General features: G+C 38.3%; 5 protein-coding genes across 27 annotated transcripts; 2 read left to right on the forward strand and 3 right to left on the reverse strand.

The window, feature by feature from the left end:
* Nucleotides 1–3,294: 3,294 nt before the first annotated feature.
* Nucleotides 3,295–15,311, reverse strand: LOC116263874 (protein argonaute 7). Of its 6 annotated transcripts, XR_007574583.1 has the most exons (5): nucleotides 12,874–13,261; nucleotides 5,933–7,151; nucleotides 4,069–5,575; nucleotides 3,772–3,846; nucleotides 3,295–3,345 (listed from the first exon to the last, which is right to left on the reverse strand). XR_007574583.1 is itself a non-coding variant. In XM_031643683.2 (4 exons), exons 2-3 carry the CDS (start codon nucleotides 7,135–7,137, stop codon nucleotides 4,117–4,119), a joined length of 2,664 nt encoding a protein of 887 aa, XP_031499543.1. In that variant the 5' UTR covers nucleotides 7,138–7,151; nucleotides 15,121–15,311; the 3' UTR covers nucleotides 3,403–3,846; nucleotides 4,069–4,116. The 6 variants fall into 6 exon arrangements, 4 of the variants coding, with proteins under 4 accessions (XP_031499543.1, XP_031499544.1, XP_031499542.1 ...); XR_007574582.1 differs by lacking the exon at nucleotides 3,295–3,345 and having other exon boundaries at nucleotides 3,403–3,846; nucleotides 3,955–5,575; XM_031643683.2 differs by lacking the exons at nucleotides 3,295–3,345; nucleotides 12,874–13,261 and adding an exon at nucleotides 15,121–15,311 and having other exon boundaries at nucleotides 3,403–3,846.
* A 5,548-nt stretch (nucleotides 15,312–20,859) lies between these two features.
* LOC116264468 (pentatricopeptide repeat-containing protein At4g04370) lies at nucleotides 20,860–27,053 on the forward strand. Of its 8 annotated transcripts, none has more exons than XM_031644723.2 (3): nucleotides 20,860–21,077; nucleotides 23,132–25,330; nucleotides 25,896–27,053. In XM_031644723.2, exons 2-3 carry the CDS (start codon nucleotides 23,228–23,230, stop codon nucleotides 25,902–25,904), a joined length of 2,112 nt encoding a protein of 703 aa, XP_031500583.1. In that variant the 5' UTR covers nucleotides 20,860–21,077; nucleotides 23,132–23,227; the 3' UTR covers nucleotides 25,905–27,053. The 8 variants fall into 8 exon arrangements, 6 of the variants coding, with proteins under 6 accessions (XP_031500583.1, XP_031500579.1, XP_031500576.1 ...); XR_004174846.2 differs by having other exon boundaries at nucleotides 20,862–21,077; nucleotides 23,132–26,563; nucleotides 26,674–27,053; XR_004174845.2 differs by having other exon boundaries at nucleotides 20,862–21,077; nucleotides 23,132–25,735.
* LOC116264334 (uncharacterized) lies at nucleotides 26,474–28,074 on the reverse strand. The gene is made up of 2 exons (XM_031644481.1): nucleotides 28,014–28,074; nucleotides 26,474–26,781 (listed from the first exon to the last, which is right to left on the reverse strand). Exons 1-2 carry the CDS (start codon nucleotides 28,072–28,074, stop codon nucleotides 26,474–26,476), a joined length of 369 nt encoding a protein of 122 aa, XP_031500341.1.
* Nucleotides 28,075–30,607: 2,533 nt separating this feature from the next.
* LOC116264469 (uncharacterized) lies at nucleotides 30,608–45,596 on the forward strand. Of its 11 annotated transcripts, none has more exons than XR_007574816.1 (10): nucleotides 30,615–31,708; nucleotides 31,809–31,929; nucleotides 40,762–40,829; nucleotides 40,918–41,362; nucleotides 41,441–41,641; nucleotides 41,807–41,899; nucleotides 41,985–42,086; nucleotides 42,177–42,540; nucleotides 43,770–44,618; nucleotides 44,809–45,596. XR_007574816.1 is itself a non-coding variant. In XM_050080681.1 (9 exons), the coding sequence occupies exons 3-8, from the start codon at nucleotides 40,798–40,800 to the stop codon at nucleotides 42,534–42,536; spliced, it is 1,233 nt and encodes a 410-aa protein (XP_049936638.1). In that variant the 5' UTR covers nucleotides 30,615–31,708; nucleotides 31,809–31,929; nucleotides 40,762–40,797; the 3' UTR covers nucleotides 42,537–42,540; nucleotides 44,130–44,140. The 11 variants fall into 11 exon arrangements, 1 of the variants encoding a protein (XP_049936638.1); XR_007574817.1 differs by adding an exon at nucleotides 40,338–40,459 and having other exon boundaries at nucleotides 30,616–31,708; nucleotides 42,177–44,618; XR_007574813.1 differs by having other exon boundaries at nucleotides 30,618–31,708; nucleotides 42,177–44,264; nucleotides 44,528–44,618.
* A 7,300-nt stretch (nucleotides 45,597–52,896) lies between these two features.
* LOC116263841 (tryptamine hydroxycinnamoyltransferase 2-like) lies at nucleotides 52,897–55,449 on the reverse strand. The gene is made up of 2 exons (XM_031643636.2): nucleotides 54,539–55,449; nucleotides 52,897–53,602 (listed from the first exon to the last, which is right to left on the reverse strand). The coding sequence occupies exons 1-2, from the start codon at nucleotides 55,430–55,432 to the stop codon at nucleotides 53,210–53,212; spliced, it is 1,287 nt and encodes a 428-aa protein (XP_031499496.1). The 5' UTR covers nucleotides 55,433–55,449; the 3' UTR covers nucleotides 52,897–53,209.
* Nucleotides 55,450–67,516: the final 12,067 nt, after the last annotated feature.

The raw sequence follows: 67,516 nt of genomic DNA on the forward strand, positions 1-67,516 counted from the left end.
TTTTCCTTTTTTTCTGACCTTGTTTAAACTGGGGATGTATGACCCTTCATATAATTGACTCCTGCCCTTCTTTCTATTCAAGAAGCAGCGTTAAACTCGAAGGAAAATGATGTGATGATTTCTATATGTAGTGATAGGAAACGACATGCACATGTGAGAGGAAATGGAGTGCATGTGCGTGTGTGTGTGGTGGTTGTGCAATCAACGACAAAGCTCCTCATGTTGTATTCAATGAATATAATTATTCAATTCTTGCAATTCAACTTGCCTTTTGAGAGAAAACAAATATAAAATCTAATTTATTGATGTTACTCTCAGCCATTTAGTGTGTATTCTACGAGTTTATGACATTTTCGCTAGTGTTGAAATTTTTGACATGTTTGCTTCAGCAGAACTAACGTTTTGTGATTGAAGCGGTCGTGAAGGTAAAGGTCAAAGACGAATTTAATTAAGATATGCCTTATCTACCTTGACCAACGTTTATCTCTTCCTTCTCTTTTCTTCTTTTTTTTTTGTCGCTCAGATTTGACAATTTGATGTGATATTTTCCTTTTTAATGTATTGCTGGAAATCTGGAGCAAACGTGGATATCTTGTCTGCGGTAGACTTGAAAAAGACATAATGGTTGGTGGCCCCAAGAAAGAGACTCAGCACATCGGTTACTTTGAAGGGCATCGCGTGGATTAATCTAAAAAAAACATTTGGTGAACCAAGCATTTAATTTTACATTGTTTCTGTAAAAATTATTAATTCTATATGGAATGTGCTCAGTTTATGTAAAAATTATTAATTTTATATGGAATGTGCTCAGTTTATGTAAAAATTATTAATTTTATATGGAATGTGCTCAGTTTAGATTCTCATAGATGATGCTTGCTCCCTTTCATTTCTGTGGATGCTACTTTTTAGATTGGTTGGCAGGCGAAGATATGATATACACGATGCTCAAATTGAAGGGTGTACCATAGAGCTACACATTCCAAACCAATCTTTGACCTTGAAAAGAGAAAAAAAGGGTGGCTTTCGCCTCTCGCATATCACTTAAAACATGCTTAAGTGTGTCTTTATATAACCATCTTTTATGACTTTTCTTAATATTAATGGCCATACTTTTCATATCAATCAGATACTTCTGTAATAAGAATTATACTTTTTATAAAAACAAGCTATCAAATCAGAGTTAATTGGTAAACCTTGATGCCCAAAAAATAAAATAAAGAGCTAGTTAGCTTTTCTTACTAGAGAAATGAAAGATGTTAGCAACTTGTTTTCAGATTTCAATATTATCTTCCACTGAATTACTTTTCAACTGATCCTCTCTCTCCTCACCTAGCGAGGGAAAATTTGATATATGGAAATTGGAGCTTACTTTTTTTTTGTTTAGTTTGGAGACGACAACCGATCTCTTCATGCGTTTCTTTTGACAGTTTTAGTAAAAAGGAGCCCATTAACAAAAAAAAAATATTAAGTGTTACTTATTTTCAAAACTATAAAGAAAAACAAGCATTCAAATGAAAATTTCTAAATTCTATAGCAAGAACGAGTCCACTATGAGAGTGACCCGCTCTGGTCCATTATGAAAATGAAAGGTTTTGAATCTCCGAGCGTCCAAATCGTGATACTGCTCGTTTCTTGGCAAACGTGTCTTCTATAGAGTGGTAGGAAGACAATTTCAATCAAACATCAAGCCAAAGTCCATAGAATTTTCCAAGGGACTGAGTTTTCTCGACGTCAGATTTTTTGTAAAGGTCCATACACGATCTTTGGCAATCCGTTTGACAATAGTAACAGTCATCACGTATAGATTTATGAGATACTTTCATGAATCTACATCGATATTTAATGTAAATACATAGAAAATTTATATACTATCATTGTTATCAAATAATCCCTTATGCATCACTTATACAAAATAAATTTAACCATCATCTCAATAATGTAATGCAACTTATGAGTGCTAGAATCAAGGGTAGCTTCCAGGAGTTATTGCTCTCTCTCCTATTTTGAAAAAAAAAATTTGTTTGTGATTTAAAAATAAATAAATTTAACCCCTACAAAAATTTTGGAAAATAAAATTTGGCCTCCATAAGACATTATGTGATGTGATGGAAATTGTCTTGAGATTTGTCAATATGGCAGATCTGGCCCGCAGCCGCCCTTATATGATTGGGTTTTGTAAATCCAAATCTGGCTACATGGTGTATCCCAATTGGTAGAATATTCCTTGGGGTTATTCCGTGCTTGGAAATAAAAATGAATAAATATAGTGATATTTTTATTCTTCGTCACCATAAATAAAAATAAAGAAAAAAATAATGAATGGTGTGAATGAGCGAATGACTCGACTTGACCCATTGAATGGTGGGTTCACAATCCACTACCTTAACCCACTTGGCTGCAGCCCGCCCCACCCTGGATCAACCAAACTTAATTTGATTAACCTACTCTGTCTTACATCTTTAAACCCTAACCATGTTAGGGTTTTCAACTTAATTTCCTTGCAACCCTACATGCAGGTGAAAAGGGCCCCATTCTTTTTCCATTACCTCACAATCAAGAAGATTGATGCCTACATAAACAGTAAAAGAAATTAAGGAGAAAAACAAGAAGAAAAAACTTTACAATATATATATATATAGAACGTTGCTAACAAAAACCCTAACTCTCCAGTAGGTTATTTCACGCTAGCTAATTCATAATCAGGCGGTAATTCTCTCAACTCTCTAGGATAATATTGAATGCATTCTACCAATTGATATTCTGCCTCACACAAGAGGAAGACCTTAACTTGATTAAATTCCTTGGTTTCATATCTTTAAACCCTTATCATGGTTGGCGTCTTGAACTAGTTAAGAACATCAAATTAAAAGAAGTGCAGTTCAGGTCGGAAGATGTCCGATTAATAAAGTAGGAATCTGCCAGTAAAGTTGAATTTTTTCTTATTGTGATTAAGAGTCGTGCCCACGCTGTGTATAATCAGACTGTATCACGTCCAGAGTACCGCACCGGTATATTTCCTTCAAGCCCGTCAGAACAAGCATGCAATCAGATTGGTTATATTAGAGTTTTCGGAAGAGTTTTGTTAATTTTAGTTGAACCAATTTCAGATGTAACACGTAAACAAAACTTGTTGAGTGGGTTTGGATCTTGATAGATATCTTGCATAATTCGATCGTACAAATCATACGTATACAACAAATTCAGAATTTAGTTCAGCAACATAAATATAAGAAAGCTTACATTGTTTTGTCCCTAGAGAGAGTGTGTATGTAGTATAGTAGTAGTGCTCTTCATTGGAGGATGATAGCATCGGATGATTCTTGACGAAATTTTCCTTAGTCAGACCTAAAAGTAAGACAATTGTTCCAAGTTGAATCTCAATGGATAGGCGGAACTCAACACTCAATTAAGTGGTCAGATTTACTAATGGATCACCAGGTTGAGAAATTTGCTGCTTGATGAAAGGTAAAGAAATGAAGCTTCAAGAAACATCAATGAAATCTCTGCTACCTGGTGTTTTGCTACGCATTTAACATAAGATTTTTATCCATTCAGTAATTCATACTACCTTCAAGGCTACAATTTATTTGCATCCACAAGTTGCAACTTCGTGTTTTTTCTTTTCTTTTTGAAAGACCAAACATTTGGGCCCTTGTACACAAGTATCCTGCACCTTTTACTAGCAATTTAGGCAAATCAATGAACGTTATGAAGCCTTAAAAGTTAAATAAGCGCTTGAAGAATCTTACAGAAAGGAATTCCAACTTTTACCCGTTTAAGACGCCTAGGTGAAACTTGATATCCTTATTGCTGACTGGTAAACTTGACTAACTTTCGGCATGTCACCTGGAAGAAATATTGGCATATATAAATAAAAGGAAGAAATGCATATAGCAAGTATACTGAAAATAACCACTTTTATGACATTAATATATTAGATAAAGCATGTCATACCACTTTTGAAGGTCGCCCCAACATTTTTGGGGAAATGACTCATCAAAATTAGGTTATTGAAGGTAGAACCAATCTGTTGTAAAATACACAACTTTAAAGTTTAGAAAGAATTACAAGTTCACAAAGGGCACAACACCAGCTATATACAAGAATCCGATGGTGTCAGCAGTAGAACATCAGCTTCTTCACTTTGTCATCTGGTTTGGGCAATGGAATAGTCACCAATGGAGGTGCAGGCCTTGAGAGAGCGAATCTGGAGGGACTTGAGCTCATTGCCGCAGACACAGCTCTTTCAAGATACATTCTACCACGATATGCAGCAAGATGAGCGTAGTAAGCTGGTGGTACCAATGAGACAGGCTTTGTGCATCTAACAAAAGTGTAGCACAAGTTGTGTATCAGTTGCTGTAGTTCATCAGAACTGAAATGACTCTCGTCCCAAAGAACATGGTAGTGAGTTGGTCGGCTGGTACCTCTCACCCCAGAGTGACTACAGAGAAAAAAATCAAACTCCCTTGGATGTGTGATCACTGTATCCACGACTGTTCCAGGTGGAATGTTTCCATGACTGTTAGCAATTTTGCTGTTCAGCTCATCAAGAAACAGTCTGGTGTGATGCCTTTTTTGGACAACCACAAAAGTTATGGACGGGTTGTAGTCAGGAACCCTCTGACAAGCTGATTTGATAGCCTTCAGCTCCTCCTGCAACACTTTGTAGAACTGGGTCTCGCTGACTCCATCTCGGAAGAAAATTATTCTTTTGGGATGTTGGCCGATCCCGTGGCAGAAATCATCCAGCAATTCTTCCACCATTTCCTGTAGATCTAGAATGATTTCCTGTCTATGCCTTTGAGATCTCATCCTCGATATGTATTTATTTGCAAATGGCCAGTTCATGCTACCAACCACAGCTGCAATGGACGGACTGTAGTCATCAAGTGGATGGGGATGAGTCACATCGGCACCCATAAACATTGCAGGCTCATCATCAGCAAACAAACGGGGGTTTTGCCAAGGCAGGGGATTGAACAATGCCACTGTGCTTCCACCAGCCTTGGCATTTATTTTCAAGGCTAAATTGGTCAGGAACTGGGGACTCAACCTGCTCAGGTTGGGGTATAGACAGCACTGACTTATAACACCTATTTTTGTTTCTGCAATACGTTTCAAATCAGCATAACCTTTGTGCTTTTTCTCCATGACGCAGATGACCAGCTGCAGATTACCAGATGCAGCTTCTTGGACATCTCTCAGTATGGTTTCAAGCCTGGAGGCATTGTTCAGTGCTTGAATCTGCTCAAACTGTGGCCGCCTTATGGTCATTCGGTTTAGAGTAATACCTAATTTCTCACATCTCTGAGCAAGCTGGAAAATAAATCTGGGAATACACGAATGCTGTTGAGGGGTGCCCCCAAAACTTACGAGCGCCCATCTGTTGATCCTCACGGCCTCCAGGACGTGGCTGTCAATCATATTCCATTGACGATCCTGGTTAGATGGGATTATGTCCCTAACGCGACCATTGTTGCCAAGCCTCAACCGGGGAGGACTAAGTAATCTTCCGTTTAACTTGGTCATTTCTTGAGAAACATGCAGCCTAAACCCTTTTGCATATTTAAGACTGCCCATGAACAGAAAGCATCAGTCTAGCTGTTCTCTACGTGCAAACTACAATGAACATGTTGCCGATCATAGATTTTGTACACAAACAATAACAAAAGGAGTCACCAGAAACAGGCAGAAGGAAACCAGGTGCAAACCATAAATAGAATGTTGTTCATCATATATGTTGCGCACAATTAAAAACAATAGGAAAGACATAAAAAGTAAGGCAGAAAGAAACCAGTATTTGAATTGAATTTTAAAGGGAGAGACAGAGAAATTTCCCCTAGTCTTTTTGAAAAGATAAGACCATGACAAAAACATTGAGAAACCAAGATTCACCAACTGATGGCAATTTCCAGAGCATGCATTTTACCTTGTTGGTCCAACATCTCCATGCATGAGACCATTGATAATCCCCATTCTTTCCCTCGGTTTCTGGCAGCCCAACTGAAGGATCTTCCTGGTCTGTTCATCAGAGAGCTTGCTAATGTATTTCTGGCCCTCACAGACAATGCAGAGCTCCATTGGAATATAACATGGTTTGGTTCTGCTGATCTGCAAGCATGGCAAATTCCGGAACTGGATGTCATGGTTGTAGTGCTGTTTGAAGTAATCCACCACCCTTAGCAACTCCCCATCCTTACTCTCGAATCTTAAATTCTCTGTCGTTTCACTGGTTAAGCTAAAAACTCTAAACCTTTGATCAGTATCCCTGTGGCACACAAAGATCCGGATGTTCCTTAGGGCCTTCTCAACCTCATTCCTCTCTTCACCCATCAGAGTTCTTGTCTTCCTCTGGGACAAATCCCTCAGAGAGTTAAAACGCTTTTGAAGATACTGAATAATGCTAATGCTCTCATGGAAAGCTGCCACCGAGAAATTAACATTGAGGGCAAGACCTTGTTGTGTTGGTCGAAGGCTTTGAAAGAATCCTCCCAATCCAACAGCTCCTCCACCAATGCTCCTCTCCTCCCCCATTGACCTTGAATAGAAAGACCTGTTTATTGGTATGCAGTTCTCGGTTGGATACTCCCTGAGAACAACATCTAAGGCATGAAGGTATTCTTGAGGAAGAGGGACATGATGCTCTTCATCACTTGCCAAGCAGCGAATCAAGTCTGTCCCATCGAGTCTTGATACCAGCTTGATGCTTACCTTGAAAAGTTTATGCCTCTGTGTCATATTGGAACATCCAGTGGATGAGGAGGCAGGTAAGGGCAGATTGACAAGGAAATCCAGCCTGTCGCTCTGAAACCTGATGGGGCTATAGAGGTTTCTTCTACCATCAAAGACTGGGAAGCTGCCAGAAAAAAGTGAGTTCTCCTCGACAAAATTTTGTTTGATGAGCCTTGAGATCTCTTTTGATGGTGCCGGAGATATTTTGATGTCATAGTGGAACACTGGCAGGGAAGAATCAAATTCAACCAGGAAATGGTTTGCAACAAGACGAACTGGAATTCCTTGCTTTCCACCAGAATCAGGTCTCTTCATTGCCACCAACAGCTGAAAATGTGTGTCCAGCTGTTGTTTCCCATAAGAAACAGCATCAACTTCTTGAATTGTGTTAACTTGATGCATTATCTCATCAACAGCTTAAAAAGACAGAGAATAACAAAAATTCAGGAAATTGCCAGGAGTGTATTCACTGCAAACCCTACTAACTTTGGCTTGAAACACTAATTATTTATTTAAGAAGAAAAAGGAAAAGAGGAGTCGATGACTGTCAACACCCAGTACACTTAAAAGGAAGTAAATTGTGAAGGAAAATATCTTCTATTATCAAAAAAGGAAACAAGGATGGAAATATGATAACAGAGAAATATGACAGCTATAAAAAAGTTAAATATGTGAATGATGAAAGTGCTTCCATGTTAATTTAACGAAGCCACAACGTCAATTACACTGTCAGAAAATGACGCTCTGTAATATCTAAAATTACCAGAACAGAGTTGGTAAAACAGATGATACAATAAATGAAATAGATATGCTACTATTTCAGATGGAAATTCACCCGAACTTTGCACGTTCACTAGACACAACATGAAAAAGAGCATAACATGAGACTACGTATCTCCATTCCATTATCTCAATCTGGGTAAAACTCCTCTGAAAAAGCAAATTTCAAACTTCAAAGTTCAGAGTTGACAAACATTTTCTGAATTTTATCCTTAATAACATTTCCATGCATCTAACTAGGTCATATATTACACAAATGTATCTGAAAAAGTTAAAAGGTGCTTGGCTTTTCAGTTTCCACTTAAAACTGTCAAGCCAATAAAGAAAAGGTGTGGATGCAATAGCCTGATTTGTCCACAGAATTAAATCTTTCAGTAAGTTCAAGCTGGAACTCAGCTATCCCAACTTGCATTTCTTCCTTCCTTTTTTTTTTCTGTGTCTCCCGATTCCATCTTCGAATCCTGGTTGCCTACAGCCTGTGTAACTGGTGTGTGACACCAATAAACTTCCTGAGACCCAGCAAGACGCTTTCTTTGTCACTTTTTAGAGTTTACCTGATGCAAAGGTCTGAGCAGCATCAAACTAATCAAAACCAACTTCCTTTTATTTTAAACTTGGATTCAGAGTTCAAATATTTGCCGCTTGGAAGACATGTTAATTTGTTCTTCAATTTTTAGATTTTAAAAAATGCTTTGATATATGTAACTGAATTGTATATATGATTAATAAGGAAAAGTGGTGAATCCTTCTCTAACATAGAGTTCTGATATGTTATAAAATAGCAGCCAATGGTAAGCACCAGAGAATTAATTAACAAGGCTGGGAAAAGCACTTGACACCAATGCTGTCTGTATTGCATAGGTTGCAAACTTATAAGATACACTTACGATACACGTTTTTCATGTGACGACCGATATGGACCGTATCTTATCATACGATGCAATTTTTCAAACAGACGCACCATGCCCCTTTTGTTGGATTCGCACTCAACACAAGCCAACAAGAGTCGGTCATTAAGTTTGTATCTTTAACGTCTATTTTTCTATCTGTTTTTTATTGGATTCTGCTATCTGCACTTTCTCATTGCACTCTTAAGTTTGTATTTCATTTTGTTGTGCAAGGGATGCACTTCTTCACTGCACTCACTAATTTGTTCCCTTTCTAACACGTCTAAGAGCTCTGGGAGGGACAACTTGTGCAGGTTTTGGATTGAAATTGCCAAATAAATCATCAAGTTGAGGGAAAAATCGCCAGTTATGAAGGGAGATTTACTCGTGGGAAACTCATTCATGTTTGGAAAGAAGATTTTTGTGTTACTTTTTCTACCAAACATGTAATATCTAAATTTCAAATTTTACATATATTTCCATTGTTTTCTTAAGTTTACTATAGGTTTCTATCTAAGTCACATGGGTACGGGTACGGTTTGGGTACAGGTACGAAGATACGGGTACGGACACGACAACTTTAAAAAATGCGGGAACGGGGGTACGACAGGATATATGTATGTATATATGCAAAATAACACAAAAAAATCAAAATGAAAGCAACATTTTAGTAAACAAGTGATATAAATAAAAACATTAGTATGTTAATGAACAATAACTCTAAAAATAGAATGAAAAGTAAGGTGGAAAAAATTAAATCAAAATAAAATTTAAGCAGTTTGAATTCAAAGGTACCCCAGTGTGTCCAAGTGCCCATTTTGGGTACAGGTACGGTGACACGGGTATGTGGATCTTACTGAAGTACCCATGTGACTTAGGTTTCTATTGATTTTAGGAATTTTATTTTTTTAATGTGCTTTTAACATATTATGGCTTATGAATGATGAATCATGAATGTTCATTATGTGAGTGATGAGTTTTTATATAGAACACATTTTTCATGTTTTTTCTTTATTTTTCAGAATTTTACTGATTTTTCTTATTTTTTATGATTTAAAAATAATTTTATATGTTTACGATACATACAATATGGCATATAGATCATCCCAACCGATTCGTGTTACAATTCAATTTTTAAAATATTGCTGGAACAACATCTGGTACTTTATGCAATTTGATGGTGCCCAATCCAAGGACTCAAAGTTCATTTGTTGAAAACTGGACCAAATCATTAAAGTACGACAACAATTGGAAGAAAAGCAACTAGAAAATATACAGGATCAGGACAATCAGAAAATTTTGGAGAACTATAGTTGAATAACATTTTTTTCTAGTCATTTTTTTTTCAAAACTCTCACTTGAGGGCTGTAATTGAGTTCTTGAAAGTTGTGGATTTCAGTTCTTATGTTATCCTGGATTTTCAAAAGCATAAGGCTGTATCTGGGAACAGCATCTTGTAGTTTCTGCGCTGAAGCAACAGCTCCTATTATGTTTGGAAACTGTGTTCCACCAGTGCATCTGGAAGGTGATGAGACACCCTATACATTTGTTCAACCACCACATCAGCAAATTTTCTTGGAAGAATCCACATGAACATCGACTATGGAAATCCACGTCAGAAATGAAAGTCACAACACATATATCCCACTGAACAGTTTTCAAGTAAAGGGCCTCAAAATCAGGCTGCAGAATTACAAAATACAAACTCCAATAGCTGAAAATTGTAGTTATTAGAGTAGAACTAAGAGCAAGCAGTGTCGGAATCAGAATCAAGAACCAACCACTCCAACATTTTGGATCATTCAGGAAATAAGAAACAAATAAAGAAGCAACATGGCTAATCATTGAGTAGGTCATACTTTTTGATAATTAAAAACACTAACAAATTGACATAAGTAATACCAATGTTGTAAAAAGCGCATTGTAAGTCGTATCTGTCAGGCCAATAGATATGCCGTATCGTAAAGTATCATAATGTATTGTATGTGTATCGTAAATTTATTTTTTAATTTAAAAAATAGAAAAAATTATAGATAAATTAGACAAATCAAGAAAAATAAAAATTATGTTTTTTTAATGAAAAAACATGTTATACGTAATAGCAGGCTTATTATAGGTATGAAGTTACTTCACAAACATTAATAAGTAGTCATAATATCATATAACAACACAACATGAACTAAGACATCAAGAAACGTAATTTATAAGATGATCTACATAATAACTCATAAGTAAGTCATAAGATCCATAACACATCAAAAACCAAGTTTTACTTACAGTCGTATGCTATACATCACATCACAAGACAAAATTGTTCAATGTTAATGCAAATAACAAATGAAAACAGCTTCACTCATAATCTTTATCATCTCATTCTCATTTTCATCTTTCGTAGAAGATATAAACCTTCTTTACCTAAACAAGAATCAATCATCCATGCATAAATCTGCCCTCAAATTGACGATTTCATGGTGAAACTGAGAAAATTGCCACAATCTCCCCCTTCTTCAACTATTAGATATGTTCAGAAATGAAGAGAGAGACAAGTTTTAAAAATTAGTTTGAAAAAGGGTGGTTTTAACCACCTATTTTTCAAATAAACATGTATCGTGCGATACGGGGTGTATTGCCCTGTATTGTATGATACAGGTTGTGTATCGCATGATACATGTGATACACATACAAAAACACCACCTGTTTGTGACCCAGGTGGTGTATCGTATCGTAAATTTAAAACGAGACGGTACGTATCGTATGATACGTACCGTCTCGTTTTAAATTTACGATACGATACACAACCTGGGTCGCAAACAGGTGGTGTATTAAAAATTAAAGATACAAATACAATGTATGACCCAATTTAAGGTAAAAATGATGGGTAAGAAGAATTCCCATGACTAGGGCCAAACTTATATGGAAATTGGCATCCAAGTTCAATTATGAATAATGGTTCCTACTTAATCTTAACAGCACCAATATCAGTAGTGGAAATATGGAGATTTTATTATTTATAATGAAAGAACAGATATCAAAAGCCATCCAATAACAAATTTATCACTTCATCACACCCAGTAACAAATTCATCACTTAATCAATTAATTGTTTTCTAAAGAATGATAGATCCATTCATAGATTAGAAGGATGTTGAGTCAAAAAAGTGGGTGGCAACAAAGTTGTGAAGCTCATTAACGATAATGATCCAATTCAAACATTGGTGTAATTGCAACTGGAGGATGAACGAACTCATACATTGCACCTTTCATGTAACAGAGTTGGAATTCAGTCTTCAAAGATTATGCAGCTCAAAAAACTAAACACTAGATTTCCTACACTTAGAAGTTATTCCCACGCACTGAGAGAATTGAAGAAACATCCAAGTAATAGCACTTTAACCATAGCCAAATTTTTAACATTAACAAACAACATGACAGCCTAACACTATTGAAGCCTACTAAGTTTAGGTTGATGCCCAATGTTGTAATCTAAGAGGAGAATCAAATAAGCCCGACAAGGCAACAGTTTTAAATGAAGATAGTAATTACATTTCTCATCGTTCTGGGAATGCTTACTTTTACATAAACAACCAACACACCTACTATTGATGATTTGTAAAGGGAAAGGACCTCCTATTTCCTTAGTTCATAATGTACATTTCAGGTAGCACGACGCATAGTACAAAAAACAAGAAAAAAGCAACTAAGAAGGTGGCTCTGTCATGCTCTGCCTCATCAAGATCTAGGAAGATCTACCAAAAGGACAAAATGTCTGTCCTTGCAACGTTCCTATCAAAAAGAACTAGGTACGATCTAGGCGATAGACCTTGTCCAAGGCCTAGGCGGGACCAAGAGGAAGTAGGCGGCCGCCAAGAAAAAGACCGATAAGATTCAAGGAGGAAAAGGGCCAGATACTATGAACATGAAAGAAACGTTTGTGTGCATAAGGAAACGCAGACAACAGAAAAGCACATACAAAGCATGCGCATTCAGCATATCCAAGAAAGTTCCACAATTTGTTGTTCATTTGAACACAAGAAACTGAAAGGGAAAAAAGATAAAAGTAGCGCCTAAAAGCACATGCAAAAATATAAAAAACAAGTCTGAAAAAAGAAAACTTATAAAAACATAAATTCTCAAAAATGAAAAATAAATATGAATATGGTGGCAAGAATGTGGGGAAGAAAAAAGAAAGATACATATGGAGAAAATAAGGGTACGTCATGGCACGTAAAGAAGAAGGAAGACAGGGGAGGCGTCGGCTAAAAAAACAAAGAAGAAAACGAACAAGAGAGTAGGAGGAGAAGAACGAATGTAGCAAAAGAATGAAGGTATGGCGGGAAGAAGTAGAGGAAGCAGAAGAAGAAAAAATGGGGAAGAGGCAGAAAAGGAAGAAAAAGAAAAAGAGGAAGGGAGGCCGGAATATGGGGAACAGAAGGAGAAAGAATGGGAACATTGTTACAGAAGAAGAAAGTTACCTGATGGAGCCTTGAGGCTTCAGGAGATTCTTCCTCTTCGCTCAGATGCTGCTATAGCGAGAGAGAGAGAGAGAGAGAGAGAGAGAGAGGGTCGCTAGTGACCCTACAGGAGGGAGATGACTCACAGGAAAGAGTTGGAGCTCGAAAGTCGAACCCCTCAGTCAGCCAGTCTTGTTACGTCAACGACAAAAAAAAGGCAAAAAGGAAAGAAAGTTTTTAAAAACATGGCGTCTCTTTTGCCGCGACAGTGCAGACGATTTACAGGCACGCCAGAGCCTCCAAACAAAGGTGGCTGACGCTGCGCTGCGAAGAAGTCGGGCCACCGGCTTTCCCGTTGGTTGGGCCTTGGGATAAACGCGGAGGACTGCTCTTGGCACTTGCATGCTCGTCTGATCGTCTCATGGGCGACTCTCGAAAGCATATCCGTGGGTGCATATATATAGTACGGACTATTTCATAAAGACATTTGATTAAATATAAACATATACTTTTTCATTTACTAACATCAATACTAAAACTTTACAGTAAAACCACCTCCAGCGTAACGCCAGGTGACGCAAACTTGGGCCTATTTATTTCTATGACATCCATACACTGCTGCACATCCATTATATCTTCATTTTTAAATATATTATCCATCACCATTATTCAATTATGCATCTTAACTGTTATGTATTTAGCATATTCTAAGGTGTCATGTTGCCAATGTGAGTAAGAAATCATTTCCAAACATGAATTAGCCTCAAATTACTGCTCATGTTTGGTCAGGCTTGAGCTCAGTTATGTATGCTTACACTGAATCTTTTCAACATCAACAAACGGACTCTAATTAGTCCAACGGTTGATCAATAGTTGTCCTCGTCGGTCTGAGACCCCAGGGCTTTTGGCTCATCAAAGGTGACGCCCTAACCAGGTGTCTGGTCCCTTGGATTCCCAATGTCTTCATGAACCACATGTATATGCAAAAGGTCTCAAATAATAGACTGATATAATCGTATTTGCGACCGGCGCGCAGTATACGTTGATCAGACCGCTTATTCTTCTGCAACATCTTTAGAAAACATTCTCTCCTCCCAAGTCCCAACAAAGGAGAGAACCAGTGCTCCCCAAGGAAGGAAAGGACTGCAGTTTTCCAAGCCAAAGCCACCATTGCGGGTCCAACCGTCGTCTTGTTCTTGCCCAAGTCAGTTCAGCCAGGCTATCCAACAGCATAGGTCATGTCGTTGGCCCAGCATAGTCAGACAACGGAAAAATAATTAAGCTCGCTTTTCTAAAAATGGTCACCCATAGTGCCAACTCTGTAGATCTCTTTGTAATTTTGGATGCTGGCTGATTCTTAGATTAGTCGTTTGTGTTTGTGAACAGTTTCTTTGTTTCCTTATGGCATGCCATGTTGAGAGGGAAGATTCCGTCGGGCAGAGAAGGAGAGAAAGAGGGACGGCAGTCTGCTGCAGGGGAAAGAGGAAGCGCGCCGTAGGAAAAAAGGAAAGAGGAGACGGTCCCAAATTCCAATCCGCTGGGGGACGTCTTTCCCTGAGATGAAAATCTTCTAACCTCCTCTGGTTCGGCTATTTTCACCCACTTAAAAACGTAGCACCCCATTTCTTTGATGCATGTTCGACAAAGGTCCAAGAGTAGATGCGCAAAACCACGGGTATGTTTCACCTCGAAGCTAAAGAAACTCAGGCACTCCAAAACGCCCTTAATCTCTGTTCTGTTCTTCATCAAAGTAAACAACTTGATCCCAATCCACATTTCCAGGCATGGCATGACTTGAACTTTGCAAAAGTCGTCTAACCGATTTTTTTTCCAAATCACATTTCATCGATGAGTTTGAATGACTCAAATTTATAGGTTTTGAAAAGAAATCCTACAGATTAATGCATGCATTAAATTGTATAGGGGCAAGATTTTGTCATTTTCAAACAGTTAATTTTGGAATTCTCATAGAATTGATTTGTGTTCATAATGCTGATAAATTTCTATCAACTCCATAGATTCCAGTCGCTTAACTCATTTGTGAAGTCGGACCAGAAAAAATCAATAAGAATATGCATATGTATACAGTATATTGGTACATGTATACATAGTCGACGACGTTTCTGATTTGCTTTGGCCATGGGCCGACGCATAGAGAGCACGCAATAGAGCGACAGGGCGTCGACCCCCTGGCCGAGTCAGAGATAGAGAGAGAATGGAGGGATCCACTGAAGTGAGAAAGAGAGAGAGAGTGTGTATGCGTGTTACCCGAGGGAGCCGCCGGCTATGACGCTCGAACTGACGGACAAACTTGGTGTGCGTTGGGCGACGCCGCCGGCCGGCGCAAGAACAAACGGCAATGAGAGAGGGGAGGCAACGCACAGAGAAACGTGCTCGGCAGGTTCGGGTACGGCGGTCTGTCGCCGAAGAGAAAGGACTGATAGGGGGAGACGGTGAAACCAGAGGGCCGGTGAGAAGAGAGCGAGGGAGAAGTGGGGAAAGAAGAGAGGGAGACCGGAGTTCACTCACAAGAAAGAGTCGGGGAGAGCGACTTCGAGCGGGAGACGCCGTTGTATTCCGCCTTTCAGTGTGTTTGATAGCCTACGATTTGATAACTCTAGGATTTGACTGCCTTTTATTTTAAATTCAGCATTTTTTCAGTTAAAAAAAAGTAAAATAATGATTATAAGTCTTGACCTTATTACTTAAAAAAAAATAATAATGACCTTGATCTTATTATTTTGACGTACTCTAATTCTTTTTAGTTTGATGAATCATATTATCATTGATCTTTTGTTGTATCAATAACAGCATGTCAAATCAGATCCATATAAGATGTATGGTCTTTTAAGTCTGGAGTAATCAAACAGCACTTGAGAGAAAGCATTAAAAAAAAATTATGTGTGTATGCCCTATGTGTTTATACATGCTATGTGTGTGTGTATATATGTGTCTCTTATTTTCCCTTGCTCCTCAAACATAGGTACTTTGGAAATTCTATGATAGAATTTAAGAGAAATCCTCAAAAGTTAATTTATATACAAAAAAAGGTAAAGTAAATTATGAATGCACTTCTTTCTTCTATTATGCATAGTACAAATCATATGTACACAATTTTTAAATTGTTTTTCACATAATTTGTTCATATTTATACATATAACCTATGTATCTACGACCAATACAGAACGTTCATCATATTCAAAAGAAAAACAATGAAAATTTTCACATGTAAAATATTGGATCTTATGAAGGTTCTGAAATTGGATCGTTTTCATGGAAGGCATATCAAATTAAAGACCTAAGTGGAGGAAATACATGGCACCTCAAACGGCCAAAAATATTTAAAAGACATCTAAAATGCGAAGGAAAGAAATTTGATAGATGGGAGAGCCAATGGCCGAACTCCTTGCAACATAAACAACCTGCATGATTGCATCCAACAGAAGAAATCTAGACCTACTCAGCCAAATTGGTCACAAAGTTGATGGGATGTAAATTTCAGAGATTATGAAGAAGGAGCCGATAGGTGTGTGCCTGAAGGGCTGCCTCACCATCCTGGACCATTGGATGTAAAATGAATAATCTACATCAAGCTATTTCCATCACCTTGCCCAGTTTCATAACCATGATGTAAAGAAAAGGAAAATCATTGATCACCTTTGGTGCAAGACATTGGAAGGTGGTTGGAACATCGAGTCTAACTTGTCATGTCTTATTTCGATATCAATTCGATGCATGACTCAACCAACAAGATAATAGTTCATCACTTGGAAGAATGACAAGGGGATTGAATGTGGAAACATAAGGGAAGACTAATCTCCAACAACATTTTTGCACATTTGCAACTTGAGAACAAGGTAATTGTTGAGGGAGGGATAGTGATAGTCATGGGTTAGATGTGGTACTTAAAGAAAAGTTGTATATAAGTTTGAGGGGATAACTGAATAAAGAAACATGCATGATATGTGTCAAGGAGTAATAGTCTTTTGTTTGGGTCAGGTCTTAGACCAGCCCTAAAATTGTCTTATATATTCATGGGGTGTGGTGATCCCAAGGGTTTTTTCACCAGAGTAATGAAATGAATCCCCTCTAATGGGAGCTTGCCTTAACTAGGATTAGGGTTGGAATGCAATAGTTCTTGAGTTTTCGTTGTTACTTGTGCGACCAAGTTAGTCGAGTGCTACCAAGGTTACTCTTATACACTATCATAAAAAAAAGAAAGTTGCTTCAAAGAAATTGGCTTTTTTGGTGGGCATCGGGCCGAAACGGGCACGGGTGCTGGCCATGGTTGTAGTCCAATAGGCCCAAAGAACCTGCCCCGGTCCTACTAGACTCAGACAGGTTCAATAGGCCCGATGAGGGCCTGTTGGGGCTCGACTAGGAGCCAAGTTTGATACCTCAACCCAAGGGCCAATCTCTTTTTATGACTGTTTTCTAGGTGGCTTTCCTAAAAAATTTTGATACATGACTAAAAGTCTAGAATTGGTGTGCTACATGATCTTACTTGAATGTCGAATGTAGAAACATTAATAAGTAGCTAATACAAAAGAAACAACCCTTTCAAATGGGTTTAAGTTTTGGTGTACCATGTGAACCCACATATTCTAAATTGAAACCCATTGCACAAGCCATAAAGTGCATTTAAACTCATTAAAATAGTCCTTTAAAATTTTTGAAATAGTGATGAAGAAACAAACTGCAAACGAAAAGTACAAGTTTACTTATGTACTATATATTTTTAAGGAGAGAGATATGCAGAAGACATTATAAAATGGGGCATGAGAATCAGGTAGTGGGTTTGGTCTGATATCAAACGAACTCTTGAACCAGTCAGGACTGACTATAAATTGGTGGGTAAGAAGTCTATCAATCACCCAACCAAGCCCAATGGAGACTTATGATAATCAGGTTCTGCCGGGCCGGATGCCCAACCTTATTCTTAACATGATATTGAAATTTCACATAAAGTATTCATTGATATGCTTTATAAGCTATCATGCACATGGACATAAGTGAAGTATGTGTGTCACATGGAAGTTGTTGTTTGTATGAAAAAATGTTGGTTGCCACTCTTCTTGCTTTACATTCAGATAACCAAGTGACTACATCATTTCTTCATCATTGGTCAAGAAGTTCCTATGTAGCTGTTCGGATATAAGATGATGGTGGACAGGGATGTCTGCTGGTTGGTAATCTTGATTGTTGCCCTTTCGAAATCACACTTTTTTGTTTTTCTTTTGAATCAGACTAGTGGAGGGACCTGTCGGGTGCCTTACCCACATATGGAAGAGAAAGAGAGAGGACTCAAATGGGGTCTCTCACCACTGCATCTACTAGTGATGGAAAAAGGTAGCTCCAAGAGGAGGTTCCCCCCAACCCCAAACACACACACACACACACACACACATATATATTGACATGCATTTTGTCAATTTTTTACTATATAGTCAAGTGAATAGCAGTTTGTGGCCTAATGAGTCTGTTGTTGTACACTTTAAGCACATAATAAATAGCCAATTATAAACAGACTAGTAACATTCATGTTATGATAATCTTGACTTGTTCTTCCAATTAAAAAGCTCATGCATTCACTTTTTAAGTTCTATGCAATTCCTTTACCTATCAAGATGCAATTTATTGGTCTTCCATTTCCCCACATTGTTTATCAATTCTTCTTCCCTCCTTCATAGCCTTTTGTGTCTGACAGCTTTAACCCTAGAAGAATATAATAAGAAAGGCAAGGCAACCAAAATGATAGAGGTTCAGTTGGAAAAACGTACATTCTCTTTTTGTTGGTCATACACTTTTTAGGTTTATGTGAACTTCATTAGATATGAGAGATCTTTACAAAATTAAATAGAAGAGACAATGAGGCCTCATTCACATTGAGTGTATGGATCTGCTTCCACTAAGACTAGTTTTAGGTTTTGAGTGTCCAGCTTGATTCGGGAAACCACATTGATCCTCATAATATCTGGATTTTGATTGCACTCTTAATCCTTCCTCATGGTCACCAGAACTAACATTGCTAGTCTTAACATATCCATTATGAATGCATTCATTGACTTCATCGACAACATTTGGTGCCATTACCATCAATATGTGAAAAACTATTTCCTTTGTTGGGTTCTTGTAACTAAATGCCTTCCCCAACATCCCCTTCAAACCTAACAACCCATATCATGCATTGAGTTTGGTTCTTAAAAGATTAAACCATGTGGGAGGAAGAGGTTTCATGAGTATATCTTCAATTTGGTGAGATGAGGCAACATGTTTGACTTCAAGTTATTTGTTGGCAAAAAGAAATGAACATCCAACTCAAGAAAGACGGATAGTAATGCCTTGCGTTATTTGCTATAACCAAGTAAAATTTATTCATATGATTTGGAATCAAGTTTGTGCCTTCAATAGCACTTCAAATTTGGAAAGCAAGCATAACCGAAGATGCAAAGAAAGGCATATTAAGATTGTTTGCTGAAAGGGCTCTTCTTTCTAAAATATATGATGAAGGCCAATTTATAAGGAAGACTATTGGAATAAAGGCATAAGACCATAATTTAATTTTCATGGGTAGTTGATTGAGAAGACATAAGCTCATTTACACTATCTATATGTGCTTCCTCTTGGTAGTCATATTTTGTTCTTCTATGCATGCATAAGAAGCTCTATATATATGTGACCCCATAGCTATCCAATATAGACCTAAGAGTGATATATCCCCTTGCTCAACTAAAAAATTTAATTTCACAATCTGACGTATTTTCATCTTTGGTCTTAAAATCGTTAGAGACCTCGGAAACTTTTGATTTATGTGACAAGAAATAGTTACAAGTATAATTGGAGTAGGCACCATGAAAGTGCACATAATAATAATATTTGTTCATACTTAATATTTGGTTGGTCCTTAAACATAGTAAAATATAAGTTTTATTAGAGATGGAACTTTAGATAATGAATCTTGAAAGGATAATGAATGTGGACTTCCTTTTCTGATGGTCCAGACAAACTTCATTTTCCAAATTGATGTCCATAATGCGGTAAACTCTAACATAGGCTGACGCCTTATATGCTACTACAACTTTATTGTGAGTGGTCGTCATTTGATGCGAACCTGTAAAGGCCATTATGATTGTTCCTCACATGAACACTTTGTTTGTCTGCAAGATATTCACGATAAATAGATTAGGGTGAAGCTCCAAGGCCACTTGAATAACTGAAGTAAACTTTTGAATGAAAATCAAATTCTTTTTAATTTCAAGGACATGTAGGTATCTTTGAGTATATATAAAATAAGAATCATTGGAATGAATATAAGAATGCACTATACGTCTGTTAGGTATACATGCTCCATTTCCAATGAAAATAATTTCTTTCTTTCATAGGGATGCTGGAGATTTAAAACAATGGTCATTGTCAATGGTGTGCCACTCTCATTTTTACATCTAACTTAATCGTTTGGGTTAGACAATGAGGAATGATAGGCATGTGGTGAGAAGAGGTCTGATTTGATGTTGTTTGACAAGTTGTTCCTCGTAATTGTTCCTTGTAAATGACATCTTTTTCTTTTTATTTTTTCTTAGGCTCCGTTTGATGTACAACAATTTTACTGTGCATCGAGGGAAACTTGCCATTTTTATACAGTTTTTCATTTTCAAATCAAATATAAAGAAAATTACCTGCCGAATTATATGGATCAGGTAAATTTTACCGTGCAAAAAAGTTGAACCTCGAAGGGTAAAATTTTTTACCTTGTATTTTTTTTTCATGATAAATTTACCGTTCCAAATTTTACCTTGTCATTGACGACAACATGCTTTAATGTGTTTTCCACCCCTTATTTGTAACAAAACATCTTCGGTTTAAGTTGATTTTGGCAACGGACCCGAAAATCTGGCGTATGGAAAGTTCTGATTTAGATTTAGATGATGATGATGATCATGTGAAATTTCGGGTTGAATTAGGTACAGTAAAAATGCCAAAACCTTAAATCCATGCCTCAATCATTGAAAATCCCTGCAGGCGTATGTATCCTAAACCTATATGCGTGGAGACAGATTTTCCCTGTTTTTCAGGCGGCGTTTGGTGGCACCGAAATCTTACTGTACACCCCGATAAAGTTCTACTATATGGACCAACCCCCGACGCCATCTCCCTCCCCAGCAGCACGCCTCCTCGCTCGTCAGCAGCAGCAGTGGGCCTCATCTCCTATCTCAATCGGTCTACAGGTACTCTGTTCCTCGAATGTGTATGATAACCTCTCTCTCTCTCTCTCTCTCATTCTGCCGCTCGACCCAGACGGTCGCCTCCCTTTGTAATGCTTGGTTTAATCTGCGAATCCCCGAATTGGGATTCCAGACTTTGTGTTCTGAGACAAAGGGATCTGCATTAGTATATTTTTGTTGGGCAGTTTTGGAGTTAGCATCGAGCTTGTTACCTTCGACCTGGTGACAGCCGTTGCTTTTGAAACAATGTTGTTTTGCTGTCATGATGGCACCGTGGCTAGGATCAAGTTCGCCTCGCTCATTTCCTTGTAATCAATGGTTATTTTTCTTGGGTTTCTGCTTTGGATTTTGGGATTGTGGGGGACTGAGAGTTGGATTGAGGCTCATTTGGTGATCAGCATGTGAGTTTCGGCAGTACGCTTTCAGTTTTTACAGATTGGTGCCGTTTCCTTCATTTTATTTGTCTTTAGTGGAGTGAACGAGTATTTATGTTATAGCCACATAGGCATATTCAAGTATCTGCCTTTTGCTGGGAATTTGTGAAAATTATACTCATGGTGCTGTTATTACGTTCACCAGAAAAGAATTAGGGACATCTTTTAGCATATCTTTTAGTTATGATATGCTCTGAAATTTACATTTATGTTGTTTACAAACAAAGGAAGAACCTTTGGATACACTTGAAAGAATTAAAAGATTTTCCAGTTAAACCTTATTTCTGGCTTGGATAGCTGCAAATTTTATCGTTCAGCAAGGTTTTCCTGATGCCACAAAGTCCACTACCTTAGGTTGTCCAATGATTACTCCAAGTGAGTGCTAATATCAATAGGCATTGAAACTTCAAATGGAGGATTTATGCTGACACTGAGATTAACAAAAACATGCTCAAGTTTGGTTGGTCAAGCTTAACTTTTAATTCAAAGAGGAACATGGGTATACAAAATGAAATTGGTTGAGCAACTTATTGTACAACCATCCTTGTGAGAGTTTAATGACAGTTTGTTATACCACGCCCAACGAGGGTGTAGTTATGGAAATATATTTTACAAATAGGAAAAGAAAGATGTAGATAAAAACGTCACTAACCATGATCTTGAAAGAAAGTTGATAAGTCGTCAATCCATAAAAGAATGACAGGTTGCTTTATGTGGAGGCATTTTCTGTGGCATTCATGATCTTGGAATCTTGCTGATCATGGTGGGACATTGTGTGTGGACATTTGAATGGCGGTTTGTCCTCCATGTTGCATTGAAATTAATATGTGGTCTGTTTTTTGCATTCCAGTGGCTGTTTGTTCTGCAGTTATTGCTGTAGATGGCATCCACAGGGTTTTGTGTATGCTACATACATGAAGTGCTTGTCTGTCTATACTTCGAGTAAATTGGGTAAAATCACCTCACTGTAAGGAGCGGGAAGTAGTACCATGTGCATCGTATGTCAGTACAGAGGTATATTCTCTGTTCACTTTGATATTTATGCCAATGTAGCTCATGAAAAAGGAAGAAACATAATCTCTGTTAGCTTATTGGCGGAAGCTGTTAAAGAGTCTCATGGTGCAGTGCTCCCAAGGAATTCTCATACAGATTCATCTGGAAGAAGAGTAATGAGTTTTGGATGTTTCTTTTGCTTCTTTTGGTGCATGTACACAGATGGAACTAGTATAGGTAAAAATTAGGTGCTTCTTTTGCTTTTGTTTTTTTGGCATCACAGTGTAACTTTCACGTGGGCTTATTGAGTTGGGTGATACTTGTTGGGAATGTGATACTTCTCGCATGGGCTTATGTGATATTGGTTTGTTTATAGGTTGTCTGTCTACGGGTTTCATATGCTACCAAAATCTTTCAATGTTGCACATTGGCAACGGTTACTTTTTCAATCCATGATTTTTTTTTTTTTCACTTTCATCACACAGTAGATTTTATTGCTGGATTTTATTTCACTCTTGTCACGAGATAAAGAATTTAGGGCAGGGATTTTATTTGTTGGATTTTCATCCATGGATTTTTGTCAGTGGCTATCAAAAGATGGCATCCACATGATTTTCTTCAATGCTTTAGTTCTTCCAGGAAGACATGGTACCATGCTACCGATGGCCTGTATTGGACGAATGAAGCTGGAGCTGGTGTTACCTTCCCTCCCTAGCTGCCTAATGAATGCTTTCACCATGCAACGAGATGAGAGCAATCAGATACAAAATTGCCTTCTCTCTTCCTGCTCCCCGATGTCTTTTTTTGCCTTACACCTACCGGGCAATAGCCACCAACACCACTGCTGTCTCCACCATACACCACGACCCTTCTTTCGTCGACACCCACCATCAGTCTCTTCTCACTTACTCTTCCATGTTCAGAGAAGGTGTGCCCATAAGCTTCCAATCTTATCCTTCACTGCTCAAGGCTTGTGCCACTCTTGGCTCCCTCGATTTTGGCAGGATGGTTCACCACAACATCGTCAAAATGGGATTCAGCTCAGACGTTTACATTGGTGCATCTCTTATTGATATGTATGCTAAACTTGGAGAGATCAATGATGCACATCATGCATTTGTCGAATTGCCCGAGAGAAGTGTAGTCCCTTGGACGGCGATTATTACTGGGTACTCGCAGAATGGTGACATCAATATGGCATTTAGTATGTGTAACATGATGCGGTTTGAAGGGATGCAACCGAACTCCGTAACCATGCTGACTCTTCTTGCTGGGATTGATTTGCTTGTGCATCTGGTGTGTGTGCATGGATCCATTATAAAGTTCGGGGTTGAATCAGATATTCGGGTTGCTAATTCTCTTGTAAATGTGTATACAAGATGTGGAAGCTTAGAGTCTGGAGAGCGTGTGTTTTATGGAATGGCTGAGCGAGATATAGTTTCATGGAATACAATGATTTCTGGACATTCCCAATATGGAAATGTTGAAGTTGCTGTTGACCTTTTGCAACACATGCAACTGTTTGGAGGTGCAAAGCCAGATTTTCAAACACTAGGAAGTTTGGCATCTGGTATTGCAAATGAGGGCCTTCTTGCACTAGGGAAGTCAATACATGCGTTGATTGTATCATATGGTTTTGAGTCTGATGTCATCATTCAGACTGCACTGATGGGGATGTACTCAAAATGTGGCAGCCTGGATGATGCAATGCTACTTTTTGAGAATGCCAGGCATAGAGATGATGTTTCATGGATGACAATAATTTCAGGTCTTGTTCTCAATGATCGTGCTGATGAATCTCTGACAATTTTTGCACAAATGTTTCAGGCAAGATATATACCTTCCACTGCAATTATAGCTTGTGCTATAGCAGCATGTAGCCAGTTGTGTGCCCTGGACAAGGGAACATCAATTCATGCGTACCTTATCAGGAACCATACAGATATAGATATTGCTGCAGGAAATTCTCTTGTAACCATGTATGCAAAGTGCAGGAGGTTAGAACTAGCATGGAGAGTTTTCGAACGGATGAATGAAAGAGATGTTGTTTCTTGGAATGCCATAGTTTCTGGTCATACGCAAACTGGCCAACTAGACAAAGCTTTGCTGCTCTTTGCCAAGATGAAACTTACAGACCAAAGGCCAGACTTGGTGACAATGGTTGGCCTTCTGCAGGCCTGTGCTGCATGTGGTGCACTGCACCAAGGGAAGTGGATTCATGGGTTCATACTAAGACATAATCTAGAAGCATCTCTATTGATGGATACTGCGTTGGTTGATATGTATTGCAAAAGTGGTGACATAGACACAGCAATGAAATGCTTCAATCAGATGCCTCAAAAGGATGTCGTCTCATGGAGCACCATCATAGCAGGATGCGGGAGTCACGGCAAGGGAAAACTTTCCCTGAGTTTGTACTTAGAGATGCTTGAATCTGGGATTCAACCAAACAACGTTACATTCCTGGCTCTTCTTTCTGCTTGTAGTCATGCTGGACTTGTTTTTGAAGGTTTGAGGTTGTACAAATCGATGGTAGATGACCACAGGCTGAAACCAAAGATGGAACACTCTGCTTGTATAATCGATCTCTTAAGCCGTGCAGGAAAAGTGAATGATGCATATAAGTTCATTAATAGTGGAGGAATATCCTGCACCACTGACATGCTTGGGATACTCCTCACTAACAGCAAGAACCATGGGAACGTTGGTCTGAGTAAAGACATCACAGAAGAGATAGTCGCAAAGGAGCCTGAGACTGCTGAAAATTTTGTGCAGTTAGCACAAAGCTATGCTGCAATCAGTAATTGGGAGGGTATGGCTCAGATGTGGGTAAGAATGAAATCTCTTGGGTTAAAGAAGTCTCCTGGATGGAGTTACATAGAATCACAGGGCATCATAAATACATTCTTTGCAGGTGACTTCTCACATGCATGTTCGGACGATATTAAGACAATTCTATGCGTCTTGAACATGGAAATGAGAGAAGAATGCCAATGCAGAATAAGCAGATCTGAGGCCTATAGTTCTTGATCACTCCGACAAATAACAGCAAATACATACATTATTATACAGAATAAACATATCTGTTATATATTAAATGTGTTTTTCATATCTCAGAATGCAAAAAGAAGAAAAAATTGAAAACGATCAAATGCAGTAGATTACCATATCACAGGCAAAGCTGCAAAGACATAGTCACAGAGCCCCTTTGCCTAATACCAGCCAGTAACCACAGTAAGACTGGAATTTATGATCATACTGATGACTACTTTTCACCATTGCCTCCAAAATTATGTGATTAATGATTATACAAGTTGTCTACTGTTTCACCATGATCAATTCCGGAGAATTTTTTATGAGCTCAAGGTCATGAATACTAGTCTTCTTGTTGTAGATGGAGTAATGGACTAACAGAACTCTCAAGAAGCATCCTGGCGAGATCAGCATGGAGTCATCGGTTTTTGCTGGCGAGGACAATGTGAGACGCATTTCGAACACCAGGTGTATTTCTCTTTTTTAACTCTATTATGAAACCTTGCAATCCCTGTTTGGTGCCCTATGCGACAGCTGGATGGTCCAAACTCGTAATCTAGCGACTTGGCATAGTACTGATTACAGCTATAAGCTGCTGCCATGCAAATGAAGTAAATTTGGATATTTCCTAAAAAAAAAGGGGGCTTGTATATCATGCCAGACAGTTTTTGATAATATCTCATTATATGCTAAAGGCCTACTTCAGTTGGCAAACCACAAAGTTCACACTCTGCAATCATGGTTAGAAGGCACAACTCGTGCTTGTGATCTACCAGCAAGATGAGGAAATCAGGCAAGCCACAGCTCTCGAACTTGGTTATTCAAGGAAGCTAATAAGTGCAGCCATGAATTCTTTTTGCCGTCTGGGAATGACGATCGTCATTCAAATAATTCTAGTTGGCTACAGAGGTATGGTTGTCTTCCAAAAGGAGATCGTATTCAAGGAGGAATCTCTCGGGCCTGTTTCTTCAGAGATAAAGCATTTTCTGCTGTTTCTGCCTCCTCCTTTGCCTCAGCTACTGCTTCCAGGTGCTTCAACTTCTCTTTCAAAGAAGATACTTCCTTCTCCAGTTCCCTGACCGTTGATCCACCATTCTCCATTTGACTGACCGTTGATCCACCATTCTTCCATTCCTCAGAGCTTTCGGTTTGCATCTTCAGAGGTTCAGTAGTCTTCTTCATCATCCGTAATTCCCTTGTATAATGGTGCATGCAGTCAACCGCCAATGTAAGGAAGACCCTAAACCCTGCACAGAAACGAGGACAAAGTTTAAGATCGATACTTGTTACGAGGATGAGCAGCAAAATGTACTACCATCTATGCATGGAATCTACTCATAACAAGGTGATTGTTATGACTAGAAGTAATCAGTAATATTTTGAGTCCATCAAACTGATGTTGCATGGCCTTGGTGATGTGCAAGGGATCCACACCAAAATCCATGGTTTATCAATCTAAGTATCTTTGTACTACTATGACATTGACAAATCCTAAAAGGAGGGTCTGTTCTTAAATTTATAGACTTCTGCATGAACCGTATCTGTGGAAATCAGTCGCCCTCTTAAGCGAAAAAATCCCCAGATCTTATGGGTTTCATTTGACCAGGAACTATTCTATAGACAATAACAGATGCAAGAAGGAGGAATTTTATTATGTCCACCTGCTCTAAAACAGCGTCATGAATATCAGTTTGGTATTGACTCATAGGCATCGTGGCTGATATGAGACTTGAAATAAGCATTTTATTAAAAAATTTAAAATATTTATTGGTTATTTTAAAGTAAAAAAATGAAAAATAGTCTGGGCACATCAGTCGAAAACCAGGAAACGGGCACATACAGTGGTTTTGTACCCAACTTAGCTGTATTGCATTCTCTGCAGCGCGGGCTGGGTCCTAAGACACTCTGAAATAGCTAAACAGACATGATATGTAAAATGTATATTACCAATTGTAAAGGAGCCAAAAATGTGGAACTGTGCATATGGGGACCATTGAACTTCAGATTACACATTCTATCCTCGATCACAACTACAACGTGCTAATATTACCTGTAAAATGAAGATAAAATATGAGCATATTTTCATATACTCAACAGGTTTTACAGAATTAGTAAATGCAAGCCATTCATTACATGAAAACATGCACAACATGCAATCGTGACATCACGGAAGCCAAATGCATTTGTAAGCAGTTAAATTAATTACTAACATTTAAAAATATGCAACAATAGAATCCACAAGGATATCAGGTTTTCAGTTACCACTTCTAGACATCCATGCAAAGCATAATTCACATCGTATTAAATTTGTTCAATTATCTGTTTCTTTTATATAGTTCCGACATTACTCCCACTGTAGCAGTTCCTCTACTGGTAGCCTAATGGTCTAGTTTTCACCGTATAAGTGTAGGTGGTCAATTTCCCCAAGAGATTATGTCTGAGGGTGGGAAATAAATGAGACATCTACCGTGCTAAAGACCACATAAGGCCTTGACCTTGTCGGGCTTAACCTTCAAGCCGTCGCCCACATATGATCCCATCGGGTCTAAAACTATCCGGTCTCAAAGTCTAGGCAGGATTCTAGCCCAAACAAATGCTACTGACCATAGTCAATGGAACAATTCTAGGCCATCGTTCATGTTTGGCAATGGATAGTCATCTTGTACAAGTAACTATGAGTCATCCGAGAGAGCGGGAGGTTACCCCACCATCTGGAGTGAGTCATGAAGGCACTCTCATTCCTCTTGCCTATGAGGTCTTGGACTGTGTCGGGACCGGGTGGAGTATGATACACCCTTCAGCTTGAGTGTCACGATCCTATTTTTGCTGTTCATGAGAATAACACCCATGGAAACCGAACATATGTTTTTTTCGTAAAGGACAATGAGACTACCAGTTATGACACTGCACATGGTTGATCCGCAAAGATGGCAATGGATCAGTCGATCCATGCATCACAATTACATATTAAACCAATATACATTTATTGATCCATTACAAACAAAATCGCTTCATACATTTGGTTTTACACCAGACACACAATGTTAGGCACAATTTTAACTTTTAAGTTAACGAGGATCCAAGCAAACCTAACTGATAGGTAGATATCACATGCACAAATGAAGTCAATCATACAATAAATTCAAGACTAATATGCAATAGAAATGGAAGCAGATGAAATATAGTCCCTATTCATCTTTTTGAGGGGTCACTACATAACTAATACAATACAAATTGGCATTTTAATTACGTCTACCCTGAAGTCCTTGAGGTTCTACAATAGACTTTTGCTAAACACGAGCTCAAAGGAGATGCCAGAGGGTGGCATCAACGTATGGTAGAAAGACATGCGGAGTACAATAACCAGTGGTGAAGGACACTAATCGTTCATGCTTGAATGAGCGCCATTATATATAAATAATCAAATATTTGAAGGCCGTAATGAAAAAATAAAATAAAGGTATCTTGCAAAGCTAGTATCGGCAATTGCCTACACCAGACGACATGTGCTTCCACCACTGACAATGCCCTAAATGTTGTTTCTCATGGAGTCTTATAAGTCTTAGGAAATCAAGCAACTAATATACTAAATACCATTGTAGAAGACTTCTAATATTAAGTACAATCTCCATTTAACAAAAACCTACATAGAACCTGGCCCAACATGACCTTAACTAGGACTAAGGATGTCAACAGATCTTTTTAGATTTGGATCGGATATACTCTTAATCATATCTACTTTTTGGATATTCACATATTCGTATTCGAATACAAATAAAGAAAAAGCATATCTGAATCCGAATCCAAAATCTAATTTTACAATCCAAATCTGATTTTTATATTTATATTTGAATCCCAATTCTGAACTGAATTTTGCCAATTTTCAGCATTAGATATAAGATATTTGTCTACATATAAATCCCATCTGAATCCGAATCTGATCATATGCCATTTCTTAAATCCAAATCCGATGTGGTTTCTTAATCGGATATTAATTTTTTATATCTGATTCTTTTTGGATCGAATTCGATCTGATATTCAAATCGGATATATTGACATTTGTAACTAGGATGGAGTATGGTTGGAACCTATCATATAATGGGTTCCCATTCTGTCGTCCCCAGTCTCCTAGTTCCATTCCTCCTCTTTACTAAGCAAATTCAGACTTAAAACAAAAACTGAATCTCAATTTCATGTAGGAAGCTCACCTAGGTGGCGGCAACATGCATTAATTAGTTAGTACCTTCTTTACCATTAATTTAGACTTCATGGCCTCTAGATTTTATCGAATTAGAGACATGTCTCCAATTTCAATTGCCAAATCTACCCTCGAAGTCTTTCAGTATGTCAAAATTATCTTTTTGTCCCTGGTGTTTTCAATCAATTCCCAATATTTCCCTGATTTTTTTTTTTTTTTAAAATTTCTGATTGAAACTATAGCGTCCAGCAAGTATTTCACTACTACCCAGGGGTTCTGGTTTTTTCCTGATCATCTCTAGCTCTAAGGCAAGTCACGATACAAACGAAGAGATTAGTTGGCTAATTACATATACTAAATATGCATTGTGGGGGCAGGCATTACAAGCAAACTACAGTCCCTATTGGTTCTTGAATGCAAATCACCTTGAACTCAAGCACCTGCCGAATGAACTTCAATTTTTTAGTTTATAACCATAAAGGAGGCTTGTGGCTAATGGAGGATTTAAATCTGCCGGACGTCTAACTAAAGTAAAAATATGTTAATCAAAGCTCCATAATATACATTGCTAAAAGTAAAATGAAATATTGCTGTGCCAAAGACTCGCAATAATGCTAATGTGGCGGCTGTTTTGAGCTTTAACTTTTAGTCATTCGATGACAACCAACATTCAGTAGATTGAAACATTTAAGCTCCCCTGTGGCCTCACAGTAATGTAGGAGTTGCAAAGTTAAATTTGACCTTTGATCACAAATTGCGTACCCCATCAATGAATGGTGATGTTCTGAGGAACGTCTACAAGCATCCAGCTGATGATGCCTAACATACCCACTCGGCCATTCCAAATGATATCTGATCCCTCCGCATGGGAGAGACGACTGCTCATGTAAACTCGAGGCCGTTTCAGAGAAGAAAACACTGCCACATTGGCACCATAGCATCTGTTCCTGCTGCCAATGCAAGATGTTTGAGTTCCCGTTTTATCTGTCAGTGACTATGCTCTTCTAATTTCAAAGACCTTGTTATTCTAGAAATATTTACCAATCAAAATATTCCAATGTTGCTTTACCAGAGCAGCATCTGAAGTTACACAGCTGAAGTAACAGGTTTTGTTTCCCTCTCTGTTCTAAGAAATAAGTACCATTAATGGCGGCCTGGAACTTGCTGTGGAAGCTCATCATCTTGGCCCTTCCAGCATATTCTTCTGCCACTGAATATATGAGCATGTTGCTATCTAGGTGATTGGTGCAATGGCTTGAGGTGGAGCTGATAGATGACTAGTTTTCATTTTGAATGTTAAGGGACATCAACTTTTTATGCATCCCCTTAAAAAAGAGGTCAAAGTGAGATGTAGATATCCAGAGATACCAAAAGTAAGCCTCCTATCTTAAGAAGACAAGAATTGGATAGGAGCTTCAGTTCTCTGTTCCTATCTTAAGAAGACAAGAATTGGATAGGAGCTTCAGTTCTCTGTTCAGCTGTGGGTCTTCCCCTTTTGCTGAATTCCACCCTTCTGTAACGCACTTGTTGCAAAATTTTCCACATTGCGTCAGGGAAAGCACGTGTCGCGGTTTCCTGTCGTGGGTAGCACTGCATTACTCCGTCCCTCCCCTTAGCTCGCTGCTGCGTCACTTTTGGATTACGTGCTCGAACCTATAGCGGATAGTTTTCTTGCGTCAGAGACTGAACCCCGCGGGCGCCCTTCCTTCCGGCCGGTTCCGAAAATTTTCCCACCGCAAAACTCGATAAGTCGTAGCCTTGACCACTGTTCACCTCCGCCCTTCAGCCGTCGTTTTCTTCCCTGCGACGTCGCCTCGTTCGCAGCTCTCCCCTGATCAGCCTGTTGTTGAGTTCGCCGTCGATCTTTTTCAGGCAAAGCATCTCCTTTCGCAGGCGCGCTTCACCTCCGCCCTTCGCTTCACCGTTCGCGGTTCATCTGCTCGCCGTCGTTCGTTTTGTTGTCTTCTCCCAATCAGGTAAAGGAAGTGCGTGCCCCAAACGCCCAATGTCTCTCTCTCTCTCTCCCTCTTTCGTCTTCCCTTTGCCTTATTGGTTATATATATGTTTCTGTTTTAGACGCAGGCGGACCTCCAGCAGTCTTCCGGCAGAGGGATCTTCCTCCATCTCGTGTATTGTCCCTCCTATGTGAATTGGGTATAAAGATTACGAAGGCACAGGTTCATCCCATGTGAATCGGGTACTCTCTCTCTCTCTCTCTCTCGCTTTCTAGATTTGTTGCAGTTCTTCGGCTTTTCTTCTCCGATTTCTCGAATAACATGTTCTTCCATGAGACACTCTCGTGTCTTCATCTTTTTACCTTTTCTTCTTTTGTTTCTACTGATTTAAGACATGGAAGACTGACAATGATTTTAAGCAGAAGTTGATGATTCTGCTGCCAATTTTACCGCATCATCCTTTTACTTTCCAAAATTTCTCTTGCGTCTAAAAATGTATACTTGTGACCATGTCTTCTGTCTCTCTTCGTTTACTTCTATTTTATTTTCTGGTCTTTCTTCATTGCCTTTCTTTCGTCTATCATTTGCACCTATACGAGCTGACAGAAACAGCAAATTAACCATGTTGAATGGGATATAAATAATTTTCATGCTGTTTATTTGTTATCTGAGTTAGAGAGAGAGAGAGAGAGAGAGAGAGAGAGAGAGAGAGATTTCTGTTGTTCATCGTTTGCACTTTGCGAATCAAACCAGAGGCACGCTAAGTTGAAGGTTTTGGTTCGTACACGGTTTTGTCATCTACTTCAGTGGTCTATATTTTATTTAGATGTATGCTTTTTTCCAGTAAAGTTTCGTCTTGAAAATCTTTTGGATGGCATTATACTTCGACAAGCTCCCCAGTTTGAACATTAGGATGTTGTTTCTGAAGTGATTGCCACCATCCAGAGCTATATTTTTCACACATCAAGAAATTTTCTTATGTAGTCATGTGAAAGTTCTAGAAAATAGTATGATATACCATCTGCTGCTTTAGCTACTAATATGTGAAAACTGTCTAAGAAGTGACATATGTAGAACATGTAAAAATCTACTGAATAACGTAAGCAGCCACCAAAAAAAAACAAAAAAAACAAAATAGCATAAATTAAGTATGAATCCGGAATACCATGATTGCAGATCAGCCTTTTTTTGGGGATTTGAGATTATTGGCACTTTCTGTTTGGATCATGTTCCCTGGATGTCAATTTTAACTCTTTCTTTAGAATCCTATTCTATGCCATCATGCGGTCAAAGACTTTGCACAGCACCATGAAAAGGAATATGAAGAACCATTAGTGATTGGCAATTCATCCGCTTCAAACATATAAAGGTGACCTCCTGGGAAAGAAACAACCGATCATTCAAAATCCAGAACCTCATACAACCCATAGTACCTGCTTGGTGAGAAGGAAAATAAATGCCCCTTAATCCACTGAATCCTATTCACAAGGCCAGAGCACAAACTAAACAGAAACATGGACAGAAAGTCCTGAAATCCATAGTAATTGCGATCTTCCTAATCCTTAATGCATTTGTCTCAAAAGCTAAAAAGGTGTGCTTCATCTTTCTCTCGAACTCCGAATAAAGGTACAAAATACGTAACAGCTATGTCACATAGGTACGGGTGCCGGTGCGGGTACAGGTACAAACCATTTTAAAAAAACTTGGGTCGGGGGTATGGTCGTATATATATATATATATATATATATATATATATATATATATAAACAAGAAGAAATACTTAGAAAATATACATCAAAATAAAAAATATATATTAACATAAATAAATAAACAACATAGAAAATATATATCAATGGCTCTTGCAGCAGTGTGTTTAAGAAACCTGTGAAAAACTTTGAACATGTGGACAATCGAGCAGCCCCCTAGACAGTCAAATATGAATACCAGTCGAATTTTCACATTCAAAACAGGGTTCAACATTGTGGAACTATAATCTAAGCGCTAACTGCTGAAATGGAATGGGTCAATTATAGAAAATGCAAGATTTAGGCACCAAATACAAAAAATATTGGAGCGACTCAACATTGTGGAGCATGGTTGCATATAAATGTAAAAAGGAAAGGACATACAATATGATTTTTGAAGAAGAAAAAAAAGATTGAAAATGATAAACCAGTAAAAGTAGAAAAACAAAAATACTACTAAGAACAACAATAAAAAGAAAAATAGTTGATGTAGGAAGGTCGCTAGAAGTCACTGGAGGTCGGCAGAAGAAATGTCGCCCAAATCAGCTAACGTTGGCCCAAATTGTTTCCTCCATAGGTTATCGGAGGTTGTTGGAGTTCTTCCTTAGCAAACAACAGTGGACAAGAGCAAAGCAGAACCTTTACTGGAGTTCTGTCGAGGCTCTATGTTTTTGAAAGGAAATACTAAAACAAAAAACAAAAAAACCTTAATTTTTGGACGAAAAGGGAATTGGTCAACAAATGTTGTACGTATCGTACGATACGAGCCCGCATCGTACGATACGAGCCCGCATCGTACGATACGTACCGTTGTGATTTCCTTTTACGGTACGATACACCCCCCGTATCGTAAATGGGGGGTGTATCAGCTCTGTATTGCACGTATCATGCGATACATGGCCCGTATCGTACGATATGTGCTAATTTTGAAAAAGAGCCACCCGACGCCTCCTTTTCCACTTGTTCTTTAAAACGTCCGAGGGTTCTTCATTTGTAACGTGGGGATTGTGCATCCAAGGAGGGAGATCATCAATTTTCACGGTGAAAACATCAATTTTCACTGTGAAATTGGAGATTAAAGGGTCGATTTGTGCGTGGGTGGTTGATTTTCGTTGGGAGGAAAGGGGTTCTTCACTGCTGTGCTGAATATGTTGGTGAGGATCTTTCAATCCTTGACGATGAAGATGAAGATGAAGAAGAAGATGAAGATGAAGATGATGAAGATTATGAATGATGAATCATTATATGTATCGAACGACTTAAGAGTTATGAATCTATGGTTGTTGAACACTTGAATCATTGAATGTTTTATCACTTTATGGCTTATGCTTTGTTGATTGAAATTGAATGATATTGTTATGAATTTTGATGTCTATGAAGTATGAATGGTGAACCGTGAACGTGTAGGTTTATAGCATTTAGCAATAATAAGTCTATCATTATCTAAAACAAGTTTTCTATGAAGAATTTATTATTTTTAATTTTTTCTGATTTTTTTATGAATTTTTCGATTTTTTTTTAATTTTTCTGATTTATTATTATTTTCTTAAAAAAATTTACGATACAGTTAGGATACATTACGATACGGCGTATCTTAAAGCCCGACCGATACGGCTTACGATACACGTTTTACAACATTGCGGTCAACATTGATCGTGTCTATTTTTTGGATGGATATGGACCCAAGTACGTTGACCGTACCCGGTACATGTTGACCCGTCCCCGAGCCGTGTCCGACGGCGTACCCGTACCGGTGTCGCACCCGACCGGTACGAGTACTCCACATTTGTAAGCAAATTGAAGATGGTCCAAATTGCAAAAGAACAAGACAAGGCGTGGATCAACAATATTAATCTAGCACACATGACACCACAAAAGTTTTCAAAATCCAAACGTCAACATGGTTCAAGAGTTGATGGGTTTGTCCTCAATTGATTAAAAGGAGCATATTCATATCCCCAAGAAGACTGGAACCATATTCGACGCATTGAAACTAGATTTCTGTTTTGCTAATTCAGTTGAAAACCCCAAATTTTTAAACAACTCGTGCAGTCACTCACCGAAGATCCAGGTTCAGAACAAGTAATAATCAGAATTTCAGGTCCTAAATTGACATGGCGCAGCTGCTTCAGTGAACATTGTACATGCTCCCTCTATCCTACCCAACTTTTGAAGCTAAAAACAACGTTTCATCAGCTTTCAAGCAGTCTCCACTCTAGGCCAGTAGTCATATCATTTAAGAGGGATAAAGGGAGAGAGAGAGAGAGAGACAAATACCTATCCGTGAGGCTAGGTCGCCGGTGGTGAGAATCAATGGCAGCCATGCAGTTTTCCGGTGGGCATAAAAAGTGCCCTCTTTGGGCAAGAAAATGGCAAAAAGAGGGAGACCAACAAGATACCTTGATTGCAGCCAGTGAAGCTGCGAGAGGTACTTGATGATAGGTTGCTGGCAGTGGGAATCGATGGGTAGCATGCAAAAACTGACCGGTGGTTGGATGAAGCAAGAAATATGGTCATGGTAGAGAGAAACGGGGGACACCAAAAGCAAGAGGGTTTTCACTCAAAACCCTCTCAATTGTGGAGGTTTGGTGATAAAAAAAAAATGATAATCTTGATGATTGTTATTATCGTCGACATTTTTTTTACCAAAAAGGATGTGCCTAATGTGTGCACATCAGACATGCCTCATGCATCACCCACAAGCCTACACCTCACTAGGATAAGATACCCCAACACATTGATGCATTGGCTTGGGTTTGGGATGATGCGCCCTGGTGCACATGCATCACACATTGATATCAATGGTCTCTCTTGAACAAGAACCAAGCCAAAGGAGTCACCACAAGGGATTTATCCTCTAAGTTCGATCTCCAAAGAAATGTCAACAACTTGATACAATGGGACACGATTGTTTGGCATATTATACGAAACTTTCAACCATATGGGATGAGTTGACACTACTAGAATCAAAATCGAAATACAAAGCAATTGAGATGCATAAAAAAACAACTTGATGAAGATCACTTTTTTCAAGTTTTTAATAGTCTTGGGTCGGAATTTGAACAAGCTCTTCAACAAAAATCAAGGGAAGAGCACATTAACCAAAAGATCATATGCCACAATTGTCAAAAACCGGACATATCAAGCTTGCATGTCCGAAATGAAAGAAAAAGGTGGATATGGCAACTTCATCCTAGAAAGAAGAAGAAACTTATACTATGGCAACTTCATCCTAGAAAGGAGAAGAAACTTATACTAGAATTGCAACGTCACTTTCCAAATTAGTTGAGGTTTTGCAACCCATTCTCAATGGATCCATATCAGGTGCAGCCATATCCACTTCATTTACACCAACTATGTGTTCTTGGCTACTTGATTCCAGTGCCTTTTTTATATGACCCCAAACAAAGGAATTTTTAAACATTGCATAAGTAATTTATATAAGTCTTTTGTTTCAACTGCCTATGAATCATCTCTTGAAATTGAAAGTATTGGTACTTTTCAAAATAAAAGTAAGTTTAATGTGCCAAAAGAGAAATTTATACCTCAACGCAGCTTAAACTTGCTTTCCATCTTTCTAATCTTGGTCCATGGCTGTGATCTCACTTTCTCATCAAGTAATGTCGAGTTTATGATTGCTGGTGCAGGAAGGTGATTGAGGAAGGCTCTAGGAAAGGAGATCTTTATTATATTAATGATCTTTGTATCCCAAAGGAGTACTTCTGTAATTTTGTTCGGAAAGATATTTATACTGGGGACTTGGCATAAAAGATTGGAGCATCCTAGTGTATCATGTTGGCTTTGCCGCATACCAAGGATGTATTGAAAAAGATTTTGAATGCAAAGTTTGTATTTTGGGAAAAATGAAAGCTCTACCTTTCAAAGAAGGACTCTCTTCACTTCCAATTCTTTTGAGATGATTCATTCCTATGTTTGGGGTCTGACATCTATCACTTTGAAAGGAGGATTCTTGTATTATATCCTTTTTGTGGATGATTATACTCTGCATTAGTTGGTTTTATTTTCACAAGCATAAGCATGAGGTCTTTACCATATTCCAAGTCTTTCATAATCTGATTAAAAAACAATTTGATGCAAAAATTAAAACTTTGATCTCGGATTCTGATGGTAAATATCTTTCTAATGAATTCCCAAAAATCACAAGAAGCAGGGTTCGACTTCTTTGAGACGTTCAGCCTGGTCGATAAGCCCACTTCAATATGAATTTTACTTTCCTTAGCAGTTCAATATAAATGGAACATTAGACAGATTGATATTGACAATGCACTTTTGAACGGGGTACTCATTAAGGATGTCTATATGAGCCATCCAAAGGGATATGTGGATTCGAGATATCCAAATCATGTGTGTAAATTGGAGAAGGCAATTTATGGTTTGAAGCAGGTGCCCCGTGCCTGGTATCTTAGACTGAGCCATTTCCTTTTGAGCCAAGGTTTTGAAATATCTGAACTATATTGTCACTATTTGTTTCTAAAGAATGCCACACTTATATTTTAGTCTAATTATTTGCTTGAGCCGCTTAACAGAACCAAAATGGAAAACCACTAAGGAGGCTGCCACATTAATGAGCTCTTTTGACAAACAAAAATCGGGTAAAGCTTTTGCAAACTCCACCTTGTATCGCAACGTTGTAGAAGCGTTGCAATATGCTTGTCTAACTAGTCATGATATATCATTTTCAGTAAAAAAGTATTTCAATATATGCATGCCCTGACTAAAGATTATTGGAAAACGGTTGCAAGGATATTACACTATCTTAAGGGCTCACTTGATTTGGGCTTACAGTTCCAACCTTCATCAGATCCACTAGGACCACTACAACTCCATGCCTTCAGCGATGCTAACTGGACTGGGTGCATTGATGACAGAAAATCCACCGGGTGTGTGTGTTATATTCATGGGGAATAATGTAGTTTCTTGGTATTCTAGAAAGTAAAGAACCGTGACACTCTCTAGTGTGGAAGTAGAATATAAGTCATTAGCTGGCGGAGTGGCTTAACTATTATGGATTACTTCTTTGCTAAAGTATCTTTGGTTTGAGTTGAGAAGGACCCCAATATTAGGGTGTGACGATTTAGGGGCTCTATATCTGTCACCTAATCTAGTTTTCCACTCAAGACCAAACATGTGTAAGTGGCCTTTCACTTTGTTCTAGATCATGTGAGCAAAAAACATATAGACATCTAGTATATTAGAACAAGTGAACAGGTTGCTAATGGACCCACAAAGGCTTTGAGTAAATCTTATTTAAGCAGTTCAAGTCCAACCTGTGGTTGCAGAATGCTTAGATTGTAGGGCCGTGCTAAGGCAACATTTCTTGGTGGAATCGATAAGCATGCAGATGCCATTCCTAACAATAATTATGTTGATGCCAAAGATAAAAAATCAGTTATAGGCATAACTTAAGGGATTTTTCTTATAGCTTGGAAACTTGTCTGTAGTAATCTTTTTGTTAAGTACCTTTAATTTCTTGCTGTAAATTATGCCAGCGCGTATCTCTCACCACCTTTGTTGTAACTGAAATGCATCCTCAATATAAGGGAATTTTGTGGCTCACAACTGAGCCCTTCCAAAAATTGTGCACAAGATACCAAATCTATTAGTTGGAACTTTTCATGAAATTTGAATTAAAGTTTCACCTCTATAGTGGAAATGCCATGTTTTTCAAATGTTGCCCTAGTGTATGGTTAGAGATATTTGATAAAATTGTAACGAAACACGGCCCTAGTGTTACCATAATAACTTGGCCTCAAAACTAATTTGGTGCTCCACCTGACGGACTCCAACCTGCTATTAATCTGCTTTAAGTTCAAAGCTAAATAAATAGCCAACATGCAAGGTAGTGTAGGGAGTATAAGGCTCAACATATGTGGATGTTAATCTTTTCATGGTCGAGATGTATGAAACTATTTTTCAAGTCATTCCCATACTTGAACTTCTATATATTGAGATATAACACTTCTATGAGAATCAAATCAACATGAGTCAAGACAAGCTTAAATAGAGATTTTTGGGTCTTTCACTATGCTGACTCTGTTTTACCTTTTATTTAAGGGGTAAAACATTGAGCACCAAGAAGAAGTTAAAAACATACGCAAGGTAATCATGGAAGGTTAAATGCATAAGTTTATATGTATGGTTGATCAATGAAACATCCTGTTTTTATCTAGCCTCTTGTGTCTCTTTATTCTTTATCACTGTATGATGTGTTTTACTATAGATACATGTTCAGAAGTCCAAATCTGTAAAATTAAAAGAAAATCACAAAAATTTGACAAGTAGATCAAAATCTACAAGTGTATTTTTTTCAGCTTATAAATCTAATGTTACCATTGGATTTTCATGATATTTCTCTTGCATATTCAAATATTACGCATTCCTTTATGTTGTAATATTTGTCAATTAAAACACCAAGGTGCCCATGGAGACATGTTTGAGGAGGGGTTGTGTGTGTGTGTGTGTGTGTGTGTATATATACACACATATATTCTTGTCTATCACTTATCTTGCTTCTTGTGCCATCTGCCTTTCAAGCATTACAATTGTGCTTTCAAAATTCTAATTGTATAGATAAAAGCAAAATGTTCAATTTTATAGACTTAAGAAAATCAGATGTGTAAATTGAATTTTATGTAGTTCTAAAATTAGTGGCTTTAGATTTTCCAACTTATGAGACAATCCAATCTAAAGCTTATATTTTTATAATTGTTATTTTTATATTCTCACACATTTGGGCATTCATCTGCACAGTTAGATTTGTAACAAAAACTTAAAATACTAAGAGGCCTGTGGAGGAAATATATTGGGGATCTTTAATAAAATGAGGAAACATATTGGCAAAGCATATATAATATGACTGACTCTCTCTCTCTGCCCTTTATTAGCTACGTGGACTTAGACAGACCCTGGCCAAAATATGCTGCGCTTATACATTTGGGTGGGGAAAGACTCAATTCTTATCATTATGTGCATGATACATGCTGAGGGAAGAAAACTATCACGCAAGGCAATTCTTCTCTACCATTTAGAGAGTGTATAAAAGTAATGTCATATATTTAATTTTCTAATACACGATGTGTAGTTTAGCAAGCTGTCACTTGATCATGAATTTCCTTTTTTACTTGTCTTCAATAAGAGATTATAAGAATGTACGTCTTGGTTAACACCCGCTTTCTTCATCAAGAAAGCTGGAAAAAGATAGTGGCTTCAATATAAGTTGGACTGTAATATTCTGTTATTTATTCATCGTACCAGATATTTGGTATGTGCTAAATTTTGTTGCCAAACTAATATGTCTAATTTTCTCAGTTGAAGAATATATAACAAGAAAGGTGACTACTGAAGATGGAAGACCGAAGTTGGATACAGAAGGAAAGGTGATTTTCGCTTTTCTTCAACTAAACTTTATGACTTCTCAATTGAGTACCAGATTTCTTGTTGACAATTTTTTTTTTTTTTTTGTAGAATGAGCATTGAGTATGTGAAAGGAGTTGAAACCTTCATCAAATTTGCCATCACAAATAGCATGGTAATTGATGGAAAAATTAGGTGCCCATGTGAAAAGTGCAACAATTGTTTATTTCAATTGATAAGAGATGCGATTGATCATATTATATCCTTTGGTTTTCTCCAAAATTATACACATTGGCATTATCATGGGGAGTTAGTGATGCCATCTCAAAGTGGTCAAGTTGGCCCTTCTCATGCTTTAAAAACTAGGAGGTTGGGTCGAAAACAGAAATTCAAAGTGGAGGTGAACAAGCATGGTCAACCAATAGGTGAAAAAGCACAAAAATTCAGTTCATTCATTGGTAAATTGGCACGAAACCCACAAGTTACACCGCTTACCTATCACACATGGAAAGAATTACCTCAGACATACAAAGATGACGTCTGGAATCGTGTCAAGGTGATAAAAAATTATCTTTTTTGATTTGTTTAAATTCAACCCAAGATGTGCATATTATTAAACGTTATTGTTTTGTAGGAAAAGTTTGAAGGCCCTGGAGTTAAGGTTACTTGGGTCATGAAAGAACATGCAAAATTGTGGAGATGTTGGAGATGTAATTTGAGGAAGCTTTACAAAAAGCATAAGGCATTAGAGAGTTGCATGAAACATTGCAAGGTCACAATCCCTGAAGATCAATGGAGATGTTTGATCCAACACTTTGAAACAACAAAATCAAAGGTTCACATGATTAAATTGACAAGATCTCTCTCTCTCTCTCTCTCTCTCTCTCTCTCTCTCTCTTTCTTTCTGTCTCTGTCTCTATCTCCCTCTGTTGTATCATGCGACTATGATACATTTTACCAAGGTCTTGGTTATAAGTTTGTAACTTGCTCTCTTTTATAGGAGCAAAGTGAAAAAAATAAAGCAAACCGTGCAATGCTAAAGTTTCCTCATAATACTGGCACAAAAAGCTTTGCTCGACTTCGAGCAGAAAAAGTATATTTCTTTAACCAAAATCCTCTCATTTAGCAGTATTGATTCAATTGTCTATTATAAATACTAACTGCATGCTACTATATAGGTTGCAGAAGGTACACCAGAGCCTTCACGCGCTGAGGTCTTCATTATGACGCGGACAAGTAAAAAAGGAAATTGTCAAAATCAAGCGACTGGTGAAGCAATTGTAAGTCATAATAGCTTATTATTATTAAGAATAGTTGTAATTGAAAAATTGTTGGTATACATATTGTTGGACCATTACATTGATTTGCAGGCCCAAATCAATGAAGCAATGTCTCAATTACCCGAAGGCATTAGAGATGATCCAGCTCCAACTGACATTTTGTCACGGGTTATAGGGCCAGATAAATATGGACAAGTGCATACATATGGAATGGGGGTAAAACCATCAGAATTTTTTGACGAAGCTCCTAGTCGAAGTGAGTTGATGGTTCAAAATGCAGTCTTGCGTGAACAATTGGATGATCTACACAATAAGGTGGACCAAGTAGAAGCCAATCAAGCTGAAAAAATACGTCAGTTGGAAGCTAGCTCAAAAAAAGTGAATGAATTACAAGTCCAGATCAACTTGTTGATGGATATGATAAAAAATGAAGAAGCATCTGGAAATTAATGGGGTGAATATTCTATGCAATAAGTTAATGTTCTTAAGTATATGATTGGTTGCTCAAATGGCTGATATAACTCTTCTCATTTTGTTGTTTGTGGGGGTCTGAAGATGAACTGATTTTGTAGACCTTATCAGACATCTCGTGTGACTGGGCAAAGAACATTGTAAAGAACATGTGTAATTGTTGGTTTGGAACTTTTAATGTTGATTAGAAAAATGTTTCACATGTATGCATTTCATCATGTTTGCACACAAACTTGATTTCATACTTTTTGATGGATACAGGTAATTGGTGGTATGCATGCAAAATTAGTTCCTTATATATTCTTGCATTTCTGTATGGTAAAATCACACTAAGATATTAAGTGTTGCATATTGATGGAATTGTTGCTTAGATGGCATGAGGTTGACCTCGGGTCATTTTTGTCTTATCATTTTCTCTGTTCTTTTTCATCCTTAATTATTGCATCAATAGACTCTTTATGTTTATGCCTGTAGAATCAATATCATCAATGTACACATAAAGCTTGATGGCTTTGGTTTAGGGATCTTTCTATGCTTCATCTGTTTGACATTTCATGGTATAATGCTTGTCATCCACTACGGTGGTATTTGTTTAAATAGGATTTCAGATGAGTTGAGAAATGGGAAATGAAGGTGATGATACACAGATGGTGAGTATCAGAGGCTCTTATTGCCCAAGAGACTATTGGAGTTAGATATGATGTTGATCTTCAATGTCTTACCAACCTTTTTCCTGGAAACCTCTCCCATAGCTAGAGGGCAATGGTTTTGAGAATCATCTTTTGCTGTATAATCTTGATTTTCCTATATTATGGAGTACATATTTGATATCTATGGACTATGGTTTTTGGAAGAGCTCCAGCCCTCAGAGGCTGGGCTATTGGTGAGTTGTTGAGCTTCCCGTACTCTTTGAGCTAAAGGAAGTTCATGGCAGAGAGGAGATTGAAAAGGAGGTGATTGCAGCTTCTCCATAGATATGTACTTGAGGGCAGAGATGGGGAGACGTCATGTTTATGGAGCTTTATTTATGTTTGAATCAGCAATGGGACTTTTCTGCTGCTGGTTACTTTATTAATAGGGATGAACACATGATTCTATGTAACGAGATTCCTGTAATTATCCATTTGTCCATTTTATTGCTGCTTCCTTTCAATGTTATGTCTTTCTTTTCCTTCTTTATGACAATTTGATGTAGACACTGTACAAGTGCAGCTGCTGTAAAATTCCCAACTGCACATGAGCTGTGGGAAGAACTGGAAAATTAACTGCTGGCATCCTGTATAGGCCACTGAGTGAGTTGAAGCCACTGATTAGTTCAAAAATTGTCACTGCAGTTTATTTTATTGATTCCATCAGCAAACTCGAATGATGATTGTAACGATACTTGCTGATTAGTGGTAAGCTTTTGTGTGTTGTTTTTTTTCTGCTCACATAGCCTACTTTCTAATGTTGAAGCGAATATGACCTGTAAAATTGCATATATCTACAGTGTTTAGTGCTGCTATTATCCAAGGGATATGCTACGTAGAATTTTGCAGCTTGTTGCTCTCATTATTTTGTTTGGTGTTTTAGCAGTGGGAACTGCAAGCCGGGGAAAGTGCAGGGATTTAATGAAACGGAGGTGTGTGCATTTGGTTATAGACTAGCCTTAACCAGCCCATTAAGCCCCTACTTGAGTTTTGATCTTGAAGTTGTTAAAGGTCACAGGTTTGTCACATGCAGCTTTCATGGAATTTTCCATTACTTCCCCTCCTGCCTCCAATGTACATACCTGTGTGTGTGTGTGTGTGTATATATATATATACGTATATACTATATACATATATATATATATATATATATATATATATATATATATATATATATATATATATATATGCCTTGAACTTGGTAATGGTTCACTGGTTAGTCATTTGCAGCTTTTATGAAATTTCATTAATCCATATCTATATGCATCTTTATATCTATAGATATTTGAGGGGTTAAACTGTTCCAACATTGACAATGTTTTCCTGAACAGCTGACAAAATCATATTATCAACATGCTGTGGTTCAGATAAGGTAATGCTTATGACTGAATTTTGTTACTTTAATTAGTTTGCTTTATTTTTTTTCTTCTTGAAGTCACAATATATATCTTGCCGAAACTTTTTCATGTCATCTGAGAATAATAGATGATTCTATCATATACTGCATGGTCCTTTTCATATTGGTAGGGATGGTGTAATCCTTTTTGTATTGCATTTTTTAGGCACAAGCCGTGGTCATGTTTAGAGTGTATTACTCTCACAAGGGACTGGTGTGATGGCAATGGCAGATAGAGGAATCCCTACCGCTTCATTCATGGAGAAGTGTAGACCCAAGTCACATGGACATTTTGTATTGGATGATGCACCCTTGTCGACATGACCCAACACAGGTGCAGGTATGGGTGCGGCTTAGGACATCCAACACATGCTTGATCCAATCGGGTGTGGTCAATGCACCCTGGTCTGTAGCTGACCATTTTTGGACTCGGTCAAACTTGACCATTTTGGCCCAACATATGGGCTTTGTTTTTTCAACTCGCCACATATATGCATGGGAGAACAGCATATTGGTCCAAGATTTCTGGTGACTCTTCAGCTTCCATTGCAGCTAGTCGTGGATTTGCAGCATGCAGCGTTATTTTGCGGCTTTTGCTTCAGCAAAACAATGTCTACGCAACACATGGATCATCTTCTTGTATCTTCAATTGTAGTTTTTTCTCTGGCACTATCTTCTTTTTTCTAGCAAACCTTTGCATCTCCGGCAGTTCTGTTCTGCTCTGTGGCAACTAGCATTGAATCGCCTTCTCCTTCTACCTGCCCTGCTTTAATGTATTCTTTTTATGGTCAATGCATATCACGTACTTTGTTTATTTGTACGTAGTTGTTTGTCTGATTTTAAACAGTTCGTTGATACTTGATAGTTTAAACTGCATTGGCCATGTCTGGACATTCTTCTTTGATTATGTAAAACGTTGTCTCTTATGCAGCTTTGTAATTTGCATTTTCTTTATGTGTTTTCCTTGTATTTTCTTTAGTCTGTCCATTTTCAGTTCTTACGTGCTAAAATCATAAAATAGTCTGGAATATGGCAGCTTCATATCAATAACTGATTCTGGTGCTTGCGTTCTGGTTGTTTCTGGGTATGGTGACACACACACACACACACACACACACACACACACACACACACATATATTATTTTGAATACTAAAATGAATAAAATCTTCAATCATAAATATGTTGTTCTATTTGCTTGAATGAACATTGTATCTCATGAATGCATGCAAGCTGTCTGATTTGTTGAAACTGATTGGCCTTGTTCCACTTCTGCTTTACGTACTCTTATGCCCCACCCTCTCTCTCCCCTTTATTGCTCTCCCTCGGTATGCCTCTCTCTCTCTCTCTCTGTGTGTGTGTGTGTGTGTTCTGGTCGCACACCTGCCAGTTTTTCCTTCTCTGTTGTCCCTTTCCTCATTCTATTCCCACCACCTATGGAATCTGTCTATCCTTCTGTTCCCCATTCCTCCTTGTTCGCCCCCTACCGTGACTTTTGAAATCGGTCTGTACCTGCATCATGTGTCATAGGTTTAGGCCAGATTGACTACTATCTTCTTCCATTAAATTAGCCCTTAAAAAGACAAGTTGCTTGTTTCTCAAATCTCGTGGCGAGGAATGGGTCATCCCTAAATGGGTGTGTTGAAACAACACATGGCAGAAACAACAATAAACAACCAAAAACCTAAGTGACAAGTGTTGGCCATAGTAAGCTTAACCTATGCAAAAAGGCAACCATCACCTCATTCCTTCTGCGACGAGAAATCATGTCACCCTATAACCCTGAACAGTTTGAATCATTTAAGGTCTATACAACTTAAATTATTGATGCAGTGAAAGAGAGGACTTCTTTTCAATCCCATGACCAACTAGAAGATGAATACAACAAAGGAAGAAAATAAGTAAAAGTAATGGTTTCTCTCACAAAATCATTAGCTAGAAAAATATTAATAGGATGGAACAATGTGGTTTTATAGGCCACATTCAACACAAATGGGTTGGTCTTAAATAAAAAATATAGGTCCAAATGGGTCTACCGTCTACCAATAATCTAAAGCTCGAATTGGCAACCATGCCCACGAAGGACTGAACCAATGGTTACTCTGTCCTTTCTGAACTCGTGCGAACTCTCACCTACACTTTAGCATGTCCTGTTTTCCGATTCGCGTACGAATCCATGTTGGTGCTCTCGTTCAAATGCTCTCGTTGGGGATGAGTCCCTAGATGCATGGCAAATCTATATCTACTGGGTTCTTCAGGATCTATTCTCAAGATACTCAAAAAGATTAAAAGTATCAATTAAATTATATAGTTGTCCCTTACTTCGTTGGTTGCTTAAGGGACACTCCCATTGAATTGGTAGTCTAGGCTTAATTCTAAAGATGTGGGCTAAACCTTAGGCATCATACGTTCTGTCTGTGCTGCATGGGCACGTCATAGCGTGCGTAGACACGGTCTGACACTGGCACCAACACCGACACGCGTAGACACGGCTTGGACACGCCATTTTCAAACAAGAAAGTGTCAAAAAAAAAGAAAAAGACACTACTCGTCGTACTAAAAGCATGACAAAATGACAAAGAACACTATTGTAACAGTATTCTTTGTCTTCTTTCAGACGAGCCTCGTCACTTTCTGATGTATGGAGGTATGCTGCCTTCTTCTTAAGACCATGGCAGCACCTTAAATGCTGCCTATGCTTCTTTCTTTTTCATTTTCTTTTTTAACGAAGGGATGTGGTCCTGCTTGCATCATCGAACAACTATCATCCATCAACCATCATCATTATTTTCACTTGCAAAAACAAACAAAAGATCCTTACAGCAGAAACGTTGATTTAAAAAAAAACACAAGTTGTTTACTTGAGTTTCATGGTTCCATGAGTTCAATGTGGTGTTGACCTACAGCTGCAAATCAAAATTGTCTTCAATATCCATGTTTTCATATATACTTGGCAGTTCACTGTTGTTCACTATATATATATATATATATACATACATAATATGATATGAAATGATATGCATTCCATATATGTTTTATTTATAGGTATTATCAAGCAGCGTAAGCTTCAAGATAGCAGACAAAGTTAAACAAAAAGTAAATAAAAAGGATAATACGACTATTCCACTATGATCAAGTTAAGAAAATAGAAAGTGTCTAGGCACTGGTGGAAATTTGAATTTTGACAGCAAGTACTGCCACAAAAGATTTAAAGACTTATATTATAGAGTGAAAGCACATTTGCTACACATCACTGGATGTAGTGTTTGCATTGTCCAGCTATAGATGATGAAGTGAAGATCGTCCTCAAGAACTTGCGTGATGAAGTTAATGCAAGGAAAACTTTAAATGCATGTAGAACCACTTCAATTTCATATCCATGTATAGATAATGAAGAAGTAAAATGTTGCTTCCTTGAAAAGAAGAAGTCAAAAAATGCAATAACCAAGGCATTCAACATATCTACAAAGAATCAATTGGATCAGATGATTGCAAGGATATTCTATGCATTGAAACTCTCTTTTAATTTGACGTCTTCATATTTTCAAGATGTTATTCTGTATTTATGTAATAATGCTCAATCCTTGAAGGGATACAAGCCATCTTCTTATGAGAAATTGAGAACTACACTTCTTTTACAAAAACTATAAAGCTCCCTTGATCAGCAAAAGGAGTGAGCATTGCTTTAGATGGATGGACAGATGTGTTGAGAAGACCACTCATAAATTTTAGAGTAGCTTCTCAAGTGGGACCTTTATTTTTAAAATCAGTAGATGCATATGGAAAGTTAAAGGCATCACATATTTGGCAAAGTTACTTGTGGAGGTAATTAGAGAAGTTGGTTCGGAAAATGTGGTTCAAATTATTACTGCAGATTGTCAATCTACTGGTTTAACTGTGGAGGTTATACGTTCAAATATATTCTGGACACCATATGTGGTTCACACCTTAATGTTAAAGAACTTACATGCGCCAACCAATACTACAGAAAATAGAAGATATGAAGCATGCAAGTGGATAACAGACATTGATAGGTATGTTAAAAACATTAGAAATTTCATTGTTAATCACTAGATGACACACAATATTTTTCATAAGCATTCTTGTTTGCGAATGATCGATGTTGTTGAGACACAATTTGCTTATACTATCATCTTAGCCAATAAAATAAATAAGTTAAACGTTGACCATTGCAAATGGTTGTGTCTGAAAAATGCTCTACACATAAAGATGCATTTAATAATGAAAAAACAATACATATTAAAGAATGCATTTTTAGTGACAAACTTGATTATCTTTTGAAGTTCACTAAGCCCATAATATCAATGTTGAGAGCAGTTGACACTGATGCACCAATGTTGCATAAAGTTTATGAAATGTGAAATTCCATGATAGAGAAGGTCCAAAGTATCATTTTTGAGCATGAGAAAAAGAATGTATTTGTAGAAAAGTCAGACTTTTTTGATGTGGTATTTGAGGTGTTGTAAGATAGATGGAACAAAATCATCACTTCTCTTCATTGTATGGCTCATAGTTTAATCCTCATTGTTATGGTGCAGAGTGACTTAATGAGAATCTTTAAGCACAAATAGAGGGCCTCCACATGTGGATAGAGAAATAAGTATGCAAATGGATAAATGCTTTGAAAAAATATATGAAAATCTTATTGAAAGACAAACAGTAAGAAATGAATATGGTATATTTTTTTTTTTGCTGAAGTTGGTGATTTTGGGAAATGAGAAATGCAAGCAGATAGGTATACTATAGATCCTATTGCATGGTGGGAAAACGATGGAAGTAGCACTCTTCTACTACAGAAGCTTGCTTTCGGTTTCTTGCCCAACCAGCATCATCTTCATGTTGTGAGAGGAACTCAAGCATATTTTTACACATACACACTATCAAAAGAAACAAGATGACATCTACGAGGGTAGAAGACTTAGTGCACGTGCATTTTAATCTTAGGTTAGTTTCAAGAAAGCAACCTGAATACAAATGTGGACCATCTATGTATTGGGATGCACTTGGAGATGGGCTAACAATTGATGGAGTGACATGCTTGGAAGAAGCAAGCACGACTTGGATTCATTAGTTTTTGAAGATGATATAAATGAAGATTGAATGAAGAACGAAGATTGACGACTGATATTAGATATCTAATATCTTCATTTATCTTTTGTACTTGTTTTTTTTTTTTTTAAAGTGTTAACTTTGTTCTGGAAGACAAACATTGTTGCTCACTTGCTTGCTTCTTGTTTAGACAAAAGGATGAAAGCTGTACTTGATGATTTTTTTTGTGTAATTTTGTAACTCTTCAAGAATCATATATGCACTTTATATGTTTCCAATTAGCATTATTCATTTTTTTGCAGAATTTGTTATTTTTTTCATTGTAAGAGTGTGTCAGCATATATATATATATGGCATGTCCAAGTGTCTAGTTTTTGGAACTCGCTCTATCCGACACTCGTACCCATATCCAAAACCAACACCCCTGCCCATGTCCATCCAGCATAGCGTAAATTTAACATTTAAAACACAGAGTTAGGAAAAAGGACTAAGTGCACTTGGATGTCTACACAAAATTACTGTTTTGCCCTTCATGACCATTCCAATTGTTAGTATAACTGTGTGATATGAACTATACCACATTGTGAATCATTCAAAGTTCTCCCATATTCCAAATTTCACAGTAAATTCCAAAAAAATTGGCTGAAATTTCCATTTGTATAAATGGACTTGGTCATTTTTTTGGAAATAAACACTACTGGAGTTGGAAAATGATAACTTAAGTTATGGGAGTCTTGTGTTGAGCTGAGCTGAGGGAACTCAGATTGGAGTTGCCCAATTACGATGAGCTAATGAACAAAGTAATTCTGATGGGAATTGAGCAAGACATCAGCTCAGAAGAACACTTCAAGTGTCACTAGTGGAATGACTAAACCTAGTGAATGAGGAGTGATGAATTGAGCAGATCAAGAAGCATAATGGTAACATCAGTTTGGACCTAACTATGCTAAATTGAGGGAAAACTAAAATTAGGGCTTCACTAAGCTTTTTGAGCTTACCTTGATGACGGGCTTTATTGAATTGATCAAGTTCTGGGGCGTTGAACTTCCTAAGCCCCTAGGACAAGTTCCTTGAGCTGAAGTAAGTTAGATGTAAGCTCAATTAGGAAATTAATTATGCAACACTAAGCCATAACTGAATCATTTCCTCAGAAATTATAGCATTTTAGCTCCATTTTGAGATTTTGACTGATCTAAGCTAAAGTGAACTGGCCAAGAAAGGTTGCACCCTATGACCTATTAAAGTTATATTAATTTAGCTAAGAAAGACCTATCCTGAACTTGGTTTAAAGTGAAACTGCACAATTGGGGCTTAAACTTGTGCTTGCTCTGTAAAAAAATGGAGTTGTTTTGGTTCAATTAAACTGATTCATATACGAGCAAATTAGGGTTTTTGTTACTAATAGTTGGGATTTGTCTAGAAAATACATAATTGTAAAGAAATCAGGTTTAGCAAGACGGTTTCCAGGATTTTCTTATGGTTTCACTAGTAAATAAGGGTAAAATGGTAAAAATGGAGAATTGGTGGTCTAGGCTTTAAGTATCTCTAGACCTAAACTAAATAGCATGAAGATACTTTTGGCCAAAAGAGGCATCTCAAGTTGAAAAAACATTTGGAAAAAATTGGGAAAATTATTAAAAAATTATTCAAAAACCGTTTGAAGACAATGAAGGGGTGGATGAGAACCTGGGCATAAGGTGGAAAATTCGGAATATTAGCAGGAGCTAACTGATATGACATCCATACAGATACATAACAATGTTGGATGTATGTTGTATGTAGGCGAGGATAATTATATGTTTGTATGTGCTAGATGTTAGTAGATGGCTAAAAATTAACAATGTGTCACTAAAAGTATCATCATACGTTGTTAAAAAAAAAGCGGAAAATCCTTACAGCATCATAATACCATTGATGATGCTCGTGGTTGTTTTAAGTGATGGATTACTCATGGCAGCATAAAACTCTCATGTAGGTGGTATTTCCATGGGAGCCAAGTCCAAGGACATAGGCATCCATTAGTTCCAGCGGTACATGCTTCTTCTTGATGTAGATAGGAAACACAATAAACAGATAAATTATCATATTTGTTAAGCTAATCTTATGAACTCACACTGCTACATGCTTAAATATTTTCAAGATCAAGACATTAGACAATAGAAATATCAATCCATAGTAACAAGACAAAAACAATATAGTTAATGCTTACTTTAATGGTTTGAACACAGTTTTTCCTGATGGAATAATCAATATGATAAGCTCGTCTGCCTTTCAGTAAGAATAAAATTGAATCACATGCTTCAACTCTTCACCTGCTCACCATTTACAAAGAAATAAGCTTTGTTTTAGCCAAATGCTGATTTTCTTATGTACCTCCTGCTGGCGAATCCAGTTAGCTAGAAACCTACGATTGTCTATACAGTTGAGAAATAGAGTTGAGAAGTGGTGGAGTAAAAAAATTTTAGCTAAGGGTTACTTATTTATCTTGCAATGGGTTGGATGCATGTTGGGCTACATTGCAGCGGCCTAGGTCTGGTGTGGACACCGCATATGACTAAGCCTGAGTCCAGCATTATCATAATAAAACTTTTGCAAGGGTTTATTCAGGCTGGGTGGGCAGTCAGCCCACCCCAGCCGCAAGGGAGCTCTGCTACTGGAGTTAAACCTCGGTCGTTCCCAATACCCGAGAGCTTCATAGTTCAGAAAAAGATTTTTGGGTTCATAATTCTAGTCGACCTCTGAGTGGATTCAGAGGAGTGCGTGGAGGAGCAATGCAAGCTTGAGATGAAGCCAAAGAGAACCTGTCTGCGAGAAGCTTTTCGGTTTCTGCCATTTTTCATTTAATTTTGTCTTTTTTGTCTTTTAAAGGTAAAGATGCGCAACTTAGTAATATATCGACTCATTTTAATGTTTCCTATTAAGCAACTAAAGTAAATTTGATTTGATTCCAGGTGAGAAAGGGGAATGCAAGCCAATGTCCTGAAGTAGCGGAGCCAAAAGTTTCTGTCTAAGGCCTAAGGGACAGGGTTACTTATTTCAATCTTTTAAGGGGCATTCAGATTAAAAACTAAAGAAGTCTGTATGTGTAAATGAAGCAAATTTTGTGGGCCGGCATGAACAATATTTGTACACAGCAGCCACAGCACAGTATAGTTCGGCCCTTGGCCGGAAGGCCCCAATTCTCCTCGCCTCCCAGTCATCCACATCCATTTGATTAGAATCGGTTGATTTTGGCAAACATTGCTGCCATTAACAACTTAAGCCATGCCATGAACAAATTTGGCGGACAAGGTCAATGTTGCAGGCTTGCGGAGCACCGGCAGAAGTTTACTGATCTTATTGACGATGGTTATTCGCATTACAAAAAACCAAGTCGACACCATGCCAAATAGAAAAGGTCGGTTGTACTAGCACAGCACGTTTATTTTGAGAAGGCGTGCCTTTCCGGTCTACATGGAGCAACGATCGGAGGGCTTAACTAAGCATTAGTTCTGCTTTTCAATCTATAGAGTGAGCAATCTTCAAGAAAGCAGCTGCATTCTCCGGCAAGAGCGACACGATCACGTCGATCCCGTTGCTCCATCTCTCTGCCTTGTTCCCTTTCTCTTTTGCCGGCGGTCCAGGCATGAATATGACGATGCCTTCCACCGGAATCCATGAGGGCAACATTGCATAAGGCGCACCTCCTCCCATGTCTATCTCTGTGAATTGGAAGCCCAGCCAACTGTCGACCTCCAAGTCTGGGGCCAAGCTATTGCCATCTGCACCAACCGATGGATACAATTCCTTGTCTTTGTTCAGCTCTCCGAAGTCGATGTAGGACTGGAAGTAGTCGCGTCCGGTCTTGCCGACCGCCTCTCTCACTAACTTTGCACCATATTCTAGATCTTCCTGTTAATTTAAAGTTACCGAAACATCAAAGTTCTGGTCGATAAGAGAGAAACGATTTGCTGAAATTAATGGAGGCCTTGCTGTGCTTGTTTAACTTGGGCACACAGTGGCCTTCCCCCAATAAAGTAACGATGTGGGGTGAATTAAAAGACTGCCTTCCCCTGTATATCAAAATACAGGACAGTGGTGGGTACTAGTTCCCCCTGATTAGGCTGGTTCTTGTCACAGCAAGAACATGGCCGGTTCATTCACAAAGGGACTTGGTTCAAATCTTAAGATGGCTGTCTTAAAATGCTCTTTTCCTATACTGAAATATGTCCCAAAGCAAGTTTGAAGGTGTTGGCATAGATGGTGGAATGAACCACCCATCCTCAAAAAAGAAGAAACAAAACTTAGTGAAGTTCTCATTTCAAATTATGACAGCATCAATTCTTTTTGCTGTAAAAAGGAGTAACTGATATATAAATGAAAGCATAAAAGGGGAAAGCAGGAAGCATAAAAGGGGAAAGCAGTTCTGACCCTTGAGTCATAAGTGTAGTCATAAGTGTAGAGGGGGAAGGGGAGAGGGTTTCCGCCTGACTAGGCAGTAGAATGTCATCGAAAATCGATAACTTTTTTTTCGGTGAACAAGAAGTATTAATTCCACCGTTCCAAAAAGGCTCAAAAGCCCCCCATTCTCCCTGCTTTTGGGGTTCTGAGCTGCGTCGATGTCAGCAATAGCAACGCTGCACCCTTCAGCTTAGATACCGTACCCTACCGCCTTAAAACACAGGAACATATCGCCCACGAGAATCGAACTAGAGACATGCCTTAGTTCAGACCCCTAACTCAAAGATAAGTTAGTGGAGCTCTCAATAAGTGAAGTTAGTAACTTAGTTTACCATACGCATGTACTACACTCTAATTACCACCAACTAACCAAATCGATTTTCTTACCTGCAGCAGCTCCTTCACTGTGGAAGCCGGAAATGCCAAGAGGGACAGATTCCCGAAGTACTCTGGAGGAATCCCCAGTCTCGGCCTCCCGTTCACTGAGAACACTGCGTGCGAGACAACCTCCCCATCAAGGCCCCATGCTATGCACACTTTCTTCCACAGGTGAGACAGCAGGCACTCGAAGGTGCTGTGCCTGAACCCCGTTCTCTCCTTGAGCTTGTGGATGAAATCGTGTGTGTAATGCACACGCACATTCTCCATGGGACCTTCAAGAAACGTCGGCTTATCCCTCTGCAACGTGCTAAACTCGATCTCTTCATGAGGGAACTGAGGAGTCGGAGGGTCCCTGGGTTTCAGAAGAGATTGGTCGAGAATGGGGAGAGGCTTAACCTCACGGCCGGTGACAAATTGGGACCAGGTGGTGTAGAAGCTGCTCATGGCCTGTCCATCGGCGATTATGTGGTTGGTGCACAGCCCGAGGATGAAGGCACCACAAGAAAACCTATTAAGCTGGACCAGGAAAAGTGGGTTGGTCTCTTCTGTGTAGGGATGGAGGGGGAGGAGATCAGGGCCGCCCTTAAGGGGCAGATAGTCGTCAAGGTTTCCTTCTACTTCAGTCTCAGTAACAGGAACGCCGGAATCGCCATCGACGATTACAGAAAGAGATTCGAACGATAGTTTTCCGGCCAGTATTGGGTAGTGGACGAGAGCCTTTGCCAAGGCAAGCTTGATTTGGACGTTGCTGGCCGTGGGGGTGTTGTAGACGATGAGTGCTGAAATGTGCAGGTCTGCTGTAGACCTGTCGAAGATGTTGAGTGGTACTTCTAATTGGACTGGCGTCTCCGGCTTGATCAATGAGCTCGCGAGATGTTTCACTTCCATGGTTGCAGCCATGATTGTTGGTACAGAAGCTCGTGAAGTCGGTTTTGCCTTGCGGGCACTTATATAAGGTGCTGACTACGTGTCCTTTCTAAGCAAAATGCAAAATGTACTAAATTTTCGTTACTCAATTTAATTATAACTAAAAAGATTTTTTATTAATAAAAAAAGGAAATTTTCAAGAAAAACTTTTCATTAATTAATTAATTAATACCTTTGATTAATAAAAAGGAAAGAAGGAAACCAGAAGCAAACGTATTGGACATCTTAGATTCTTTGGAGAATTTATTGGCGACGTGACGTTCCAGTTAGATCCAAAATCACTACTAAGCCGAGACTATTGGACCAGTCAGTCTACCAACCGCATGGAACGAATTTCATCCACTCATTTTGTTTTTATAAGCGGACTTGTCAACGTTTATTTAATACTCTCATTCCAAACTATACGAATCAACCTTGTTTGTTTGAGATCTAACGTCGATTTCTAGGGAGAGCTGCAATGTATTGGCTTCAAACATTTCGTTCGGATTTTCATAATCTTTTGATTTTTACACGTGAAATTTAAAAAAAAAAATCAACTGGTATGATTGCATGCAAATGCAAGAGCCGAAGTCAGGATTTTGGGATCCAACAATCATGCGTCTACATAATAAAATTTTTCAAATTTTCAATACGCGCCGCCCCCTATTTTTTTTAAAATTTAATGGGGTGTAAATAATGTTTTTCAAAAATTTAATGCGTCAATATAATTAATGACTAAAATGCCTTTTTTTCATATTGAAAAAGAAAACTTTTTTAAAGATAAAAATAAAAAATTGAAAAAAGTAAAAAGATTTCAAAAAACGTTTAAAAAAATTATAAAAATACTCATTGCTCCTTTACGGTGTACCATGCGGTGCACAACTTTTTCTACGTATGGGCAAGTAATTAACCATGCAGACCTTCAAAAAAATACTTATTTTTATATTAACACTTAGAACAATATTTTTCATTTAAACGGTGATGCCCCTTGAAAATCTAAAATTCATTATTCTGGTCATTCATCTAAAAATTTCTCACTCTACCTCGGCGAGGAACGACCCAGTAGTAAAAATAACCATGTCAAAAGGAGTGGGAAAAACAAAAAGAGAACTGAAATGGACACATTTGTCGATTTATCAAGATGAGTGGGCTACCACATGGGCTATTTCATTATTTCTAACAAGTTGTTTTTCTTGACCAGTTAAAGTGATTGATTGATGTGGACAAGTAACTTTTCCCAAAGTCACAAAACCATTTAAATGGCTTCATATTCACGGGAACAACAACAATGTAATATGTGATATTCCTTGTGAAAGCAAAGCTATTTCATGGTCAATTTTAGCTAAGTGAGTTCGGAGTGGGTGGACTCGGGCTCGGCTCTAGTCACATATTGCTCGAGTTTTATGAGGTGGAACTTGAGCTTGACTCAATAAGCCTGAGCTTGGCTTGTAAACCAAGTGCGAGCTTGAGCCCGAACTCAAGCATATATATATATATTTATATCGTTTCTTTAAGTGAAAATGAAAAGTTACCAACCTGCCCTCAAAGATTAACAAACAAGAAAACATGACTAGAGTTGAGCTCTTGTAATTCAAACTCAACTTAAGAACTCCAGTTTTAACTCAAACTTGATCTCTCAAGTCCAGAAGTCCAATCGGAGTTGTTTGAACTCATTGTACATCCATCGATTTGGACTCAATGCGGCTACTTGCATGTCTTACATAAACATTAAAATATTAATGTCAAGCATTGATTAAGTTTGTTAAAATGTAATCACCAATGTAGCTAAAGCTGGAGTTAAATTAAATTTTTTAAATTTTTCATTAAAAGTTACTAAATTAAAATTTTTAAGTTTTGACTAACACCAAAATATTATTTTTTTTTTAAAATTTAGATATAAAACAAGCAAAATATTTTTAAAATTTTATATGTAAGTTTTTTTTTTGAAAGTAGGATCAAGGTAGGTGCTCCCGAAGCATCCCCTTAGCTGGCCTCAGCCAAGGTGTGGGGCTCCAATTTGGACATGAAGCAGGCAGCCAGTACCTGTCACATCCTGCAGCGTCCCCTCCACAAAGCATGCAAGGCCAATTTTGAGGGTCAGCGTCAAAGGCGGCTTCTCTGAAAGGTTGGGTGTCGTTGTTAGAATGTCCCTCACCAAACACATAGGGTACGAGCATACGGGTACGGATACAACAATTTTTAATTTTTTAAGATAGACGGATACGGTTAATTTTATATTATCAAATGATAAAATGAAAAAAAAAACATTAAACTAAAACTAATAGTTTATCACAAAAAACATTAAACTATCTACCATCTTTGCCCATGATCTGCTACAGCTGCATAAACCCTAAAGGCACATACCTCGTCGGGTGAAAGGGAGAAAGAAAGGTCGATAAAAAAGAAATCGGGTTTTCTTTAACGAGTTCGGATCGAATTTGACCATAACCCGATCCAAACGTATCTAAGAAATATCGATATCGGGATTCAGGTATCAGAGTATAGATACGGATACATGGCCAAACCCAAGTACCCATGTGACATAGATTAAAATAATGATCTTGAGAATGGACCTTTGGTGTGACCCAAAATCCGTAGTGTGATGATGGCAGGTCCACATCAGTTTCATGAATTTCAAATCGGAAGCTATTAAATGCCTCTTCAGCATTTGAAAGGACAGGGGATTTCAGATCTATGGTACCATGCACAACATGTGGATCAGAGCCAGAGATCTGATAATTGGAAGGAGAGTTGGATTTCAGATCTATGGATCAGACATCCTCATATCACTAATCTCAAATAACCTCAGATCTAAAATCCAAGTAAAAAAACCATGTTATCTGTGATTTCGTTCACCACTAAGAAGAGGAATCTTGGTTTTCTTGCTTTGAAATTGAGGTTTTGAATGGACTTATCGTTGGCATTGCTATTGTAGCCAAAAAATTGAGATGAAGGCACAAATATAAAACTTTGGGCACTTACGTATATAATTAAATACATCAAGTTGTGACAAGCAATATTAGCAAGCTTTTGGTGCCCATATTTAAGTGGTTTCCCCATTCTGAATCTGTTTCGTGAAGTCCCCGATCTCGCAAACGAAGTAAAATATGACGCTAAAGATTGAACTAATTTTCCCAAATGCCGTTGCTGTGCCACCATGGATATCTCCGCATGTCATGTTCTCATAGGAAAACCTTTACTTCTTTTGTAGGTAAGATCACATTGATGTCTTCCAAGTCCTTCCTTGTTAGGTTATCACATATATAACTATAAGTAAAATGTCCAGTAAAATGAGACTTCCAACCACACTCACTCGCACTCTCTCTCTCTCTCTTTTATATATATATATATATATATATATATATATATATATATATATATATATATATATATCAACTGATTACCTTTATGGTCCGATGGTTTTTCTTTTTAACTTTGCAATGCTAAAAATCATCGCAAATAGTGCATTATATGGTTAAAAATCATGTCCAATCAATTGCCATCACAAAATACTATATATATATAACTGATTACCTTTATGGTCCCATGGTTTTTCTTTTTAACTTTGCAATGCTAGAAATCATCGCAAATAGTGCATTATATGGTTAAAAATCATGTCCAATCAATTGCCATCACAAAATACACATTTGCAATGGTTTTCAGCATCACAAAATATATAAAAAAAAAACAATTCCATCACACAAATTAGCCAGTTGATTTCAATTCATATATATATATATATATATATATATATATATAGCTTGAAAGTTTTGTTTATATATGTGGAATAAAAACGCCTGAGGTCTTACTTCTCATCCAAGTCTTAACCATCATTATGTGCCTTGGTGATTTGTGTCATTAGACATAACCGGGTCACTGCTGGATGATAGAGACTCCTGGATAGCTAGTCATCCATTGGGTTGGTGGACCGCAGCAGCCATCATCCGCCACGGTTGTTGGCAAAATTTGGCGAGTACTCGCCGGCCGCCGGCCCCACCCGTAGCGATTGGCTCTGGATATCGTCAACAGCATGAACATCTCAATAATTATTCTGTAGACATGAGTATTGACGAGAGTCGAAATCCGGTCGCCGGATGGAAAATGTAACGGCTAAATAAATGAATTATGTCTGTTACTATCAACTTCATATATCTCAAAAATATATCAAAAAAAACATGGCTAAATGATTGAATTAATTCTGTCAGTACCAACATCATCAATTAAAAAAAATATCATAAAACATCACGACACGGCTAAATATGATTTTTGGTGACTGGTTTTAATATCTAATTATCCAACAACAATATCCGGCGGAGTACATTACTTGTAAATTACCAAAAACCACCACTGGCATCCTTAAAATGTCAAGGCAAGTCTATAAATTTTAATTTAATTTTCTGAAGGATTGACGACAAAAACTATTCCCCATGATCAGTTGTCATTTAGACCAAACTATTTATGTTCATTCTAACATCTATTGACGAGGATATGCCTAGTCTATGACATCGCCCATGTAGATTCTTTCGAGAGAATATAACTGTAACAAGCTTAAAGTTTGTTTGATTTTATTGGTGCCTTCTTATTTTATAAATCAAACCGCAAGTTTTCTGTAGCTTCTAAAATTCACCGATGGAACGTGGAACATGCGTATTTTAGATTCATAAATCTATGTTTTGATCACAATATTCCGGGTGTTTATACACTGGTCATTCTTGTTTAAATTTCATTCCAAGGATTGATCAGCTATGCATTTTAGTGGATATGATGTAGACCAATGTACGTGAACTAAATGTTGGTGTATGAACTAAATGTTGGTGTATGGAATTTGATCCATACTGGACACTCATATGCAATACCGCAGATCCTTATGTAAGGGCATTTATGTCATTTTGTATATATGTGGGTTTGCCCTAATCCTTATGTTGTGAGGAGGGCCGTAGTTTTCTTCTTGGTCATCTCTCTGAGAGTGTCTGTGTTCATCTGAGAGTGAATAGTGAAAGTTCTGTGCGACCATGGACGTAGAAGATTATCGCTTCGAACCACGTAAATCTATGTCTTCTTTCTTGTTGCTTTTATCCCTCTCTTGAGAGTGCGAGAGGAGAGTTTTGTGTGTTGTTACTAACACTAAGGACATGTGATGAGAGAGAAAACATATAATGTGAGCTTAACTATGCTTGAAATCGAGGTGGGGAGGTACAATTCCAGCGGCCAAAGATCACCCATATAATATGAGGATATATAGTTTTCAATATAAATTAATGAAGATCATGGATCGAAGTCTCTCCTGGGTAGGACGGATGGACCTAGATCCAAGTAAGGGATTTCGATGCCTTTCAATAGCTAAGTTCCACAAAATATGGTAAACTGAAAGAAACAATGAAAAATGAAAGAGAGAGCGAGCAAAGGCAAACAGACAACGCAATCCATACGTGGTTTGGCAAGAAGTGCCTCAGGCCAATACCACCACTCTCTCTACTCCTTCTCTTGAGTTTTTTTTTTTTTTTTTTCCAGTAGATTAGAGTAGAAGTGACGATAGATCTTATTAATTTATTGCGGTCATGACCCTCATTACATATTTTCTTTGATCTACATTCCTTGATTACAAGGTATTGTTAGATAGACTTTATCATTTCGATTCACATTGGGATCACGATAGATAGGGTCGACTTTCCTTTCTTCATCATCTCCTTGCCATCAGATTTCTTGCAGTTTAACATTACCCCAAGATTCCTTTTACTACAACTTACCATCTCATGCAAGTTTAACATCCCCTCTCAATTTAATCTCCTAAAGATTTAGCTTGTTCCATAGCATGGTGAACCAAATACTTGAAAGTGCTTACGTGAGGACGTCGGCATTTTGCTCTTCAGAGTTCAAGAACTATAACTGTATTTCTCCTTTAGCAATATGTCCCTTGACAAATTAATGAAAATAAATTTCTATATGTTTGGCTCTTACATGAAAAATTGGCTTTGTGGCAAGAAAAGTTATACCAAGATTGTCGCACCGGATGACCAGAATACTGTTGATGCTCTCCAATCTCTTGAAGAAGTTGCTCTATCCAATTGATTCAAAGACTGCGGCAGCCACTGCCTTTTATTCAAACCCCAGTCACCGATCCAGCAAGTCAGCCGATTCTTGTCTGAGTCGCCAGAGCTTTTGTGTTAACTCGCTTGGGTCCTGACTCGTGGCCCAGTGAAAAGATGATCCCGAGCCGACTCGGGTGATTTCGAGTCAACTCACCCAGTTTGCCAACAGGCTTCCAACAAGGAGTTCTTGGATATATTTATCCTGTGATGGAATAGTACCGTCTTTCTCATAAATGACTTCCATTTCTAAAAGGTAATTTAAAACTTTTGTCTTTGATAGAGCTCTCTTGAGAGTTCCGTAATGAATCTCATGAGTCGGCTCTTTTCACTGATAAAATCAATGCGCCGTGGACTACGAGGTGTATTCAGGTCAACAGTTGGTGCTCTAGGTGACACATGGAATCCGATTCAGTCACACTTTGAGGTTCATAAGGCAAAGGAATAGGTATAATTACAAGCAGTGAGGTTGGACTAGGTTGCCCTGGTTCTTCATGGGTTGTCCTTGCCAAGAACATGAGTACTAACTTCCTGTACACTAAATGGGTGTTTATCATTAGGAATGAAATTTTGCTCTCATCAAGCACAAGATGCCCAAACATAACAATCTTCTTTGCAGCATGATAAAAAACAAACGAAACCCTTATACTGAGAACCATACCCAATAAAGATGCATGGTCTTAACTTGAGTGCTGATGAACATTAGGGCTGGACGTCGGGCCGGGCCGGCCGTACTGAGAACCATACCCAATAAAGATGCATGGTCTTAACTTGAGTGCTGATGAACATTAGGGCTGGACGTCGGGCCGGGCTGCCGTCGGGCCGGCCCGGCCCGACCCGATTGGGCCCGGTCCTGGGCCAGGAAAAAACTTGGCTCGGGCCAGACTCGATTGGGCCCGGTCATGGGCCAGGAAAAAACTTGGCTCGAGCCAGACTCGGGCCCGATAGGCTGGCCGCAACAGTGGTCCCAGGTCCAATAGGCTGGCCCGGCAGCGGTCCCAGGCTGGATAGGCCGGCCCGGCCCGACTCCCGGGCTCCCCCTTCCGCTCCTCCTGTCCTCCCTCTCCGCTCCCCCTCTCCCATCCCGTCTCTTCTCTCACTCTCCCTCTCTGCTCCCCCCTCTCTCTTCCCGTCTCCCTCTCCACTCTCCCTCCCCCTCTCCCCTTCCTTCCTTTCCCCCTCTCGGTCAATCCCTCTTCCTCTTCCTCTCCGCTCCCCCTCTCCCTCTTTCTTCTCCTCTACGCTCCCCCTTTCCCTACGCGCGCTCCCTGCTGAAGTCCGGCGAGGGACAGTTCCGGCGTGGGAGGTGGCTCCTACGCTGCCCGCCGCGGCCGTCGACTCACCGCGGTCCGCGGTCCATCTGTAGCAGCTCCGGGAGGGAGACGGGAGGGGGAGCCGGGCCGGGCTGGGCCTCATTTTGAGTGGACGCGCCCGGTACCCGGCCCGGCCCGGCAATATTATGGGCCGGCCCCGGGCTTCAGGCCCGATGGGCCGACTTGGGCTGGGGCAAACCTGGCCGGGCGGGGCCGGCCTGACCCGATACCCACCCTTAATGAACATCACCCAAATAGGGAAAACAAATTTAACTAATGACCCTTGAGTTGGGTCGGGTCCAGCCTCAAAAGAGGACCCGACCCCACCCATCACTTAAGTGACGAGCGGGAGAAAGGAGAGGGCACCCACGATGGTGCCCTAGCTCTCACGCCGACCCTCTCTCTCTCGTTTTTGGCTCTTTTGAAGAAAAGGAAGAGAGGCTTCCCTCGTGGCTCACACCAAGCAAGGAGAAGAGGAAGAAGAAAGCAAAGAAGAGAAGGGGAGAAGGAAGGCAAGAAGGAAAGCAGAAGAAGAGCACGGTTGTGGGTTTGGGCAGCCGTGTGGGTTCAAGCGTAGAGAGAGAAATTGAATAAAACAAGGGAAAGAAAAGAAGAACATACGGTGATTTCTTTTCTTGTCGTTTTCTTGTGCATTCATTCTTAAGAATGATTTATGCTATTCTCTGCAAGAAGAACAACGTAGTTGTATTGCCTCTTTGAAGTATAAATATATATATCTCTTGCCCTTGGTTTTTTACCTCATTATTGGGGGTTTTTCCACGTAAATTGGTGTCTATTATTTTCTACATTGTTTAGCATATATCTTGACGTATATTGCTGCAATAGTGGTGTTGGAAACTCGTTCTTATGCTTGCAGCCCTGTGATTCTGTTTTTTAGCAGTTTTGTGGTGATTTGCCCTCTTTTATTGTTGTTGAAGCATTCTTTTGGGGATTATAACTACCGCAACATGGTCAAAGGGCATGTTTGATTTCCATTCCATTGTGTTTCCATGTTTTTTGAGATGAGCAAGGCAGCCGGGAATGGGCACTCCAAACATAAGCTACCTTCAGCCGGAACACCATGTTCCGCATATCGAACAAGGTAAACCGCTAGCAAATCATACTTGTGCTGACTGATCCTTTTCAATAAAGTTGTTTCCAAATCCCAGTGATCGACGCGAAGGGAGCTAGCTAGATAGTGCAGGCCATCTTCGGTCTGGGGCATGCATCAGGTATTGTTCCCTTGATTCACATCTCATGTATTGTTCCCTTGATTCACATCTCATTGTCCGACCAAACAGCCATAAATAACGTACTGAACATATTATAAATGGTTTGTCATACAAAAATAATAAATATATAAAGTCAGGGACAGAGCCATAAATTTTTCATGGGATAGGCAAAATTAAAATTTCTAAATTTTGACTAGAGCCGAAATATTATTTTTCAAACTTTTTATATAAAACAAGTGATTTTTTTTAATTTACATATATTTTTTCTTTTTTGAGATGGGATCAGGGCCCATGCAGGCCCTAGCTTGACTCCGCCCTTGTATTATAACGAGGATGCACCAACAGAATTTACCAAGTCATAAAGACTTTTAAAGAATAAGCAATGCTGAGTTCACATTTGATGTCACATTGAGGAAGAGTGGTTGTTGAGGTGAGGGCGGTTCTTCAACAGTGGGCGTGGAGTTTTCTCATCGTATTGATGTTTGACTGGAAACAAAATTCTTGGGGAAATTCGTGGAAGTCAAGCATAATGTACCGCTGGTTTAGACATTAGTAATAGAAGGAATTGGTTTGTTTTCAACGAGCACGCTTGAGGAAGAACCCTGTAAGGTCATGATCCGGACTAAGGATGTGATCAGCATATAATTTCAATTGGAATAGACTCGTTGAGAAAAATCACATCCTATCAATGACAGGATGCAAATGTGATAAAGGATTTTCCATACATAATCTGTCGATTTTTACAGTAATCCAAATCTGTTTACATCTAAAAGATGTGATACTGACCAACATTTAGTACTTAGACCAACTTAATTAGGTTTACTTAATTGATTGGGATTTGATTGAGTTACACTTGATTTTTTTTTTTTTTTTTTTTTACGAAGAAAATGTCAGCTCTTTTTTTTTTTTTGGTTGGGATTTGAACTCATATTCAAAAAGTATCTAAACAAAGAAGTAGTAAGCTAGCTAGTACCTGTTTTCTTTACCGATTAAATGGATTCCGAATCAGGTGGTCAGCCCGTCAAGTAAACCCGACCCATAAACAACCTTGCCCGTTGGGGGTAGATTCAAATCCGATATGTTGCCATATGTGACTGTCCAGATATTTCTTATTTATTTTAACTTGGAAATGAATTTCTGCGGACCATGTCCAATTTTTCACACGTAATCAGCTTTACATGTTTGTGAAAATCAGATATTTTTTGAACTTGGTACCAAAACCATATGACGGTTTCTGCATCTTAATTGCGAAAAGGATGTTTGTTATCTATTTCAACGATTTGAATTTGGATTTAAATCCAATGTTGGATTAGACCCAACCGTTGACATAGAACAAAGCAGCGTGCTGTGTGAGAAAAGGAAGCGAACTTGGTTATATGCGCCATACTGATGCATGAATTTTTGTGCGCCGGTATGGTTAATGACTAAACTACCTTTAAATCACACTAGAAAAAAAACTTTTTGTAAACAAAAAAAATGAAAAAAAAAAGTAAAAACATTATAGAAGACATTTCTTTTTAACAAATTATCAGTCTTTCCTTTACAGCGTACCGTGCGGCCATTCCAAAAATTTCTTTGACACGTGCAAGAAAATAACTTACAAACAGTTTGGAAAGTTAAAAACATATAAAGAAAGATATAAATAAGATCTCTAATGGGAAATTTTCTTTGTCCTTCCAATAAACGCACCCAAATCTCTCAATGAAATTCATGACTCCAGCCTGTGCACGGTTGTATTTGAAGACTTTTTAACATTCTCTAGCATGAGTTCTTTTCATGATGTTATCCTTGCAGTGCAACCACTTGAAAAGTCTTTAATCCCCAAAGTTAAACAAAAATATATATTGTAAAGTCAGTCGAGGTGATTCAGCCAATAAATAGTTATTCCCTCAAAGGATACAAACTTTTTTTGTGTTGACCATTGGCTTTGGACGTTTTTTTCCCCTCTTTTTTGTCTCTTTAATTCTGTAGTTCTGCAATAATTTAACGTGCTTTCCTCTATGGCTCCTTCAGTTATTCGATGTAGAAAGCAAAGTTAAAGATTTGTATCTTTCTCCTTCTCTTTTATGAAGTGATAATCAATTCCTGTTTCTGTGCTTTATGTGCACAAGGGTGTCTTTTACGATCCATTTAAACGCAAACTTGATGAAAAGAAGTCTTTAATCTTTTTAATTTATCGTAGAAAGGGTTGGTTGCATTTTAACGTTACCAACCATTTTTGTTGTATCGATTATTACCACCAAAAGTTTCAGTGCGTTTCCTAAATCTTTTCTTAATCCTAAAAGAGTAAGAAAATATAATGAAGACATCCCTCCAACAAAGCTGGTTAAGTGCACAGGTGGATGCTAAAAATTGGTGCACAGGGGTGGAATTGATCAAACTATTCATATTAAATAATAAAAAAAAAACTTGGTGCACAGGAATGAAAATGATCAAACTATTCATATTAAAATAATAAATAGACTTTGTAAAAGGGCAAAAAGGGATTGTAAAAAATGAAAATGTCTAAAATGTCCACCTCTTTTAAACAAGTTTCAAAAATGCCCCCACGCCTTCGGTGCATTTTTAGACTGCAAGCTGACAACTCCAAAGAGAATAACAGACCCAGAAAACATGAAAAAGGAAAGTTTTGGTGCAGCTTCTTTAGATGTACCTTACCATGCTCTGGGTTAATGGTTCAGCCAAATGCCCACCCATTTACACACCCAACTATCTCAATGAAATTCATCAACTCCACAGTGCGGCTGAATCTCTTTGAAAGCACACATACATTTTGTTTTTTTAAAAGTTATAAACTTTTTAACATATGCCTAAGGTTGTACAATGAGTTGAGTCAACTTAATCACGACTGGAACTTGTTCATATAAGTTTGACTCGAGCTTGACTCATTTAATAAGCAAGCCAAGCTTAAGCTTGAGTTAAAAATCAAACCATAAATGAGTTGAGTTCATGTTACACGAGCCGAACTTGTTTAAACTCAACTTGGTTCGTGCCTTTTCTGTTTGTTAATTTTCAAGAGTGTCGGTAATTTTTGACAAATTTGAACACCTTTTTGTGGCTTTTAATTTTGTTTAAAGAAAAAAATATATGAATCAAGTGCTACAAGCTTTACCAAGTCGAGCTCGAGCACATACTCAGTTTACTGGGTCGAGTTCAAGTTCACCTCATAAAGCTCGAGCCTATCACAAGCCAAGCTCGACCTGGCGAAGAGAGTGGTTGACTCTAGAATCCTACACATTTCTCTAGCATGAGCTCATTTGATGATATTATATATCCTCATCATCATAAAAGGATGGTTGCTATGCAGCCACTGGAAAGATGTTCAACCTCAAAGAAATAAATTATTAATTATTTTGAAGTCAATGGGGGTAATCGTGTCACCAAACAAATAATTCAAGCTTTCAAAAAACTCATTAAAAACTTGTTTTCCTTAAACTAAGTTTTCAA

Source organism: Nymphaea colorata, chromosome 11 (genome assembly GCF_008831285.2).
Source record: "Nymphaea colorata isolate Beijing-Zhang1983 chromosome 11, ASM883128v2, whole genome shotgun sequence".
NCBI classification, from domain to species: domain Eukaryota; kingdom Viridiplantae; phylum Streptophyta; class Magnoliopsida; order Nymphaeales; family Nymphaeaceae; genus Nymphaea; species Nymphaea colorata.

What these genes read in the sequence shown, in the direction of transcription:
- LOC116263874 (XM_031643683.2), bottom strand. Translation starts at nt 7,137, where the DNA reads ATGCATCAAGTTAACACAATTCAAGAAGTTGATGCTGTTTCTTATGGG. An exon ending in GGAGATGTTGGACCAACAAG is followed by an intron (nt 5,576 to 5,932) that starts GTAAAATGCATG and finishes GTTCATGGGCAG; the next exon opens with TCTTAAATATGCAAAAGGGT.
- LOC116264469 (XM_050080681.1), top strand. Translation starts at nt 40,798, where the DNA reads ATGGAAGACCGAAGTTGGATACAGAAGGAAAG. An exon ending in TTGAAACAACAAAATCAAAG is followed by an intron (nt 41,642 to 41,806) that starts GTTCACATGATT and finishes TCTCTTTTATAG; the next exon opens with GAGCAAAGTGAAAAAAATAA. An exon ending in AAGCGACTGGTGAAGCAATT is followed by an intron (nt 42,087 to 42,176) that starts GTAAGTCATAAT and finishes ATTGATTTGCAG; the next exon opens with GCCCAAATCAATGAAGCAAT.
- LOC116264334 (XM_031644481.1), bottom strand. Translation starts at nt 28,074, where the DNA reads ATGGGATCATATGTGGGCGACGGCTTGAAGGTTAAGCCCGACAAGGTC. An exon ending in CAAGGTCAAGGCCTTATGTG is followed by an intron (nt 26,782 to 28,013) that starts GTCTTTAGCACG and finishes GTTTCTGTGCAG; the next exon opens with GGTTTAGGGTCTTCCTTACA.
- LOC116264468 (XM_031644719.2), top strand. Translation starts at nt 23,228, where the DNA reads ATGCTTTCACCATGCAACGAGATGAGAGCAATCAGATACAAAATTGCC.
- LOC116263841 (XM_031643636.2), bottom strand. Translation starts at nt 55,432, where the DNA reads ATGGCTGCAACCATGGAAGTGAAACATCTCGCGAGCTCATTGATCAAG. An exon ending in CAGTGAAGGAGCTGCTGCAG is followed by an intron (nt 53,603 to 54,538) that starts GTAAGAAAATCG and finishes TTAAATTAACAG; the next exon opens with GAAGATCTAGAATATGGTGC.